At 37.3% G+C, this 60,728-nt stretch overlaps 8 protein-coding genes and 1 long non-coding RNA gene across 9 annotated transcripts; 4 read left to right on the top strand and 5 right to left on the bottom strand.

The window, feature by feature from the left end:
- Positions 1-7,683: 7,683 nt before the first annotated feature.
- On the bottom strand, positions 7,684-9,550 carry LOC147858222 (xyloglucan endotransglucosylase protein 34-like). The gene is made up of 3 exons (XM_087327890.1): positions 9,186-9,550; positions 8,914-9,014; positions 7,684-8,571 (listed from the first exon to the last, which is right to left on the bottom strand). The coding sequence occupies exons 1-3, from the start codon at positions 9,382-9,384 to the stop codon at positions 7,996-7,998; spliced, it is 876 nt and encodes a 291-aa protein (XP_087184016.1). The 5' UTR covers positions 9,385-9,550; the 3' UTR covers positions 7,684-7,995.
- A 7,283-nt stretch (positions 9,551-16,833) lies between these two features.
- LOC147858223 (CRS2-associated factor 2, chloroplastic-like) lies at positions 16,834-21,938 on the bottom strand. The gene is made up of 5 exons (XM_087327880.1): positions 20,355-21,938; positions 19,467-19,594; positions 18,652-18,877; positions 17,788-17,915; positions 16,834-17,689 (listed from the first exon to the last, which is right to left on the bottom strand). Exons 1-5 carry the CDS (start codon positions 21,910-21,912, stop codon positions 17,054-17,056), a joined length of 2,676 nt encoding a protein of 891 aa, XP_087184006.1. The 5' UTR covers positions 21,913-21,938; the 3' UTR covers positions 16,834-17,053.
- Positions 21,939-24,106: 2,168 nt separating this feature from the next.
- On the top strand, positions 24,107-26,798 carry PAP29 (purple acid phosphatase 29). The gene is made up of 4 exons (XM_087327889.1): positions 24,107-24,315; positions 24,528-24,675; positions 25,186-25,580; positions 26,271-26,798. The coding sequence occupies exons 1-4, from the start codon at positions 24,181-24,183 to the stop codon at positions 26,712-26,714; spliced, it is 1,122 nt and encodes a 373-aa protein (XP_087184015.1). The 5' UTR covers positions 24,107-24,180; the 3' UTR covers positions 26,715-26,798.
- On the bottom strand, positions 26,341-27,124 carry LOC147858225 (uncharacterized). The gene is made up of 2 exons (XR_015530532.1): positions 26,853-27,124; positions 26,341-26,817 (listed from the first exon to the last, which is right to left on the bottom strand). It is a non-coding gene; the product is annotated as an uncharacterized LOC147858225 (long non-coding RNA).
- A 2,399-nt stretch (positions 27,125-29,523) lies between these two features.
- On the top strand, positions 29,524-34,710 carry LOC147858226 (thiosulfate/3-mercaptopyruvate sulfurtransferase 2-like). Its single transcript, XM_087327888.1, has 12 exons — positions 29,524-29,627; positions 29,745-30,020; positions 30,734-30,793; positions 30,880-30,942; positions 31,221-31,345; positions 31,939-32,101; positions 32,209-32,268; positions 32,351-32,409; positions 33,216-33,297; positions 33,371-33,434; positions 34,208-34,275; positions 34,509-34,710. Exons 1-12 carry the CDS (start codon positions 29,529-29,531, stop codon positions 34,608-34,610), a joined length of 1,221 nt encoding a protein of 406 aa, XP_087184014.1. The 5' UTR covers positions 29,524-29,528; the 3' UTR covers positions 34,611-34,710.
- Positions 34,711-35,002: 292 nt separating this feature from the next.
- LOC147858227 (potassium channel KAT3-like) lies at positions 35,003-40,384 on the bottom strand. The gene is made up of 13 exons (XM_087327879.1): positions 40,188-40,384; positions 39,628-39,843; positions 39,294-39,452; positions 39,076-39,133; positions 38,619-38,936; positions 38,225-38,464; positions 38,020-38,118; positions 37,691-37,723; positions 37,393-37,578; positions 36,806-37,000; positions 36,589-36,664; positions 35,574-36,353; positions 35,003-35,458 (listed from the first exon to the last, which is right to left on the bottom strand). Exons 1-13 carry the CDS (start codon positions 40,382-40,384, stop codon positions 35,316-35,318), a joined length of 2,700 nt encoding a protein of 899 aa, XP_087184005.1. The 3' UTR covers positions 35,003-35,315.
- Positions 40,385-45,653: 5,269 nt separating this feature from the next.
- Positions 45,654-47,638, bottom strand: LOC147858228 (pentatricopeptide repeat-containing protein At1g06140, mitochondrial-like). The gene has a single exon (XM_087327886.1). The coding sequence runs from the start codon at positions 47,303-47,305 to the stop codon at positions 45,707-45,709; it is 1,599 nt and encodes a 532-aa protein (XP_087184012.1). The 5' UTR covers positions 47,306-47,638; the 3' UTR covers positions 45,654-45,706.
- A 2,799-nt stretch (positions 47,639-50,437) lies between these two features.
- On the top strand, positions 50,438-53,390 carry LOC147858229 (ankyrin repeat protein SKIP35-like). The gene is made up of 3 exons (XM_087327304.1): positions 50,438-51,007; positions 51,680-52,121; positions 52,285-53,390. The coding sequence occupies exons 1-3, from the start codon at positions 50,484-50,486 to the stop codon at positions 53,098-53,100; spliced, it is 1,782 nt and encodes a 593-aa protein (XP_087183430.1). The 5' UTR covers positions 50,438-50,483; the 3' UTR covers positions 53,101-53,390.
- Positions 53,391-55,453: 2,063 nt separating this feature from the next.
- LOC147858230 (Golgi transport complex protein-like protein) lies at positions 55,454-59,926 on the top strand. The gene is made up of 3 exons (XM_087327096.1): positions 55,454-56,615; positions 57,966-58,439; positions 58,904-59,926. The coding sequence occupies exons 1-3, from the start codon at positions 55,473-55,475 to the stop codon at positions 59,819-59,821; spliced, it is 2,535 nt and encodes an 844-aa protein (XP_087183222.1). The 5' UTR covers positions 55,454-55,472; the 3' UTR covers positions 59,822-59,926.
- Positions 59,927-60,728: the final 802 nt, after the last annotated feature.

Below are 60,728 nucleotides of genomic sequence, written 5' to 3' on the forward strand. Positions count from 1 at the left end.
TACTAGTCCACGACGCTTTAGAGCTAATCCCAAAGGCAATCACCCACCCAATCAAAACTCTTAAATTGAAGACATTTGCTACAACCGACAATTTAGAATGCCAAGTATGTTTTAAGATTTGTCACCATCCATGATCGGGGTTGTATTTTCCATTCTTCTTCAACATTTGATAATAGCCATCCAAGAGACTCAACGGATCAATGATACAAAAGATTAGTAGTCACTTCAGAAAACGACATTTAACCCCATAAACACTGATCAATCCACGGTTGTTCTTCTATATGTAAAGGTAAAGGACCTTGCATTAATGCAATATTTTGTAGTTGTTAGATAAACCCATAATTAGGCGAGATGTGTAATAATTGTCGCGCTTCAACAAACGTCAAAAATCTTTGAGATGGAGCCTCAACTATATCTCCCGGCTCTTTGAACCCCAAACGAAACAAACGATTAAACTCTCTCTCTTTGCTCTTTGCTCTTTTTCCATAGGAGAGGACCCTTGTGAGCACTTCATCCATAAACCGTACTTTCTTATACACTTTCCATTTTCTACATCGGCGTGTAAACTACTACTACTCTTATGGCATGCCATTAGAACCATAGTACGTAAAATTCATGTTCATCTAGAATAACATTCGTTTTCCTACGTTGGAAAACGAATGCGAATGTTATTCAAATATTCTTGAGTTTTTTCCCCTTTTTTTAAGTTTTTTTGGGGTTTTTCCCATTTTTAGGTTTATTTACCTCATAATAAATTGTTAATCCAAAAGTATGGTATTTACCATTCTTTGAGGGTGTTTACCATACTCGAATGATTGAAACATTCACGAATGCGAGTGCACATCTGTTACATATGGTTCATACTATGATTAGAACAATAAAAATATGGGCAACCATTCTCTCAAGAGTAGCCTATCGAGTACCTTAGCTTGTCATGACCATACAAACAAAATACATGGGAAATGCTTGAAAATAATCGACAAAGTATATTGAATATATGATGGGTAGAATGCCAAGAATGACATAACATAATGAAGGCAAGTTGATAAGAAAGATTCACAAATCAAGTAGTCATCCATGTTAGTTGTTATAGTAACTAAATGCCCCCATCAACATTATACACATTTATGTGATCATTTGGAGTCATTGTGTTAAGTATTGGAATTTGTCACGAGAAAGAATCATAATATTTTATCTCATGCAAATAATCTAGGAACCATGAAGCATGATCATGCCTTCATTTTTACAACTCACCTTGATGTTTCAAATATAATGTTACCATCTCTTTGATGTTGTGTTCAATTGAGGAAAGAAAGTCTTTATTAAATAGGCCATCTTTAGCAAATGGTTATTGGGGAACTCATAGTCTCTCAATTATGTAACTCATGGGCCCATGTTTTATAAAGGGGAGGAAACCCTCTAGAGCTTTATACTCGATTACTTGGGAACCCTTATCTATCGCATCTCAAGACCTTGCATAGATCTCACCTTCAAATTCGATTCACATATTTCCAACTTACGTATATATGAATTGCATTTGGACTTAACTTGCTTGTCTCTATCACGAACTGCATTTGTTAAGTATTATGATTTAAGCAACCATACTTGTCTTAATTTGGTGACTTACATTTGATCATTTAAGAGTGTAGAAGGATTCCATTTTAGAGTGGTTTTATTTGAAGATGTTGTGGTTATTCAACACATACATTGTTCATAATCCCAAAACTCTATGAAAGAGGCCAAATATTCAAACGTAAATTCCTTACTAAGTCCTTTGGAAACAATGGTAGACAAGTATTATTAACAATTGCAATTCCAGAGCACGTAGCTAATTGATTTTGAACCAATTATATACCTTATGTATCTTGTTGTGGGAATGTGTCTTCACTAGAGATTTAGTTCAACATTGAAACCCCAAGTAAATAGCGTTGTTAGAATAATCTTTCTTTTAATGGCAAAGAGGCACACCAAAATATTGTTGAAATGATGGTTGAACACTTTTTCCACCAAGAATATGACATATCTATACTCCATACTTTACCATCATGCAGTGTTATCCATGGAGCAATTGATAAATCTTTTTTATCATGAATTTGTTTACCTTTTTCTATAGCCCCTCAATTGCCACATGCCTTCACAATAGAAAGGTAAGTGCCTCCATTGGGAGAAAGGCCCGCATTTTCCATTAGTTTGAAACAATTGATAAACCTTTTTAGTTGTCATTTGGTAGAGTTGTGGAGCCAATAACCAATTTCCAACCATGTAAAAGATTATATGTCTCCAATTATGGAAAAGGCACCTAATCATGAACCAAATCCTCTACCTTATGACAAATTTCTCTTTGACAATGGCACTTTTTTTTTCCAAAAAGAAAAAATTACTACTTCCATTAGTTAAGAAAAAGTACATGGGATAATATACAACTCATATGTTACAAGCCAATTTGCATGGTTACAAGAAAGCAACATGTATAAAGGAAACAACAAACCCTCAACACAGTATTACTCGACAGAATCCCCTCAACATGAGCCTCACACAACCCACATTCAGCAAAGACATCCTCCAATCTCTTCACATTTTAGCACCCACCTCTATGTTTGGTACCCTCGGAGGAAACAACCACTGGGGTGGCTGATAAATCCACTTTGCATTGAGAATGACACTTTTTATATCTATTTGCTCCCACATTGAACGATAACAAATTGCCATCATCTATTAATAGATCCTTGACTTGGTAGTCACCCTTTTTAGAACATGAATTTTGACATTTATGAGAGCTTGACCCACTAATGTAGAATGAATAATATGACTTTCACGAATAGTCTAAAATTGGATTGAATCAACAAATCTCGTTCATATTTTACTTCATTACATATGTTGTGTGACTTTCTTCCAATTTAGAATTAAATTTGTGGTGAATAGAGACAACAAATACTTACAAAATACATACTACATCCCAAAGCTTGGTGATCCAATAGTGTCATCATACTTACCGGATACTCTACCCCAAATGTGGGTGATCCAATAGTACCATCATACATATCAAATACCACATCCCAAAATGTTGGTTGTCCAATACCTAAATAATTTGATTTCATGCATTTCTGCATATCTACCAACATACTTGTACATGCTTTATTGCTCCAAATCAATGAGCATTGCCCACATATGAATCTCCAAATTTAGTGAATTCTAACTTCCCAACAACTTCCTTTAGCATGCGACAACAATCTCAAACTTTGACTGGCAAGTTTTCCCTTCCAATTTTGCTCTATGGTCATTGAAATGGGTTTTAAAGCAATTTTTTGGCCTATTTAATTAAAGGTAGATAGAATTGCATATTTACCATGAAAATTGATTGGACAATTCTTAGTCTTGCATGTTGTGGCCATGCCACAATTTTCAAGCAGCTTAAATTTTATCTTCCCTTATGCATCAATTCACCATTCTACTTGTTGATTATGTTCCAACATAGTGGATAGTCCAAGCACCTTATTGTTTGATTTGGACTAAGGCTTCCACCTAGCCATGTTGCAAATTTCAAGTAAATTAGTTTTTGTCTCACCTTATGAAATATTCATTCTCCTTTCTAATTGTTAGTGATGTTCCCACCTAGTGGATAGTCCAAGTGACTTACCATTTGATTTGGATTGATGATTTATCCAAGCCATAACAAGTTTGTCCACACATACGCATCTAGGGGGTGACAACTTAGATTTTCAAAAGTGAACCATGTTGCAATGTTATATAATTGACGTCAAAATGGCGTTTTAAGCCTATAGAATATACAAACTACATGTGGCTATTTTTTTATTTGCAAATGTATCATAAACTAACTAGGATTACCATAACATTGGTGAATTCCCATTACAATTTGGTATATTTGGAAGGCTCAATGTTTGAAGGTATTTCAAAATGTGACTGAAAGACCTGCCCAAATAATTTCGGGAATTTGGATAGAGATTGTGCATAATCTCAGAGGGTTTTTGGATAGTATAAAAGGTAATACGCATCAAGCAGAGCTTAAGCGTTTGGAGTTTCATGCCATTTGGGACATAGGTATATTCTATAGACGGTGTTTTGATAAGGTGGAGTGGTTCTACTCAACACCAAAGTATTTATTTAAGACAATGGTTAGAATTTAGAAAAACATAGGGGATCGATGGTATATCTTGTATGTTTAGCCTTATGGTATTTTCTAATACTAATGTAGTGTCTTTTTTGGGAAAAAAGAAAAAAACATTGGTGGATTCCCACACAGACATCAACCAACCACAAACACACACATATAATTGAGAATAGTTTATTTTTTGTGCATATATATAGTTGAGAGAAATTTGATTGTATTAACATGGGGCCTCATCTTTTTTACAAAGTAAAGCTACTTGATTTAAAAGTGCACATGTTGGCAAGGGTCAAAATTTCCATTAGCCAAGTAGAGTAACATAGGGCATTATTCGAAGTCAACTAATATATCAACTATATACAAGATGTTGTCAATGCAACAATACATCAGAATTTGGATCCTTATCACAAACATACCTTATTCACATCTTTTTTACAAAGCAAAGCTACTTGATTTAAGGGTGCACATGTTGGCAAGGGTTCAAAATCTCCATTAGCCAAGTAGAGTAGCATAGGGCATTATTCAAAGTCAACTAATACATAAACTATATACAAGATGTTGTCAATGCAATAATACATCAGAATTTGGGTCCTTATCACAAACATACCTTGTCAAGAGTAATTGAACAACCACAATTATGTACCCTTGTCCATTACTAGAGGATCTTAATAGGTTTTATGATTGACAATTAAAGCAAGGTGTCATATGGGCTTGGACAAATGTACTATTGGCTCATAACATCCACATGCTACTGCGTCCACCCACTTGAGTTTAAGGGCATGTTATGCCCCTACGAAAATCATCATATTCAAGGGATAGTTGTAGGAATTTGGAAATACCTCTTAAACATTGGAAATTACATTTGCTGCATAAGCAAAGAGTGTTCTTGTCACAATGTTGATTAGGTATACTTCGAATACAATCTCTCCTTAAGAATAGGAGAATCAATCTCTTTATTTGAGATGTAGTACAGAATAAGAAACAATGGTTCACTTGTTATGAACTTGCCCATTCACAAGAATTTTCATTAGTTCAACTCAAAGATAACCTTCGAGTCCGCTTTCTAAATCCATCGTTCAGTATATGTTTTTTATTGACCTATTTATAATTAGTTACAAGGCGGTACCATTTCCATTGGCTTAGTTTTGGACTATTTGGGTAGGTTCGGAATTGTGTAACAATTGAGCTGACACCTATGGTTGATTTTTGTTACTTTTAGTTCTCTTTCAGACATTCTGCTTTATGATTGACTCCAAATTCTTGAAATCTCTTTGAACATCTCACCTTTATATTTGAGTGCTTTTGAGCATGAAATGTTTTGTAAGTTTTTTGGGGTTTTTACATCACATTGAGTTCAAACTCGAGGCTCCAAATGACGTCAATATTTAATATTAAGAAAAAAACATCGTGCAAGGTTTGTTTTTTAATGTAAATACTTAATCAACTCAACATTACTCATAATTAAGAATAATTGATCGTCTCAATCAACCTTTTAAGCCAATAATTAATAGATCAATCTTAAAGTTAGAGGTGAAGTTAGAAATAAGCCTCTAATTCTCTTGATTACCAGCAAGTCTTTCCCAATAGAATCATCATGTGCAAATTAATCTCCAAATTTGACCAATTAGTGCCAACACATTGTCTAATTAGAGGGAAACCAATTATTAAAATCTTGATGAAGCCTCAACTTTGACTTATATGTGTGTGTGTGTGTACATGAACTTGATAGTAAGTGATCACGTTATGTTAATTTCTATAAATGTTACATATGAACCATGAGACAATACTTATAACACCATATCATATGTCTTCTTTTTTGAGGGAGAGTTTCGGCGCCACCTATTTACTTGACGTAGATGAACTTTGGCTTTGCAACATGAAGTGGTTGTGCCAACAACAATCACATCCAAGAGGAGCCCCTCCCAAGTAGTGGATTTGCCTAACTCACAAAACTCCCCCATCGGCCACCACTCAACACTTCATAGTGGGTGACAATTGTCGACCAACGTTCCCATAGTATATATTGAGCTTGCTTTGGCCTTCCAAAACAAATGGACGATTTTTTTTAAAAAATTGCTTGTGTAAATTTGACTTTTGCCTTCTCATCTTTATGACGAGAAGGAAAGAGAAACAAAATTATGAGAAAATATATTGCATGCAATGATTGTAAGGTAATACAATCCACATCATTAAATGGTAAATGGAATACTCAACTTTCTAGGTACATTCTAATGGATAACTTATGTGAGACACTATCTATGATTGGTAAATTACTTATGTGAGACACTATCTATGATAGCCTATAGGTAATTTAATTTACTTATGTGACACACTATTGTAGAAGACCTAATATGTCCTCGAGGTCAAGTGATGTTAATCCATCCTTCACAAATGGGATATTTTTGCTCTATTCTTTTAAGAAAAGATCATTAATTGCTTGCCAACCCACTTTTATTAGCACATGGTCGATCATTCTTTCTCTCGCTCGTTTTGTGCTACTCAAAATGTTAATAGCTGCTTAACTATATATATGTACATAGATACGTAATTGTTTTTGCATGAAAGCACAATCATTAGAGTATATCAAAGATTGTTTGGGCGTACATGCGTTGGACAATGTGAACATGCAAGCTGGTGAGTGTACTATGCCATTCAAGTTGGTAATGCTTTCCAACTATGTACTTGTGGCTACATGTGTAGGAGCGTAGTGATTGTTGTTAGCGTATGTGTCACGTGTGTATATTTTAGGATTGCTCTATGACAAACCCTTGGAAAACGTGAATGGAGTAGCATGAATGAAATTTATTTTTTTTACCACAAAATGTTAATGGCTTCCAGCTACCTTTACTACTGTTTTACCATATGCATAAGCTTGAGGTGTGGAATATTGTCGAGACTCAATGTACATAAGAGTACACAAGATTTACGCATGGTAATTACGAGCGGGGAATTAGAAGGATTATAACTATGAGCTCGAAAAAGATAAAATATCGTCATGATAATTTAGGTATTTGCTAGGTAAGCATTTTGCTCGAAACCTCACTCAACGTGGAATACAATCAATAATCGTTTGTATGATATCTAGACCAAGCAATTTTAGTTACTATACCCAATTAATTTTAATTTCAAAGTAGGCCCTCAAAAAAGATTCACAAGAACATAAGCATCGCAACGAGTGTGTGCTCATGTGAATCACCGGGTCATTGCCATGTTAAAATTCATCATCCCAATTTCTTCGTTTCATGGTAACATTGAGGTTACACATATGCTTTCTTGGGTGGGCATGCATACACATTATGATATGGTGTCCAACAACATGTGCAAAATTACACATATCGAGATCGGTCCAGAGACGTTGCGTGCATAGTGCACATTATGTTTGGTTACAACAGGCTTAACACATTCTTACACCCCCAAAAAAACAAGAAACAAGAAACATTTCTAAATACATTTTTGAATAGAATCACGCTCTATTTTTCTTTTCAATGTTTTGTTGTAAACATTATATCATGTGGTGTACAAGCAACTAACTTTTCTAACCCTAAAAAAAGATGGACCAAAAAAGGGAATAATACTAACACTATGGTTAATTACAGTGGGGAAGGAAGAGGTGTCCATAGCATTGCATTTTTGCATAGGGATTTTGAAACAACTGACACACACTATCACCAACGTAGTAAACACCTGACTGAGAGCTTAAGGCAATGACTGATCACCCCCCACCCCGGGGGGGGGGGGTGGATTCGAACAAAACCCCCCGATGGATCGGTAAGGTTCTTCAAAACAGATTGAAGAACCATTCCAAGACAAAAAAAGAAGAGGATTCGATCTGACCAAGGCCCGCCGCCCACATTAGGTCCGGATTTCCTCTAGAATTCTCGACTGCATTCGACGGGGGCACGCGGGTAACGGGGGCGGTCCGTGCAGTAGTCATAAACCATGAACTTGCTCTTCACCCATTGGAGCTTGGATCGATCGAATGCATTGGAGGCCAAAGCATGGGAGCTGGCCAAGCAGGCCCTGGCCGAGGCTGAGGCCTTGCCGGGGATGCACGCGTCCGCACGGAAGTTGCGGTACGTGGCGACGAACGGGGCGTGCGACCAATCGATCTTGTCGAGGCCGCCACGAGTCGCCCAGCTGTCGCCGTTCCACACGCTGGAGAATACTCGCATCGGCTGGCGGTTGAGGTACGGCACGCCCGCGCCCGCATTGTTGGAGAAGACCCGGATGGGCAGTCCGTCCACCAGGAACACCACGCGTTTCCTGGTCCATGTCACGGAGTATGTGTGGAAGTCTGCGGTCGGATCGAACCATAGGTAGATCCGTTGCTCCCTGCCCCCGACCCCAGCGGAGAAGACGTTCGTCTGCAGAAGGTAGGGCTTCCCGCTTGTGTTGCCCAGGAACTCGAAGTCCAGCTCGTCGTGTTGGTTCGTCTCCGACGACATCTATGATACCATTATTCCACAGGGATTTTTCAGTTCGTTTCATGCAATTATGTGACTTATATATAGACAGAGACATGTCAATCTACAATTACATGGAGCATGAATCTTAGCCAGGCACACATGTATGTATGTAATTGCATTAACAAGCATTTTTTGGAGCATGCCGAATTGTTGAGTAGAATTCTGTGAGATTTAGTAAAAACCTGGCCCTAAACAACTAGCATTCTCATGAAATCACCCCCAAAATTCCAACGGACATACATATATGTATGTGTATGTCATTTGAAACATATCAGACACGCTTTTAAGCCAAAATGACTCGATTGTTAAGGATTTGCTTACATAGTAGGCCGTCACGGTGCCGGCGGAGTCGCCTGGGATGAGCTTGATCTGCATGTGGATCGCGCCGAACAAGTAGCTGTCCTTGGAAGCGAATCCAGAGCCTTCATGAAAAAAAAAAGAATGGACACAAAGAAAGGAGCTTGATGAGAGAGGCCATGGATGCAAAATTTGATTGGTAAAAAGGAGAGAAGAGAATGAACACAAGAAGAGTGATTGTGTCTATAAAGTACAATGATTTATGTGTAATGTGTGTGCAAATGCGGATTAAATACCTGTGTTTTGGTCGAGAAGGAGTTGGAGGGAGTCGCCGGAGCCAAGGAACTTGACATTGCGGGGCGCCCACGAGACCATGAAGTTGTCATTGAAATTGGAGGCGACGGGGGTGGAGGAGGAGGAGGCATGATGGGCAAGGAAGAGGAAGAGGAAGAGGAAGAGGAAGAGGAGGAAAGGAGGAAGGAGAGGAGAAGACATTGATCGTGACCAGAAGAGATTTTCGAGAGAAAAGAGTGTGGTTTTTAGTTGCAATTTGCACTTAGTAAGTAGTAAGTAGTAGTTAGTAGAGAAGGAAGTAGTGAGTGTGAGGATATTTTGTTGGTCTTTTTGTAAGGAAGGAAGGGTTTTGAGATTTTAGACTCAAATGTGTGTGTTTGTGTGTGTGTGCTCTTCTTCTCTTATATAGTCTTCTTCTTTTTCTTCTTTATGTGTTTATGTATGTATGTATGTATAGGGGAAACAGAGGACCACCCAGGTCGATGCCAGCTGGATTTTCTTAATTTGTGTCGCTTTTTTTTTTGTTTAAATTGAAAAAAAACACAAAAAACAGGTATGTATTAATTCGTTTTCCCGTTTCACACTTGCCCTGTGATTTTTATTACAGCTGCTTTCTGGACGCGGACAGGACGTGCTGACCTGGCACACGCTTACCTGACGTGGCGGCCCTATCATCGCCAGCTGGCTCCAGCCAATCCCCTTCCCCTCCCTTCATTCAATGGCGCTCACATTTTTCCTTTTATTGATTTTTTCTCCTTTATAATGTTTTATTTGTGAAGTGAATGAATGAATGAATTGGGGGGGAAATAAATAAATCGATCCGTTTCAACTCCTTTTTGTTTTTGGTTTTTGAAGTGAGACAACAAAACCCTCCTCCTTCCCTTCGGTTTTTGAAGTACTTTTAACTTTGATGCTTTCATTTGTGTATGTATGTGTGCACGCGCACACACACACACACACACACACACCCGGACGGGTTCTATGTCACACATGCCCTTGTCAATGTGATTGAATTATCGTGAAAGCGACACGGTCAAGCACCAAGTAAGTAGTTCACGTTTATTTGTCCTCCTCCTCGATGTACTGTGTGCCTTCGCCCAAATGCCCTTTGTCTTCTTTCTATTGGATTTGGACTTTTGGGCGCCCTTGCCCTAACACCAATAGCCTCCCCTGTTGTTTTTCTAGTGGTCCCCACATTTTTGGCCGTGCGTGACAGTGATGCACAGTAAAAATACCTTTTTGACTGTCACTTTGACGATTGCGTGACATCTTTTCTCCAATGCGCTAGTTACAACAAATGTTTGGGCCACATTCTGTCCACATAGCTTGCAAACCTTTTACAAAACCGTTTCGTTCATAGTTATTTTGAATGATCAATCTATCTTCCATTCTTTGAAAGCTTTTGCATATGATTTCTCGTGGACTACCGTCTTGGAAATCATCATTAGCTTTGTTATGGATTAACTTTGTAGGATTTCCTTAGAAACCATAATCGAATTGGTTGGACCATCTCTATATCATTGGCTCCGTTGGATTTCTCTTCAATATTTTGTTGGATCTTTGGTTGTATAGATTTGTTTAGAAAGTTCTCTATATCACACTATTGGATTTTCTCGAGAAGCTTATCTTGGAATATGTCCTCAAGATGATTATTTCGATTTCATCTCGAGGACATATTCCAAGATTTTGCTTCATTGGCTTATTTCAAATTCTCTAGAAACTTCTCCATTTTAATGTTCTATACAAGGGTTTGGGGATTTCATTCTAAACAAAAATTAATTTTAGGTCGCCACACAATTTTGTACTTCTATGATTAATCCTCATGGACTCCTTTGTGCATTCTCTTAGACCAAACAAAGTTGATGAATTGATTGAAAATCTACAAACTTCTAGAGTAAGAAGACAAATATTCTATTTCCATTTTATAGGCATTAGTTCAAAGGCCACTACATTCGTTTGCAAGCTCTACTAGGCTCTAGCAATACACATTAGAGACAATCGAATATGGTGAAGGTATAATTAAAATCATCAATTAATGAATAGAACACAATAAAATGGAGAAGATCACAAAAGAGAAAATACTCAAGTTTCTAAACAGAAACAATTACAACATAGTACACCTTCATAAACAAGTATTTCCAAAACCCATACATTGGATAAACGATAATCAACTAGCCATATTTCTACTTCCTTATTGGTGCCAATTGTGTGAGGGAATGTAATGACGACTTTTATAAGTTAAAATCACGAAGAAACAAACTAGGTGACATTTTCAATGAAACGTGTAGTATGGTATATTTCTATCGATAGCTTCGTGGAAAGGACTAGGATTTAATGAAAAGGAGTTTGACGTTGAGAAGAAGTATGGAAGGCCAAGGTTTGTAAGGGCTTTGAGAAAAGAAAAGTGAGGGAACCTTGAAGTATGTATTATAGACATAAATGTTGTATTATTTTAATGATTGATTTATTTTCATTATATTCCCTCGATATTTGCCTCGATGGTATGTTCCATGACTCCCATGTTCACTAAGGATGGGTCAAAGAGGTTTACAACATGTTTTAGCTTACATAAGACTGACTAGCTTTCAAAACCATATTAAAACGACTTCGATAAATGCAAAGTGGAATCCTTTGCGTCTATTGAGAAGAATGTTTTGAGATGAAGTGTGGTATTGCAAGCTTTATAATTGACCTTTGGTACATGGATCTCTAATACTCTCCAAAATCACATCAAACAATAATATTCGTGAGTCGTTTACATTCATATGGACAAGTAGCACATGTCGCCTAATACCGAGGATGCACAACTTGCTTATGAATACCAACATTAATCTAAAGTAATCATTTTCAGAGCTCCTCTGACACATGTTATGTAAGTTTGGTATACATTGATGGGTTTTTAAAAAATATCATCTTAACTGTTATTTGCAAACTCTCAAGAATGATGAAAAATATGGTGGAATAAACAATAATTAAAGAACTCTTGAGGAATAATTGGGCATTTGCACATGTTTAAATGTATGCTTGAAGCAAGTGATTCAAAAGTTCATGGACAATGATTCAAATTCCTTGAAAAGAGTCTACATGTACTATGTCCATTCTAGGTTATCCACAATCATGGATTCTTGTATGAGTCATGTTGTGGCATCCTTATCACTAACACAACCTATGAGCCATCGGTATCCTAAAAATTATTTGAAACGTGCGTCCTATAAGAAAGTACATAAAGATAAAAGTACAAGTTTTTAGAATGAATGCATTGTGTGTAATGATTTAGACCTCACAAAGGTTTTGTCTTTTGTGATCCTTTAGTTTTATTTTCCGAGTTATGTCCAGGCTTTACAGCCATCTTCATGGTCATGATTCATTATCGACTAAACTTGTGGAAAATGTGTATCATATCATATTTGTTTTGTCGCCTAGTTACTAGAATATATATTTCATCACCATATCACATGGTGTGGCATGGTCATGCCATTTATGGACAATGAATACTAAGAGTACAAAATCTTTTTTCTCTCTCGTAGAGTATGCTTTTAGATCATGTAAAAATTAGGTTAAATTTATAACACTGGCTATTTCTCATTATTTTGAGAGCTTTTGGTTACTTTTATGACCAATGGATTGCAAAATTTGCCTCATTTTATGAAAGCTAAAGGAAATACAACCAATATTCATGAAACATTAGTTGAATGTTGGGAGCATTCGAAAGATTAGCTGAAATTTCTACACTTCGAGGGTTTAATAATCCATAAAATTGCCCAACCATTTATATGTAGTAAGTTCAAAAGGTTCATTATTTTTACCAATTCAAGATGGAACATAAATGTAGCAATTAACTATTACCTCCTATTGTAAGAGGTACTTTTTAGTGCCTATCCAAATGGCATAGAGCACATGCCAGCTGATTGTGTAGTTAATTTTCTTGGGGCATTGGGCCAATGCCACTAGAGTATGAAGCTCTTTTTCTAAGGGCACAAGGGCAATGCCAATAGGTTACGTAATTACTTTTCTTAGGGCGCTGGGCAAGCTAGTAGATTGCATATTTACTTTTGCGAATTCTATCAGTTGTTTAATGGTTTGTGCCTTGTCTCCCAGCTAATATGTAATGATTTCTACTATTTAATGATTTTTTCACTCCATCCATCCTTCCCATGACATTAATGTGTGATGTAACGACTTCCAAGTTCTGCCATTTATTAATGTCTCTCTTTCCATCCTATTTCTTACCAATACATAGTCCATTGTGTCCCGTTGTTACATTACAATTCAAAATTTTTAAGACCCCATGCAATAAAAAGTATTTTGAAAGGTTAAATTTAGAGTTGCATTGCAATAACTTGTTTTGTGAAAAAGCTCTTTCATATCCTAGAATGGCAAAATAATATCAAGGCCGATTCCATGACAAGATTGTGCTAATTTCTTTGTATACAACCCCTTTCGAAAGGAATGTGCATCATAAGGAATGGACACTAGTACTAGTTCTCCCTTGCATGTTAGAGTAGAGTAGTTTCTTGCATGTATTGCACAACTTCTATTATTTCTCTCTTGTATATAAACGTGGGGTAAGTTTCTTGGTTGAGTTTCCTTTATTGCCATCATTTTGTCTTTGTCCACATTAACAACTAGCTTGCTAATTTGACAGGATGTTTCTAATAGAGTATTGCATAACATCAATAATATATGAGAATAATATTCGGTTCAATTGGGAAGGGAGATGTTACGACGTAGGATACCTCATTGGCCGACAATAGCTACAACATGGTTGACTTATAATGTTGATTCTACTTAATATGACAACATTTTGGAAATGGCTATGGGCTATGCAAATTCCAAAGAAGATTATTTTATTTAGATGGCTGATTGTTCATTATGCGGTTCCTGTTAGGGTTTGGATGTATTGTAAGGATGTAGATAAAATGTGTGATTTTTGTGGATTAGAGATGGAGTCTCTTCATCACCTATTATGGTCATGTATGGCGGCTAAATTGGTTTGGAAAAGGATATTACGTTTATTGCATGATGTATATGGCTCTAGAGTATATAAATGGGGAGCAATGATGTGGGCTACTATTAAGCGTAAGGTACAAGATTATGAACAAGAAAAGGTTACCTTTGCATTACATACAAGAGGTCGAAATGTTGAGGAAGTGTTCTGTGTATGGATAGTAATTCAATACAAAATGGGGTGGTTTGGGAGACTAATAGTTCCATAACGTTGTGGGTTTTGTGGACTAGTAGATGTTGAAGGATATTTCAGCAAATTCAATGGAATACTGTGGAGGTAATCAAGGAGATTTGGTTGACCTTGGTGCATACACTAAAAGGAGAGTATGACGCTATCAAGGGTGATTCAGATGTAGTCCTTCGAAAGAAAGAGGGTTTTAAGAAGACATGGGAAAGGATGAATGCATTTTACATGGTTAATTCTTGTATACGTTGGAGGTATCAGCCACCTCTCTAGGTATTTCCTCCACCGATATGAAACATGGGGATATGTTAACTGTTATTGAAACATGGATGGATTCATTGAAATAGGTGGAGGGGGATGCTCTTGTGTATGCATTCAGAAGAAGTCCGTTTCTTTTTATGTGATGGATGGTGTCATGAAGCATTGTTGATTTGCAAGCAACATGTGGAAGGTTATTAGATGCATATAAACTGTTCGAAGGGCTGAGATCCCTTAAAGTGGGTGTTGATCACATGGTTGTACATGACGGCATGTTTATACATGCTGGAATCATGGATCGAGACATACAAAATGACCTCTATACCATAATGCTTTGATTGAGTTTTACGTTGAATATGGAAAATAGAGGATGCTTGGTCATAATTTGTAAATGTGGGGGTATATTGGATGCATGTGATGACCCAAAGGTGGTATTGGGAGATGTTGAATATAAACATGATGAGGAAGATTGATTTGGTTTGAACATATGGCAAATCATGGTATGTTTCAACTATTGAAGAAGTGTTCAAACAAGTCTATCAAAAGAAAGATTCATGGCTAGCTAGTGTCTTACACAATACGGGTTGGGGAAGGATAATCATCTCCTTTCTATCATTTTGTATTTTGTAGCTGATATGGTTTTTTAAACTAATGGAAGGATATGTTTTAAAAATAATAAAACAACATCATTGACATATAGGAGTATAAAAATAAGTAGCTCAATGAGTTTTAGACCATCTAATCCTTCTTCCTTTGCAACCTTGTTTACTCTTTCTTCTAGTTTATTAGTGCATAGACCAAAGAGTGTGTGCGAGACTGGACACCCTTGTTGCTCAAGAAGTAATTTGAGAAACCATTTTCCATTTTCAATTAGAATCTAACTTACACTTATAATCATGCTACAATTGCCCTATATGGTCACTTCTACACACACACACACACACACACACACACACACACACACACACACACACACACATTGTAGACCTTGTGGAAGTATTTAGGAAATATTCTTGCATCTTAAAAGGATCACTAACTAGGATATTTTAACAAAGTTGGGATTCTAGTTTTCTACCATAACTTTGGAAAGTTGGCCTACTTCTTCAGTTGCCACATAAATGATAGTCTACTTCTTTGATCTTGAGGGATTGTATAAGGTGTTTGAAACCCTTGGCGTTAGAAGTATTTGTTGTAGTTACACCAAACACCCTCACATGTGCACAACAAAGTGAAGGTGAGAGCTACCAAACTAATTTTATGAAAGGGGGCCTAAGAATAGGTTGTGCACCCAAGGGCAAATTATATTATAATACAACATAACAAGGGAGATGAGGGCTAACAAACTATTGTAAAAAAGGAAACTCTAAAATAGGTTGTTAAAGTAGATGTAAAGTCTTGCGATTAATTAGAAACATTGACACATAAAACACATCAAATGGCAATTGACATTTGATGTTGCTATAATATGGGGGATAAAGTTCTCATGAGGTACAATATACTTGCTTACAAGCATCAACATTTCCAACATGGTCCTATTGCATAGATGGTACCATGTGATTGTCCGAGATGCTGAATAATGCTTAAAAAGGGTGCATTGCATTTAAGAAACATAAATATGTCCATCATATCCAAGGGGATGAATAACATTGATCCATTGATCAATGCAACCGTGACGAGGAAACCAGTTGATGGACATGTTTCACCCACATCTTCAATTGCACCAATACATTCAATCTTCAACATTTTTTTAGCATGAATATTACCCATACAACGTAATAAATCATAATGATCATTACTAACTTCTTCTTGGTCACTATGATGATGACAGCCATGACCCTCCTCTTCCATATTGTTATTATGGTTTTCCATAGTTGGAATAGATTCTATCATTAGTGTTAGAACATCTTTTCACTCTTGGATGAGGTTGGTTTACAATATACCTTGTCGTTAGCATCCTCTATTATCCAATCCTACATGATCTCCTCTCACTATTGTCCAATCCTATCAGTATTCTTTAAGCTCCACATCATCGTCATGAGATATTGGCACATGGCCAGACGCACCAATTATATACTTGGAAGCTGAATATCGACTCAATCTTATAGACCATATTAAAACATTTTGTGAACTTGACACGCTAATTTTGTTGCATACATATATCTCAACTAGGACGAGATCAATTGTTGTAAGTAAAGGTGCACTATAAGGTAGTAAATTTGCATTCTTGCAAAATGGGTAATATTACAACTCATTGCATTTCTCAAAAATTGGTAAATTACATTTCATTGATTTCTTATAACATGTGTTTGGCTTAGTTACCTTCTCGAATAAAATCGTAATCCTTGGAAGCACAAGCCAGTCCTCATTACGTGAACCCTTCATTCTTGTGAAGTTTTGATTGATGAAACGAAATTTACACTTCTAAACCGCTAGAAGTTTGGCGAGTTCATCCACAGGAAGACCCCCCATTGGAGGTACATCCAAAGTTGGTAACTGATAACTTCTCTTCTTTACCCCTCTCTTGTTGGGTCTATCAACATATCTTGATCGCCCAAAATATACTTGTACTTGTTCATCTCCTTGTTCCTTCCATTCTGTCTTTACTCGCAATTTCTTCAGTAATCTGTGCGTATATATAGGACCAGTTGGAGCTGTTTCAGCTAGTTTGGTTGCTTTATTTACAATTGATTCAGGATCCATGTCAACCTTATCAAGTTCAATTGCCATCCCACATTCAATCGCATGATCCCATAGAGATTCTATATAAACCTTTGTGTTCTCATCTTGAATTTGACCAGCTCTTTCAATACCTTTGCCATCACCTTGTGCATCCACCTTACATAAAGAAAGCTCAGATGATATGCATGATTCTGTTAAAACCAGATCATCTGTACAAAGAACAGATTTTTCCTTTGATTGAGATGAGGGCCTCTCTGGCATTGAATCATCCGTGTCCTGATTAGCAGATTCATTATTGGTCGTACTGACTTTTCCTCTGCCTTTCCACATCAGAATATGTTCCTTTCGAAAAGATAGCAATACACAAGGTACTAGATCCTACACAACAAATATTGGATATCAGAATTTCTTTTTATCCACAAATATGAGATGAGAATAGGCAAAATCAGCAGCTACATACTGTAGTGAGAACTTACTTTTAGTTTTGCTCCAATTTTCTTATAGTCAGTTGGCTTTAAACCTTGACAATCAATGCGCACCAAGTCATCCAATTTGAACGCATTTCTCACATCCTCGACTAGAGTCGAGTATAATCTATTTTTACCTGAAAATAGACATAACAATACCCTATATGTATATTGAAGTCCCAAGGATGGCATAAGAAGAAACTTTTTAAAATGCAGGTTCAATTAGCACTATAAAAACTTGCCGAAGGCCTACCAATTAGGTCTTCACCCAACCATTTGAATACCATCGAAATGAATCTTATAAGTAGTATTGAGTTCAGTCCAACAAGTCTTTGCTTCAACTTTTCAAACATTTTTGTAATTCTTTTTTCCAGATACCCTATTTCTTAATTTATTTTATCCTATCTTTCCACCATGTTTCAAGGATGCAGAATTAGACGATGTTTCAGATTTTGAGCACATAATTGCCAATTTCTATTTTCAGAGGAAACTTCGAACTTTGTATCCTCTATACTATTCTCATCGAAAACTTAAGGTGTCTCAATATCATCTTAAACATGATATTGCTTCCAAGGTACAAAAAATAGAGCATGATACTCAAACCTGTGTCACCAAAAGCCCTTGTCTTTGATTGAACACATCACAAGCCACTGACAGGAAGTGCCACTAATAGGTCCAATTCAATAAGATCAAGGAACGAAATCATGATGGAAATGAAGTATAGGTATGCGTGTTTGCATGCATATGTGCATGTGGATCTTGGTGTGGTTTTATGCCATCTTCTGGACATATGTTTAGAATGACAAAACCTAGCATGTTAGCAATAACACAATCAACATAAAATTTGCATGTCAACATAAGATCAACATGCACCTATTTTGTAGACTGGTTCAACTTTCCTCCCCAGCACTCGCAACTTATATGCTTCCTCTTTTGTAAGTTCCTCTGGAGCATCCTGAATGAGCTTAGGATAGATCGGGCTGGCTGGTTTCCAAAGCATAAGAGGAATTTTAGGACGGTCTTTGTAGTTGTAGTTGCGTCCACGAAAAAGGTACAAGACACCTCCAGTCCTATAGATAATCTTTCCCCCTGTTTTATCCTGTGTAGACATGTACAGATTAAACTCAACCAGGGATGCTTTGAACATCTACAAGTTCAATACAAGTGTTTATAAAAAAATATGTGAAGGGTACAATCAATAATACCATCCAAGTTATGAAACCGGACAGTAGAAGATAATCATTTAGGCATTGTATGCATTTCACTCAATATGTGAGTTGATGGTTAACATGACAGTGAGATGGCCCACAGGACTTCATTCAAACATGCAACTCCAAAAAATATATCTTCAATCACATATAGCCTTAACTCTCATTGTTATTCTAACTTTTTATTCATTGTTATTGTACTTCAATTGTGGATTTTTTTTTTAAAATGCTAAGTGTACATATTGATGCTGGCTTTTTGTTTTTATCTACTTCTTTGGTGCTAAAATTTAAGTATACCACAAACTTTATCATGCACATCCAGAACAAATCCTTATACCAAACGCATAACCTCATAAAAGAATCAACGAACTAAGTTTCTCACACATTCAAACAGGAGGGGCAGAATCTAGCCCATTATAGCATATAACAAAAAGAGAATAAATGTGAATAAGGAATTGTGAATAGGAAAAGAAAATTAACCTCAATCTGAAAACAAATATTGTCCATGTCCACCGTTGGTACACCTTTGCACTTGATTTTGCAAACTCTTCTTCTTTTCCAATGACAATGGATTGTATCCAGCATATTATGAGTTAGCCCATCCCTACCTGCAATCAACCTCCGCTTAATAACTATCCATGATAAGGAAACAGTGTAGTTCCTTATCATATTTATCCATAACCTGCTGTGATTTCTATTTGTTTCCAAGGGGAACAATTTTTTTCTTGCCTCTCATCTGATAATATTTATTTCCCCAAAATACCTCATTGTTTAACCCATCCATAAGATGTCTTTCAGTACATATCGATGACACATCATCATGAAAATGGTTTCTAGGATAAAGAGAAGTTAGATCATGGTAATTCTTTCTCTCCATAGTTTAACATATAGTTTCCTTCAATTGTACAGATAACCATCACTTTCTGTCAATCTAATTATCATTATTGATGTCTACTCAGGCTAATTCTATTTTGGTTCACACGTTTTGCCTTTTCTATCAATCATTTTACCTCTTTGTCCAAAGATGAAAATATTTATTGCCTGAAATGAATTGAATATACATTTGCCATGTTTCCGCTAACAATTCATAAACCATAGCTAAAAGTGAACTTAACTTTACCATGTTTGGGTTATTCAATAACTAAAATTCCTATTGATAAAGTTGTTAAAGTCACAAGAAACCTAATGGGTTCATATGGTTATACACTTGCCTCAAGCTTCAAGTCAGCAAATATTTAGATACAAAACTTGTATATTTTCATGTCTATATTGAGAAATAAAGATTGTTTATCCCACAACCTATATTTATAAAAACTCATATAGCACACAGTTAAATACATTTCTTCTGAGAAAGGTCTAAGATGATACCAAGATTTAGTTGACGATTCTCACGCTGACATTTTTCAACTAGATAGACAATGTCCTCTTTTGATAAAGGATCTCCCAAAATCTCTTCTCTTGTTTTTGCTGGCCTAGGGCCTTGACCTTCGTTAAAAGGACCAGGATCTTGAACAAACTTCACTCCCTTTTTATTTTTTGGAGGAGGATTGAAAGAATCAAACTCTGGCACTTTCTTTTTGGTAGGATTTGGGGGTTTGCCACCTGTCCATGGTCTAGGTATTGAAATGGGTCCAAATGGTGAATATGGGCGTTCCCGATAGCCTAATATTGGTGCTTTTGGGATCTCTGTATAGCTATATCGAAATTCAAAAGGGAGATCTGGTATATTGTGTTGTTGCCATGTTGGTTTCATGTCGCTTGAACTAGTTGGCATGTGAGTCTCATGAGGAACTTCAGAGTTCTTCTCATCAATATGAATATCAGATGATCTTCGTCTTTCTTGTCTTGGTACTAAGTCATCATCTATAGTACATGAATATGTGGCAGACGCATTTTCTTCATCACCTGAAGTGCTCCATGGTGTCAAAGAGCCATTCTCTTCATCGTCTGAGTCGGTCCAGTTAAAATTGTTAATACCCTCCTCTATCTCAGCATGGTTCTCTATTTGTGCATCTATTTTCCATTTTCCCATATTATCTTTGAACTCCTGCAATCCATATTTTTCATTATTTATTTTCTTATTCTCCAATGTAGAATCCACGTTGGCACTATTCAAAACTTCTTTTTTTCCTTTATATGCATCAAAATTGGATAGATCCTTATTCCTTCCAGGAACCCTTGTTTCTCTTTGAGCCATCCTTTCTTGTAGTTCATACTTCTCATCATCTACCTTATTCTTTGGCATAGTTTTCACATTCATTGGACTTCGTTTTCCTTTATATGCATCAGGATTCATCAAACTACCATTTCCTCTTTTGGATGCATCAAAACTAGATCGATTTGATTTTCTTCCAAGAACCCTTTTTCTTCCTATAGGCAGTTGTGGTTTCAAATTACTAGAATAAAAGTATTTCTTATCCGCATCCCAGGGCACATTAGGAGAGTTTGCAAACAAATTCAAAAGGAATGGTTTTGATTCTACTAAATCATTCTTTTCCTCCTTTGTATCCACATCAGAAAACTTCTTTCTCGGATCGATACCCTTATTTCTCAAACCAATCTTCTGTCTCTCTTTGTTCTTGAGAGAAATCAACATCTCCTCGAGCTTCGACGTGAAGGCTGATCCTTTCTGATCTTGAATTAAGGCAACTTTAGGATGAATCTCTCCTTGAGCTGAAGGGATCCATCTTTTTCTATCCGAGACGGAAACGGTATGAGAAGCAGAAGAGGAAGGAGATTGGGATACTCTGTTTTTAAGCCTTTCTTCAGGGCATGGCATTGTTCCACCGCCACGACTCTGATCATCTTCGTCATGGAGGATGCAGACCGGAGAGTGGAGTTTGAATGCAAAAGCTCGGTGAGTGGGCTTAGCGAGGGCGTGATGGTTGAGGAAGCTAGAGGAGGATAGGGATGCCAAACTCTCCATCAATCAGATCACAAAACAGAAACAGAAACAGAAACAGAAACAGAAACAGAGATATGGTGTGCACTGTGAACTCTCCGAGCTTCTTTCTTTTTGGTTCGGTTCGGTTCGGTTCGGTTCGGTCTGGTTCAGTATTGTCTATTTGAAAGATATGTGTGAGTTCTCTCTCCTAAGTATTAAGGAGGAGAAATCTTGCCCCTTTTCACCCTTTTCTGAATGCACACTTTAGAATCATCTAAGTCTCCTCCTCATCTTCTTCTATCTATTCCGCTTTTGGGTGTGTCTTGGTCTTTGCTCGATCTTGTCTCATATGTTTGTTCAATCCACCAATATCAAAATCAATGCCTGTTTTTACGACAATTTTGCGGATTGCCAGAAATAATGTTATATTAATTTATTTTTAACAACCCTACAAGGCTTATTATTTTCAATCTAAAATACTAGTCATATGCAAAATGTATGCAAGAAACATGATGATGATGATAATGATGTAATTTGTGGGGAACAAGCCTTTATTATGTACAAAGCTTTAATTGTTAATAAGAAAGGAACCCTTTAGCTTCCCAACTTTCATCAAAAGGGTGCCTTGAGTGACTATGGGGCTACCTTTTGGTCATTCTCTCGTCATTGCATCCCTTAATATCCACTTTCCTCCATATAGCTTTTCTTTGCTAATTAATCGAAATATACATGATTTTATTTAATAAATAGTTTTTACTTAAAATCGAGACACCTCGTATGTTTCTTATATAGTAATTGTCTCTTTAATTAAGACTAACATGTTTTTTAGGAACTGGAATGTTCAAGGGATTCCTAACCATTTCTTGAGGATTTTTCGGGGGTCATATTTGGAATAGGACAATTACTTAAAGAATTATAGTTTTTCAATGGTTGTTGGTTTTGTGTAGTGTCCCGATTGGATAAGTCACACTTAGGCAAGTTATCCAATTTGTTAATCACGATTCACAAGAATCTAGTCAGGGTTATTTTTGGGAGAGTACAATGGCAAAAAAGTTTTGTAATAAAAACTCTCAATATAAAAATAATGCGCACACGTGTTTGTGCCTCCTTCTCGATGGACATTTTGACTATGAAACTTAAATTACCACGCTCGTCTATATGTTATCATACATTCTTGTGAATTGCCCTGTGTTCAATGTGTGACAAGTAATCGATATGCATCATTCACCGAGGTTTCATTGCATACCTTGCATATATTCATATTTGGGTGATGATGTCATGATGCCACCACAACACCTAACTTGCGTGAGTAAGTCAAAGAAGTGTTAAGGTTCATGGGGGTGGTGAGTGGATATGTTACGGCATTTTTACCTTGTATCGGGGCCAACAATGAAGGCAAATATTTGCAATGTAACATTCTAAATTTGTAATTTTAGCATGTTGTCACATCATTCATCCTTAGTGCCTCTAGTAATTTATCCTTGATGATCTAGAGAGAGACAGAATGTTAAGAAAGAATCATCAAGCTATGCAAAGAATAAAAGAGATTTGCAGATGAAGGATATTGGAAAAGATATTTATTACGTGTAAAGTTGGTTAGTTACACAACAAAGGAAAAAATCACACTATGCAGAATATCGTGCATAAAAGCCGGTCGGTTGTAGACTAGAGCGGAGGGAATTAGATAACATATTGCAATAAGGTATTGTTCGGTTTCCCACGCTTTGGCAGAGCAAGTGATAAATCATGTGGCACGAGTCATTTGATCAATTTCTTTTCTCCCTTTCCCTTATCAATGAATGAAAGGCGGGCTAATCGTGGGGACAGAGCTGAAGTATGTATATCATTTGGCCATGACTTATTAGTCCTTCATAGCCACACTTGGTGCTCTAGAAACCATATACGTATACATATATATATAATATACATACATACATACATACATACATACATACATACATACATACATACATACATACATATATATATATATATAGATAGATAGATAGATAGTGTGTTTGAGTGTTGAACAAAAAAGAGCAATTTACCTTTTGACCTTTAGTCTAAGATATTTTGAACGTCAAGCCCCTATTGTTGACCTGACCTTTTTGACCTATACTCTGTTTCCATTGACCGATGACCTTCTTCCTTATATGTACATACATATACAATGGAGAGATTGACTGAAACAGATATGCAGATAGATTGACTCTGAGAGAGAGATAGAGAGAGAGAGCTCAGAGAGAGTGTGCTGTGTTTGTGTTTGTGTTTGTGTTTGCGTGTCTCAAAACGCAAAGAATCAAGCTTCCCATGGTTTCTTCCCTCCCCTGCTTCCTCACCATGTCGCTTCTCCTTCTCCTACCACTGCTTCTTCTTCAGCAGGTGCTGGGCTCCCTACCCCCCCTTCGTTTCAATCCTTCCACAGGACAATTCAAAATCTTGCAGGTGAGGACTCAGCACCTCAGAATGCCCTGATTCTGATCATTTCTTTGATTCTCATCCCCACTTTGTTCCGTGTATCTTGGCATCCGTTTGGATGCATCTATCTATCTATCATTTGTTTCATATGCCCCTCCTGATGCTTGTATGTATGTATGCATGCATGCATGATTTCTGTCTTTATGCCTATACTCCTTATATATGCATGTCTATCTCAGGTTGCAGATATGCACTATGCAAACGGGGCTTCTACACCATGCGAGGATGTCACGGAATCTCAGATGCATACATGCTCAGATCTCAACACGACAGTGTTCCTTCGTCGTATGATCGCCGCTGAGAAGCCTGATTTGATCGTCTTCACAGGTAAAGCATGTGGTTTTTGACTTCACATATATGCCATTGCCAACTGCAGGCTCCTATATCTATTGTTATGCTGTATATATAGTGGATTGTTTATGTCCATTTTATATTGCAAATCAGTTCAGCTTGGGTCCATTATATGGCACATCATGGTTTCTCATCTCCATTTTTCTGTCTGCCATTATTTGCTTCATTTTTTGATGCATAAAATTGATTTCTTAGATTGTTAATCTCGTTGCACATCATTTGGTTCTTATATTGCTCATCGTGTTTTCTATTTCCGTTATGGCTGCGCACTATATTGCATATCATGTCTTCTTATCTCCATCTTGTCTCATGTTATTTCTTCTGATGTTGCATCTCATGGCTGGACATATGTCTGTGATGTTGCATCTCATGTTTTTTCTTGACATGCCCATAATGTCCCAATCATGTCTTTCTTATACCCAGCATGTTGCATATGATTATGTCCATCCGTTTTGTGTAAGTTTTAACCAAAAACCATCCCTACAGGAGACAACATCTTTGGCAGTGATTGTCATGATGCTGCAGCTTCTCAAGTGGCAGCTTTTGCTCCTGCAGTGGATGCCGGGATCCCATGGGCAGCCATTCTCGGAAATCATGACCAAGAAGGAAACCTCAGTCGCCACCAGCTGATGGAACACATAGTGTCCATGAATCACTCACGAGCTCGGGTCAATCCATATCCTCGTTACACCATTGATGGATTTGGTAACTATAACCTCGAGGTGAAAGGCGTTGAAGGATCTTCATTAGCTAACAAGAGTGTTCTCAACCTCTTTTACTTGGATAGTGGTGACTATTCCACTGTTGTGAACGTTTCTGGCTATGGTTGGATTAAGCCTAGCCAACAAGTCTGGTTCTTGGAAACCTCATCCAAATTGAAGGTAAAATATCTACAAAAAGAGTTGGTTTTAATTTGAAGTTTAATGCAGTGTGGGCATAGCTAAGTGGTATGAACTTTGAAATGAAGATGTCCTGATTGTTTTTATCCCTCATATGAAAGGCAATGCTTTTAAATGGATTGTCAACATCGATTCACAGCATTTTTCGTTTTCTCTTTAAAATGAATGCAGTCATGAATGGGGAACTGTTTTAACATTCGGTAGTAAGGTCTACACACTGACAATTTGCACATATGATTTGTATTTGAAATTAGAATGGGCCCTTATAGTTAATCCCAATATGGTTTTCCCACATGATTCATACTTGAGATTAGGTATGGGCTTAGTTTGGTTTGGTTTCTTGGCTTCGAAACCAATCCATTCATACATAACAAAAACTAAACCAAATGAGTGCAGTCATGAATGGAGAACTGTTTTAACATTCGATTGTAGTCACTATGTGCAATCAAATGGCTGACCACAATATATATGCAATCATAGCCATTTCATTTTTTGTGCTATGGTAGGAAGGAGAGGAATTTGGAATCAATGAATGGAAGAATTGTTTTACCATTATTGTCTTTGTTTTGGTTACTACATGCAATCATCAAAACTTAATTTCGCAACATTGCAATTTCGTGGAAAAGGTAACAATTTGCTAAAGGTGTGATTGATTAAATGGATGGATGGCAGGCTGAATACAAGAGCAAACCAGCAGCGCAAAACACTGCGGCTCCTGGACTCACGTTTTTCCACATCCCCATACCAGAGTTCAGTTATTTCGACAAATCCAACAGGGTGGGAGTGAGACAAGAACCTATTAGTTCATCATTGTGGAACTCTGGATTTTTTTCATCAATGCTCGACGATGGCGATGTGAAGGCGGCATTTGTGGGTCATGATCATGTCAATGATTTTTGTGGTGAGCTCGAGGGTTTGAGTCTATGCTATGGTGGAGGTTTCGGTTACCATGCCTACGGGCTGGCAGGATGGTCGAGAAGAGCTCGGATAATTGTAGCTTCTTTGGGGAGGGAGAATGATGGTACATGGGGAGGTGTTAATGAAATAAGGACTTGGAAGAGGTTGGACGACAATGTCTTTAGCACGATCAACCAAGAGGTCTTATGGTCTACATAAAATAAAATTTCCGTTATGATGTGGGATACGAGAGGTGAGGAAGTATCATTCACTCTACAATATGGAAGAAGCATTCCACTATCACAATTTACCAGAATAAAAGCTACGTAGATTGGCATCACAATTAACAATAAAAACTGAATCTTCACCTTAATCTTTATGGAATAAAGACTGCCCTTAACTCCAAGCTTATATTGGAACAAAAAGCATGGTATTGGACCATATTTGGTTCGTAGATACGAGCCCACAATGTGGCATATCCTTTTTGAGCATATTATTATGAAAAAATCTGAAGTCTACATACAACGTGCAAAAATAAAAGAACAATGATTGCTAGTCAAATCATAGTTTAGAGGAATGATGTTGTCACCATCGTGCTCGACCAAGGAAAAATAGATGCATTTGTGTAGATAAAGGGACATTACATTATGCTTATATATTAACTTTATCCCGTTTTTTGTATAAGAAATTTTGGCTTTTGCAATTGTGAAGCACGAAATGGGTTTCTCAAGTAGTTGAGCGATTCCAAAAGTGATAAGAGATTTAGTGTTTAGATAAGTCTAAAGGACATGACAATATTATGGATAGGGTTTGTTTATGTATATCCATGTATTCATTCTTAGTAGCCCAAACACACACATATAAATGCACCACACTAGCATATTTGCAAGCAATAAATCTTTTTATGTCCTCTTGATATTAGGAAATTTGGACGTTTTGATCAAATATATTTGCATTTTGATTGGACGTTATACATGCATTAGACAAAGAAATCTTATGTTTATACATCATATTACATATTCCATAGCTCATCAAATTTGATCGAGGTGTTACACAAATGAAATGTGTTACATTTAAACTTTGTATGACTCCTTAGCTTGAAGAAATACATAAAGAAGTGAAAAGATTGAAGTATACATCTTGTCACATTTTGTCATCAATAATGCTTTGACCATTTTTTGATCTAAAAACCTATGCTTGGTAGTATCTTTAAAAACTCATTTTCGTGAAGCTTGTAATACAAGTGGGAAAACTCTACAAGAGGGAAGGAGATCCCACTAACTTGCAAGTCTCAACTACACATGTTGGGATAATAAATTTGACCTTGTGTGAAAAATTGGCTAAACCATACTAAATTCACAAAGCTTTGGTGAAATGATAGGATTGTTTAGAAGGGATTAGTAAATGAGTATACTAACAAGGGATTGTGGGTGCGTGAGCACACAAGTGTGATTGCATCATGATGGCCAATGAAGCAAATAGTAGACTATTAGCATGACATGCTATAACTAAAGTTCATGATTAGGAGGCAATTTTTACATCTACTTTCTTGGCGATCTAATACTACTAGTTTAATTATATGTATGTTGATATACACACCGATTCCCTTATGGACAATGATATTCTACCAACACATCAGTCAATCTACCTTAGCCTACCAAATTTCATCTTTACAATTATATTCCACCAACACACCAGTCAATCTTTACAATGTGCAAGTTAACTTTTCCAAAACATGGCATCCACAAATAATCAATCTACTCATCTATTCCAATCAAAGCATGATATTTATGATGTCGTTCTTTGATCCTTTTCAAAGTGCTTAATATATAATACAACTCCTTTACACTCTTCAAAGCATGAAATTGCTCGTGCCGTATCTCTTTTATTCTTTTTCATGCAAGGATTTTAAGGTAAAAAGTTTAAACTATTCTTTTTATTGCTGAATCAATGAATTGCACATTTTCTTATGTTGCTTTGTAAAGGTGATTTGCTGTTTGATTTCTATGTAATACTATTTTGATGATTGACAACCAATATATATATATATCTCCATAATGTTATATAAAATCTGGCTTGAGTCATATAGGAGACCGTGGCATGACTTACAATGGCATTCATTCACATGCATCACATGTTGGCCATTAACAATATCGATTAATGTACTCTTCTTTTGGCACATAGGATTTACTTTCAGCCTCATTGAATAAGACATAAATCAAGGAATCACTTCTTTTGATCAAGGACAAATCTTGGAAGATGGTTGGCTAAGAAGGCTCTAGAACATTGTCAAAAGGTGGGAGGAGTTTGAATTTCTCACGGTGTAAAAAATATTCGTCGACAACTTCACGCGCAAGGATCACATAATTTTGAGCACCCTTTACGTGTGCGTGCTTCATTCCCTGTTAAATATCAGTAACCGACAACGGTCACTAGGTGGGGGGGGTTCCCAAATCATGTCTCTGAGAGTAGGCAACCATCGTGAGAGCAAAAGGAAGGTCAGCCAACGCTGGTTCGAAATGAACAACCATGAGGATGTACATGGAACAGTGCCAACGTTGGGATGGGGGGGTGTGAGTCAGACAAGGGTTGGGGAGTGTACCAGATCATGACCACTGTGGTTAAGCGCCCATACGTAAAGATTGAGGTTGTCTCATGGGTATAATACATACATACATACATACATACATAGGTAGATAGATAGATAGATAGATAGATAGATAGATAGATACATACACACACACACACACACACACATACATACATACATACATACATACATACATACATACATACATACATATAGGCATGGGATTTCCTATGTGTTTGGCCTTATGGCCGGCCGGCCATGTTTATTGGGCAGAGTTGGGCTATGGTGTCTTTTCCTTTTTTTTGTGTCTTATTTGTTTTTGTTTTAAGACTAGGAACAGAGAACTCAGCAGAAGAAGAACAAATTTTTGCGTATCATCAATCATCAGCAAATCATCCATCAATCAAACAATTCATCCTTTTCTTTCTTTCTTTCTCGTAAGAATGCGAGCTACAGTCATGATAAGAAGCTCTGCTGCAGCTCTCTTCCGCCATCGACCTTCTTCACTCTCTTCTTCTTCTTCTTCTTCTTCTTCTTCAAAGGTTTGTATACCTTCCCCCTTCAGTCAATTCCTCCTCCTCCTCCTCCTCCTCTCCCTTCTTCTTTCACCATTTGTTGATCATGTTTTCTCCACTCTCCCCTTTTGTTTCTTTTGGCAGACCTTCGTTCCCCTCGCCCAATGGTCTTGCAAGGTTTCTCCCTCGTCAGCGACCTTGGATTTCTACTGTATTAAGGCTAGGTCTTTCCCCATTACGTCTACCAGGAACTCCTTTACCTTCATTTCAGCTAGAGTTCCTTTGGCAACATCTCAGAAAAGTTTTCTCGTCTCTGCATTCTCAACTGATTCAGTTCAGAACTCCACTAAAGAAACAATGTCTGATCCTGTTGTCTCACCGCAATGGCTCCTCTCACGTCTCAATGATCCCAATATTAAGGTAATTCTCTGTTTGGAAATGTTCTATAATGCGTCAAATTAACTGCTAATCAACATACTTTTTGATTAGAGAAAATATAAAATTTACTGGTAAGTTTTGGTGAAAGGCAAATGCACCATGCTAAAGCCCCATGAAAAGCACATTCTTTTAAACGATCAGAATTTTGCTCCGTTTCTGAATACGAACGAGTTTTCATCAAGTTAGCATCTCTGGATCAGATATTTTACCTTGTTGTCCATTTATACGGTACTAGGCTGGTCCTATACTATGTAAGGTTAGTTTTCACTTGATTGATTAACTTATAGATATGTATATGTATGTATGTATATGTGTGTGGGTGATTACTTTCTTGCAAAACTTGAGCCAAGTATAGAATACTTGCCTATGTTCCATGAAAGTAGAAAATTATTTGGACCTTTGAAAGGTACTATGCTACTTCATGTTCTGCATGTTTACTGTTTGGATGTGGCCAATCTTCGATGCCATGGTTTAATTTCTGTGAAGACACGCACACTATTTAATTCTTTGTATGATAACCCACTCAAGGCGATTGGTATGTTGCACATATTGTTGATATCAAGATATGGTTTTATGGTTTTATAAAATGACTGTATGATTCCCTGAGCTTATCAAAGGGGGCCATTTGCATTTCGTTTCTTATGAAGCATATTTGTGTAGTCAATTTTCTGGACTTATAGTTGCTCAATTTGCAGATTTTGGATGCATCATGGTATATGCCAGCTGACAAGAGAAACCCTTTTCAAGAATACAAGGTTTCACTTGGCATTTGGCATTTGTTTCTGTTTTGCATATGGAATAATATAGAAGAGTAGACCAATTTTTTCTACGGTCTTTACAGGAATGCCGAATCCCTGGTGCATTATTTTTTGATGTTGATGGTGTAGTGGATCCAACATCTGATGTAAGCATGTTGTAATTAAACTTTCGTATCATCGCAAACTTGCATGATGATAAAATCTGGATGCATCTATCTTAATATTTGATTTGGTTCTATGATGGCTGGTGGTAAGAGTACTCAAGTCTTATTTCTGTATTTCCTATTCAAAGACATTTAACATGCTATTTGTGTCATAGTGATTTGACCTCTACAAAGATATTTTATAGATACTTCTGTTCTTACCCTATTTGCGTCCAGAATTAATCCTTTCAACTTATCTAATTCTATCTACTAATTGGCAGTTGCCCCACATGCTTCCATCTGAATCTGCTTTTGCTGCTGCTGTCTCCTCCTTGGGAATCAATAACAGTGATACAGTAGTTGTTTATGATGGCAAAGGGATCTTCAGTGCAGCGCGTGTTTGGTGGTAAAATGCTTAACTATTTATATTTTGCTATATCTAAGTTCTTTGGTGCTCTTTCTTTCGCTCCTAACCTCTTTCATAACAACTTCACAAAAATCTCATATGAGTTGGCTTAAACGAGGTAACTAGTTTTCTTTGGTGTTGTTGTGTTCTCTTCTGATTCGTTTTGTATTCTGTGTATGATTTTCTTTGTCTACCCTGCTAGCAACATCTGGCCTGGCAAGACAAATGCAAACAATAGTGAGAAAAATGTCTATTTCTTCGTATGTGTCAATATTGACGTGAAACTACGTTGATGCATTTATCTCAAGCATAGCTTTCCTTATATGCTATCACAACACTCCATTCACTGATCCTTTTCTAACTAAGCTGTGTGACCAGTCCAAGTATCAGAGTTTCAGTAGTTGCTGGATCAAATGTGAATCTCATTAGCTCATCAGATTCCTTATATATATATATATATAATGTAGTTTGTTTTTTCAAGGGACTTAAAAAGTCAAATTATGAACATGCTATGCAGAAAAAGAAGTTTATTATTACATTTATTTTGTTCATTAGCAGTATCAATGCTCAACCATTACTTTATGCTTATGTAGGATGTTTCGCACTTTTGGCCATGAGAATGTTCTAGTCTTAGATGGGGGCCTTCCTAAGTGGCGCGCTTTTGGTTTCAATTTGGATGTTGTCATTCCTGATGACTTGGTGGAAAGGATCAAAAGAGCATCCGAAGTTGTAAAGGATGTTTACAAAGGACAACAGGTCTGACTATGATGCTTGTATATTGTCACTGATAAATCACAATAGTATCATCATTGGTGTTGTTATAAGTCAATATGAAATGTTTGATGTGGCTTCATGTTGTGCAGGTTGAAACAGGAAATTTCAAAGCATCGTTGCAGTCTGAGCTTGTTTGGTCAGCAGATCAGGTAAGCATTAATTTAATTTTAAATACAAGCAGGCAGAGAAAGTTTTCCTATTGATGTTGTTTGTTTTGCCCTCATTCTCAAGGTGAAACACAATATAGAGCATAAACAACGGGTGCTTATAGATGCTCGCAGCAAGGCCAGGTTAGATTTTAAACAAAAATTATTTTTCTTCAGGTTCATATGCTAACTAGAAGGTGGATATTTATGCTTAGATCATAGCATGAAATCATGTTTCTGACATTGGTTTTATGCATGAGAATATTTTAAATTTTCTTAGTGCTAGAGCTGTTTCAAATACCCAACTTTTCCCATTGATGATGTCCAGTTTTTTAGGTATGAGGAGGAGAAGCCATCATGGACATCACAAGATTATAGAATACCCAGTTTAGACACTTGATGGTGGCTACTTGTTTGTAGACCATGATGGTTACAATGTGCCATTGATGGATTAATGTTCTCACCTACCAATGGGTTGGATTAGGGGTCTCACGTACTGTTGGTTGGATCAAGATTCTCACCTACCACTGGTTGGATTAGAGGTTCTCACCTTCTGTGGGTTGGATTAGGGTTTTGACCTGTTACGGCTGGCCAAAACAGCTATACACCTATTCTTCAAAGCAATAAATAAATAAATAAATAAATATGTATTGTCTTAAAATCACTAGTTTAAGTGTTTTCAAGTATGGCCAAAACATCTATACCCCTATTCTTCAAGGCAATAAATAAATAAATATGTATTGTCTTAAAAGCACTAGTTTAAGTGTTATTCTGTACACTTTGCCTATTCCCACCATTAAATCCCATGAACTCTTCTTTGTTTTCATTTCTGCTGGCATGTGCCTCCTACACTGTCTGTAAAAAACTGATTTTCTGAAGACTGAATGAAACTGTATACTCAGCGAACTCCTTTAGACTTAACATGTTTGGATACAATCTGTCATCATCAGGTTTGATGGTGTAGCTCCAGAACCACGACAAGGTATCAGAGGAGGTCATGTTCCTGGCAGTATATGTGTACCCTTCACCGAGGTAAGGTATTTCAGGTTTTTTGGATTCAGGAACTTGTTTTACTTATTCTCTTTTGTATTCACCTTGTAATTAGGTGCTTAAAGATGGCACGACATTACTGGAGGCTTCAGAACTGAGGCAAAAATTTGAAGCAGCAGGTATAGTCACTTTTAAAAATAATGAAATTTCTATTTGAAAATTTAGTTGAACCACACATGTATGAACCCAAGGGCTTCTGAAGGCAAGTATAATATTTATCTTATGATTATCATTTTTATTTGGTTCTTAATTTACTTCGTGTAATCGTTGCCACACATTACCTTATCTTTCTGTGGAAAGAGGAACAGAGTCTATTGTAGAGCTTTGTAATGCAGTATTCCATAACTCAAGGAATTGTTAATGGAGCTTATATGTAGATATTTCTGTGCAGGGGTAGGACATATAGTATTTAGATGGAGTTTTTGAAAGAAGAAACTGTCTTGAGGCAGTAGGATATATGGTTGTTAAGTTTCAGAATCTGAGACAGGAAACCTGTATGAGATAGTCGTGGAAACATAACCTCAGTACCTGTAGAATAGGTATGTACCAAGTTATGATGTACATCTCAAGGTGGGGTTTGCATTCGTGGATCTGCTGACCATTTTTCAACGTGTATTAGTTTCAGATTGTCATCGATCATATTCAGGTTTACATTACCCTTGTTGGGAAGACTGATACTTGTACGTTAATCTATTATAGGTTTTAACTCCCCCTGAGGTGTAGTGTATACTATTTTTTGACTTCACTGGAACAACTTGTGTACCGTAAAATGATTCTCACTTCATCAGAACATTTTTGTTAGTCTTGACCAATGAAGTGTAATTGCCAGCATATCAGAACAACCGTACATCTAGCATTAACTTTATAGTAATCATGATGTTTTTTTTTCCAGGTCTCTCTCTCTCCAAGCCTATAGTAGCATCATGTGGCACTGGAGTGACCGCATGCGTCCTTGCATTGGTGAGATTCCACTATTTTACATCAAATTTGATCTTGGAAGGTGTTACTGTTGATAACTTGATAATTGATGTATTGTTTATCTCATATTCTTTACTTCATTTTTTATTAATTACATCATATTTATATTATATATATCCATCCATCCATCTATCTATCTCCAATTCCTTCCTTTTGTCCAAGAAATTATCAATATCTCATATCCTTTACTTCATTTTTTATTGAGGGGTTTTCAGGCACTTCATCGACTGGGAAAAGAAGATATTTCTGTATATGATGGTTCCTGGACAGAATGGGGAGGGCTTCCAGATACTCCTGTCGCTACTAGTTCTGGATAATAGACGGATATTATGAAAAAGTAAATTCCCAACACATGCATGGGAGCTTCTATATTGAACTTCCATAGAAGAATAATGTAATGTGGCAAAATTTTTCTTTTTTGAGTAGAGATCCTGACTCCCTACCACAAGATAATGCCAATAAAATAGAGTAGCTATATTATCTAGAACCTAAATATAAGCATCAATGCTGGTTGTGAGACTCCTGCAATAAATGTACTATATTCAAATGTATCTAAAATAGAATGTCCCAATAGAGCAATCAAAATTACCAAATATTTTTAAGGTTTCAAATATATATCCACATTATATTTGATAAAATATTCGCCATCCCCATTTGATTCAGTAAATAATTGCATTTCAATTGAAATTGATTATATATTTTACAAACACTTGTGCCTTGATAGCAACGCTTGTGTGACATAATCGTGCACAAGATTGGCAGGCATTGTTAACCCCTTATCAATGCTTTATCTTTGTGATGAAATGTGACTTTGTAACAAAAAATTTCTTTTATATATCTCAATTATGCAGTGTGCGAATTATAAGTGCCTTTTGATATCCTTCATGGCGGATATGGGGTGATGTAAAAATATTACAAATGCATATGCATAACTCATTGTTGATTATGCATTCTCGATTTTGTTCATGGTCATGTCATATATAATCATCCTTTATTTAATATGATTATGTATTCTCATATGCTTAGTCGTGGAGCGCTAGAAGCCTATGCAATTCATCTTCATCAACTGCATATATATGGTCGTCGTCTCTCAACACATGAATGTCACTAATCTCTGCCAATCCCGCACTCAATATCTTCACTGGGAGGTGTTTGAATTCGACTCCTGTGTAATAACATTGCATAATGCATCAAACCAAAGCTTTTAATCTACCTGATTTTTAATCCAAAGAAGACTAAAACCAAAACTGTGTAGTGGAGAAAGAGAGAACCAGACATACTAGCAATTTGTAGCAAATCTTGCAATGAACTTGGTATATTAATGAGCTTCCCTAGTTGCACCACTGAATAGCTGCCCTTTGGATGTGACGGATGAATTACTACCCTAATAGGTCCACATCTAGCTCTGCCTATACTCCTTTCAACGTTTCTTGAATAATTGCACAAAACCCCTCTTCCCTCACGTTTTTCAACTTCCAATGTTTTACAATGATTGTGTTTGGAATAAGAACGAGTACAATGCGTTGAATGATTGATACCACACGTCGGTGTATTCAACGCACCATGCATTGTCTCAGCTGAAAGAGTATCATTGTCCAGCCCATTCTCTAATGCTTTATTCATTTGCTCTTTTTCAGCAATTTGCAAAGACGTTCCCTTATTCACCTTGTCATCATCCTTACGGCTTCCAATATATTGGGGCAAAAGATTGACGAGATTTTCTTGCTTTTGCTGTTTGGCTAAGTCCAATGGTTGGAGACGTCTGGTATCGTACAAACTTGGATTAGCTCCTTGATCCATCAAGAAGTTTGTCATATGAATGTTGCCCGTCGAAGTAGACACATGAAGGGGGGTACAGCCATCTGAAATTTGTGCATTGACATTAACTCCATATTTTAACATATCTTGTAAGACCTCAAGGCTTTCATTCTCAGCCGTGTTGGAAAGAAATTTCTCTTCCAGTTCATGCGTCAATCGAGCTCCATGGTTCCATAAGGCTTCAGCAATCGCTAAATTCCGGCACTGTATTGCTTCCCAAAGAGGAACTATACCATCATCATCTGTAAAATAGATAAGAGTGTTATTTTCTGCTAAGAGAAAAAGAGACACTGATGGCATATGCCAATCCATGTTTTTATTCAGGTAATTTATTTTTGTGGGATGTGTTTCAATCTAGATGTCTGCGTTTTTATTTTTGACATGATCCCTAAATTGTTGGCCTAGTATCTTCCTTGAATAGGTGTTACCTTTTTTCTTTTTCTTTTTGATGCAGACACTGAACCATTTGTACATTACCTTGAATATTCGGATCAGCTCCATAATCCAAGAGAGCTTGTATACACTCCTGAGAACCATTAGCTGCAGCAATATGCTGGTTTATCGAAACTAAATCTACTTAGAAATTAGAGTAATAAAACTGCAAAGTAAAGTCTAAAAATAACATAAAAATCAAGGTTACAATGAAATTCCAAAATCACTTCTATAATAACATAATTAAAAAAATGCTCCGTACAAGAGGAGTGCGCCCACAATAATCAGTGGTGTCAGGATCCCTCCCTCTTCTTAGAAACTCTTCCAAAAGCTTATAATTCCCTTTTGATGCAAGAAAACCCAAGCTCAAAGTCATCCCTATTCCAACATCTGTCATAATGGACTCAATTCCTGTTGTCAGCCCGAGCAATGAAACAACCTTCGAGTCCTTTAAGTGCTGCAATCATTTATAAAACACACAAACATTTATAGGATAAACATTGCTTCTTTTTGTTGTGAAAACTCAGAACTACCCTGATGTTCTCTTATCTCCCTGGAATGCCCCAAAGTTTTGTTTTTTCCAAAAGAGTGAACAAGGAACAAGTTTTGTTAATTGAGAAAAAGTAAATGAATTCACCATAATTGCTCTAATAGCACACATAATTGAGGAAACCGGATAAGTTGACCATATATATACATATAATTGCTCAATTCGCCATATAACTACTGGAGTGGGTTTTAACAAGATCATTTGGGGAAATAAAGAAAATTTAGGGGCACTTTGGAGAAATAAGAAAAAGTGGAGAGTAATTGGGAGTTCACAATGTTAAATATATTGCAGAAGGACACCTGATAGAGATTATCTATGACAGTCTGTCCATCCATAATGTTGCCTTGCATGATGCTCATGAAAGCTGTCCGATTGATTCGTAGTAATTGAGAAAGCTTCTTGCTTCGGACTGTAAATGGTTGTGGTTGGCAGCAGAGTGCTCCCATCTCTCCAATGACCTCTCCCGGTCTTGCATTTACAACATGCTGCAAAGATGCTTCTAAAATTAAGAGAACTTTTAACATGAGTAAATAGTTCGATTAAGAAAAAAACTAGGAATAGTAATAATAATCACGATTGATTAATGGTGTGCTTTACCTGCTCTACCCCATCTTTGCAGATCAAAAGCTCCTAGACATGCAAACCAAATACAATTATGGGTCAATTAAGCCTATTAGTAGGTGGTGTCTTTTGACATTATCTGAGGATCAATTAAGAAGAACCAATATTTTCTCCACGGGTGAAATGAGTGGTTACATATTATATTCTCCATTAATGTGTAGATCACTCTAAGATAATGAAAATTGCAAGATCCAAAGACTTTTAGGACTTTTATTATAATACAAGTGAACTTAGACCAAGACTAAAATGAATCTAATGTATGAGGACAGCTATGATATAAGTGAATTAAGATCAAGATAATATACCACAGCCCCTGATACCAAGACATAGAACTCAGTAGGAGCCTCGTTATGAAGAATTATGTCCTCTTTGGGTGGGAAATATTCGGCTTCCATTTCGGCCACCTGATGAAAGCATCTCCTATGAGACTCTCTTTTTGTGCATCAATTTAACTCTTTACTATTAAAAAGCTTGGGAACACGTTCTCAAGAGTATAGATAGATGGCATACCAGTTGAAGCAAGAAGTCATAAGAAGTGCCTTGGAACAAGTAAACCTTCTCTATAACAGGTAGAAAGAGGTGTTGAGCAACGTTGGATCGTATGCGCTTCGGCAACTTAGCCATTGTTTTCTCTTGCTGGAGGGACTCGGTCCTATACTTCAACCTCAGATGATCCATCATCTGATTCCGTAACCTCACGGGCAAATGGTTGCGTATTGAAAAGCTCGAAACAGCTTGAATAGAATCCCTCTGGAAAACAAAGAAACAAGATGCATTCCATTCAAACCAAAGAAAAACATGCGCCAGAAACAATGACATCCAAGACGATTTGAAATGACTCGAATAGAATCTTTGTGTCCAAAACAGCATAAGCAGCAAAAGAGATGATATTGTCAGTCCTTACAAAGTTTTGAGTTCGTGCTGTGTACCGAACGACTAGATTTGTCATGTTACCGATCAAGTAAGAAGTAAGACCAAGATTGAAGAGCATATACATAGCACATAAGACCATCTCCTGGGGGTTCTCAGCATGGAGATCACCATAACCCACTGTTGATAGGGTGGTCATGGACCAGTATATGGAGTAGATGTATCTTACCCAGATACTCTCACTCATAAAATCTGGAAGTGCAGCTGATATCCATGTATTGTTTTGACTATGGCGCCTCTCTGCAATTATGTAAAGGAAACATGCTGCACAGTGTACACACAATAAAGTAACCTACAACACAAAAACAGAGTATATATGACACAAGGTATAAACCCTAACTAAACATGAAAGTTACACCTGAAAGGTATATAAACTACCCAAAGCTTGAAAACTTCACACGTATAATTTTAAGCCCGAAACTGAAACTTACAGCCAAAAGCTTCATACAACGTATCCAAAAATAGCTGAATCGCACATCCTTTTCGAGTCTGCCAAAACGATGATTTACTAGAGATTTCATTATATATAGCACACTCAGTCCCCTGTATATGAGGACTATCCATTGTGTTGAATTTTAACACAAGCTAGCGATAGTAGAATAAATAGAAAAAAAAAAAGAATTTAAGGATCGATCGATACATAACACACCTTGCGAACAAGCTACTCACACGTCGAAGCCGCCAGAGACGTAGCATGTTAAGAAGGTTATATACAAGACCCCGCCCGATCTTTCCAGTCACAACAAGTGCAAGGACTTGGAATGGAATTGAGGATGCAACATCAAGCACAAGCCACGTTGTCATATACCTGGATTTAAGAAAATAAATGTCTGCAATCTGAGATAATGCATAAAGATCTGAGTGCAAACACTATAATATATCATGTGTGTATGTATGTCTGCATGTGTTATGCTATGTTTGTATGTGTTATATTGTGTATGTATGTTATCTAAAATGGTCAATTTGTCTAATAATCAATTTACCTTAGAGCTATTTGTGATTTGCAATCCACTAGTAGGTATGTTTTTTTATCCAAGTAAGCAACGAAGAAAGTTAGAACTACATCTGTTGCAAAAAATGCATCCACCATGTAATCCACAATGAAGAACCGTTCGGGAAGGTCTCGAGCAAACCCCAGCTCAAATGGGGATACCCATGCAGAATAAATAACAAGAACAACGAGCAGATTCTGCCACCATCTGCGTGGAGGCAAAAAATTGAAGAGATAGCATGAATTAGGTTTCTGATCAGCTGCAAAGATCAGCATTATAGAAGTATGGACCCTCAAGACATTGCATGTAATTATTAGCTCAAGCTAGCATTAAAATCCAATCTCTTGATGCATATGATGCATGAAGAAACTACTACTAATTCCAAGCCTTTTTCTATTAATATGAATATTGTTATATGGAAAAGCTGAATCATCCAAGAAGGAATAAGTGATTATGTTTGATCAGAATTCATGATATTATGCAGTTTTTATATGGTGCCTTGACTTGGAAAGAAGTTGTGATGAGAGGCTACATATTTCATGATTAATTACCTATAAACTGGGTCATATGCAGAAATGGTACACTTGGGGAGACGAGGGTTGCTCAGCCTCACAGATCCCAACGATGGCAAGAGGCTACTGGAGAAGCTGTGGAAACTCAGTGCATCTACAGAGTGCTGATCTTCATTGATATGGACCCTTCGGTCCGTCCAGCAGCAAAAATTTGGGATAATACAGTGGGATCCCATCAACACATTAACACTGCAAAGGGTTTCCATACAAATAAATACATGCATATATACAGTAAATATCAAACATCACTATTATATATAGTGTAATTCTACTATATAAAGCAAACAGGTAAAATGATATATATATAATATATATATCTGTTCACTGTAATGATCAGTAGTTGTAGTGCCTAGTGTGTGAACTGATACTTTATATATATATATATTAATAGCATTAGATATTTCCGGAACTTTTCATTTTCAAGGACTCAATGAGTGTGTAAATCTCTTACTGGCTTTATAAAGACATGCAAATCTTTAAAATCATTGCTATGGCTTATAATATGCACATATACATAAATGAAGCAAAGCAACCATCTCACAAAACATATTTAAACACAAAATTGTTTATAAAACAGAACACTCTTAATTAAGTAATCATTCGTGCTCACAAACATACATACATACATACATACATACATACATACATGTGTGTGTGCGTATTTATATACATATATACAAATCACAAGCACATAGAGGAGTTCCCTGACACATACACAGAGACAGAGAGAGAGAATACAGAGTGCTGATGAGCTAACAGAAATCTCTACTGTGAAGAAGTTGATGATCTATCTATCTATATATATATGTATACAGTATATATATAACAGATTCATATATAATATATAGATATGTAATTATATGGTAGTGTGTGCTTTTCTTTTCCTTTTTCTCTTTTAGTGTGTGTATAGAGATTCGATGTAACGCATTTCGATGTTGGTCTCTCCTCTCTCCTCTCTCCTCTCTCTCTGCTTTTTCTTTCTTTCTTTCTGTCTGTCTTCTTCTTTGCCTGCCTCCTCCCAAAATACAGAAAACAAAAAACAAAAAAACAGACTCCTTAATACCAGCAAAAACAAAAAACAACAACAACAAAATTCCTAGGACTGTGGATTTATTCACTCAAAATGTCACACTAATTAATAGAAGCCAACTGAGCACTCCACTAATCCGCACCCAAACATTTCCGAGATAAACTTGTACTCATCAGCAAAAGCCCGACCCCGAAAGGTAAGCGAGACAGGGGCCCGGTCTGCATTATTAACATGCAACATTTCATCGATCTCCACATGCGAGCGAGCGAGCGAGCACGACCTTATGAACCCCCCCGGCACACACTGACATAGCTTGCGAAAGATGCCACTTGGCTAGCTAGATAGCTAGTAATTCATAAGTAAAACCCCTAACTTGATACATATTACTCTTGTCTCCTTTAATCTCGTTTCACAATCGGCTTTTAGAAATTCTGTTCTATCTATGCTACAGGTTGGGCTTTCACAGAAACACACTATTGGGATACACCCCATGCCATTTTACAGTACAATGAACTAGTACCATGTACACATGGAAAACATTTTGGGAAAAAAACAACATGGTTTCCTTTTTTCTATTGGTCAGAAGCTTCCTAATTTGCCCATTTACTTCATTTTGCTTGGTCCAAGCTCTTTTGCTATGCCGCCCATAAATCTTCCATTAAAGACATTGTATTTTAAATTCCGATTTCCCATTTATTTGCAGTACAGAATAACGTTTCCTGTTGTTCTTAATTGTGTGTGTATATATATAAGGAATACAAGGAAACACCAATGCATCAATCCACAGTGTCATACTGATCAGTAGAATATTGTTACAAGATTCTCAAATTTCCTTTCACGTACACATTTTACAGGCATTAATGGACCATTGAATGAATGATTCGTGTGTTCAAGAATGATTCCATAATTCGTGAATGAAAAAAGAAACCTCAAAGAACGATTGGAATCATTTGTTTTAACTCATATAAAATTTGATATGGTGCATTATATAAAATAGGTAAGAAGCACTATAAAAAAATAAAACAGGTATAAAATAAACAATTGAGTGGGTGTTACGAAAACACACACACACACACACACACACACACACACACACACACGATTAGTATCAAATGTATGAGGAAAGATCACATTGATTTTGAGATAATTATGATTAGTGATGAGATTATTTATCCGTTGATTAATGTATGTGTATGTATATATTTAGAGGATTGATGAATTAATTGAGCAATCAGTGGATGATGAGGTGATCAAATATTGGAGTCATTAGCAATTTAACGAAATGGTTAGCTACTAAACGAGGTGACCAAGGATGGAGAGGGAGTGATAAGTGATAGATTTAGAGTGATAACCTGAATTCATCATGAGATCAAGTAGCCAAATAGCGATTCGATGAAGCAATTAGCAGGTGAACCAAGGACTAGATGGAATTGAGGCTTTTAAAGGTGATGGGGATTAGTGATTGATCACGAAAATAGGTGATTGATTAGAATTTAGGATTAAGTTAATAATGTGTTTTGGGGGCATTGCAGATTAATTTTGGCCCTGGTCCAATAAAAGTAACAAGAAAGAGTGAGATGGAATCCATTTTCGTTTGAGCAACTTAGATTTTCCAAATCTTGCGCATAATTATTGGATTGGAATGGACACAGAGTTATAAAATAAAAGAAATTTAGAGTTTCGCCGAAAAAAAAAATACAATAAAATGAAAAAAACACAGCGGACAGAAGTTTGTGTTGGTTTACATGCGTTTTTAAAAACATTTTATGTGTTCGAGTTTCACAGATTTTTCGTTCTAAGAATTCTGCAATTATCTCAACTACTCGCCTATAAAACCTTAACAAAATGGTGATGATTGATATATATGGTATACTAATGTTGATTTAAGAAATCATTCGATATGTTGAATCAATAAAATCGACAATGAGTCTTGAACAGAACCTTATACCTATGGTATTCTAAGTTTTCATGGTTATTTATTGTCTACATAGCAGGAAATTTGGCAGGAAAAAGTCTTTTAGATGTTGCATTATGGTGGCAATTTATTTTATGCTCGTTTATTAAATAGATTAAAGGAGTCTCAAATTCAGTAGAGATATTTGTCTTTTGTTGGCAAAAAAAGAATTTTTAATTCAGGCTTTTGCTCTATCTCCTTTTGTTAGCCATTCGATGTAAAATGCGCCAATCAACAGTTATTAAAGTATATCATCGAATGGCATCTTCATGTAAGAAAAATAAAGAAGGAAGGTGTCCTCTCAGAGTTTGAGCTCCATATGCCAATCTGTTATAATGAAAGACGTTTTGCATACTGAAAATAAATACTATACAAAATTTAGAGTCCAAACAGCAATTGGTGTACATATATGCTACTTAGGATCCATGGTAAATGAGGACCCTCAAAGGTGTCCTAAACTTGCAAAGGAAGTAGAAGCTAGATCCCGACCCAACCTAATGTTGTTCTGTAACTAAATCAAATTACCAACCATATAAATCTTTTGATAACTTTCAATAATCACGCAATGTGATATTCGGAAAAACATCATTTGAAAGAACATAATCATTCTCACGGAAGGAAGTAATCGTTCTTACCCTTTTATAAAAGACAAATGGAATAAATAATTATGTTTTAATCACACCTAATACATCACTCTTAAACTCCCTGTTTTTTTTGTCAAAACCACAACGATTATCATGGTTGTTCCATGTGTTCATATCTTTCTTTTAAAAGGCAATTTGAAAACAAAAATTTGACCGCCAACAAACCTGAGCACAGATCTAAAAAAAGTAGACATTTTTGCACTATTTAATGAAACGTCTCTTCACGATCAAGAAATTGTGTTTCTGGGAAAGACTTACCAACCAATCGTGTATTACCAGGAATCACAGAAAAATGAGCCATTCTGTCTACAAAGACTTCCGTTAGGGAGAGGGATATGATCACTTTTTTCTTCATCAGGATCCCATTTATTGTTTATTATACATACTTCTTCGCTATGATTTCCTTAGCTCCAAAATGTTCTTATATATATATATATATATATATATATATTTACAATAGTTTGTTCTTCTACTTTTAACTTTCACATTAAAATGATCATCCCATTTTTCAATATTCAGGTAAAGAAACTTATGACATTATTGCCATTGCCATAACGTTTAGCACTTGCAGTGTAGGGTTATTGGATGGCATAAAGAACACCCCAGTTCATTCGAATGGAAATATTAATAGTGGTAAGGTGGACAGTTAATATTGTAAAGAAGTATGAAGAAGTTTTTTGGCATAGATAATGAGTTGTGAAATAGGAAATGATAATCATGAAGAGAAATGGCATGCATGACTTTCCACTATGGTATACATATCTCCAAATGTGTTGAAGTCATAAAGTGAGCACTTGGTACATGTCTCGTGCACGTCCGTCCCTTTGTTAAGATTGCTCTTCTTGAGGAAAGTGAAATGCGCACTAAAAAGAGGGAAGCAAAATAATTCTATGAACATTATTAGGGGCATTGCATCAAAGAAAACATGCCTAGTGCAACATGTTCGTCTAAGCAAGAATACAATGACACCCAAGAAAAACAATTGATCGATACAGGTTTGATTTATTGTAGTGGCTCCGAATGATCTAATTTAGAAACTTGAGCGTCAGTTTTTCATTATGCAATTTTGATGCATAAGAATATTCACATGTTCTCAGGTTGAAACGATTCCAATTTATTTTGTGGTGGTTTAGACACCAAGCTTCAAACAGCATAAGGTATAGATGGAAAAGGAATACCATAAGGTCCACATCATTTGCTAAAATTTATATGATATAGTCCAAACCCTGAAACAGAACTAAAAGTTTCAACCTATCTAAACCCTATATTGAGCTTCCAAACTATTCTTTGTTGAGCACACCAGCATAGTCATTAAATCTGCTGTGACCCTGCAGATTTTTGCTCTATAATATCACTCTTTTCTATCTCCAAAAGAGGGGTCTGTTTGAATAAGGCGACTCTGTCATGCTGCCAAGCATCAACTCTTCGAAAATATCTTAGCCCTCTCAGCTATCCACCCATTTATAACGTTTTTAAACGAAAATTTGTATAGGGCCACTTTAAGGGATGACTTTACGATTGGACAGACCACATATGTACATATAGCATGAAGCATTCAACTGATTCTTATCTTCCTTACAAAATTTTCAAGTTCTATAAGTAGTACCGTATTTACTTTTTGAAGGGCAAGTTTTTTGACAAACCGTCATTTGACGGGCAAATTTTTTGGAATACCGTTCTCATGACAGGCAATGTTAGCCGTCAAAAGGCAACACTGAGTAGTACAAATCACTCAACCAATGTTCAACTTTGCTTAAATTGTTAATTTTCTATATACAAATCACCCAATCAATGCTTGCTTTTCCTTAAATTTGTTAAATTTCTATAATCCACATGAATCATTCCGCTGACACTAAACTTTCCTTGTCTCTCACTCTATTGAAGCATCAGCATAGATGTTATATGCACATATGTAAGTTGCAGCTTCTTTTTCGCCTAACCAGACAGCCTGTTCAAAGGCTTTTCTTCCAAGATCCACATCACCCCATTTCCTACAGGCACCCAACACAGTCCGCCACAACATAACATTAGGATGACATGGTGCTATATTCACTATTCCAACTGCTCTTTCTAATTGACCAGCACGGCCAAATAGATCGACCATGCACATGTGGTGCTCAGGTATTGGAGCGATCCCATAGTCCTTACTCATGGCTATAAAATATGCCTGACCACTATCCACAAAACCTGCATGACTGCAAGCATTAAAAACACTTACAAATGTGACTTGATCTGGCTTCCGTCCTTCCACTCTCATCTCTTCAAAAGTGCCAAGAACACTTTCAATCTCACCGACTTGTGCATATCCTGATATTAGCGAATTCCAGAGAACTATATCTCTATAGGGAAGGTTATTAAACACGTCTTGTGCTCTTCTCAGCATACCACATTTGGCATACATATCAACTAAAGCAGTCCCGAGGATAAGATCCCTTTTCAATAAACCCTTCCTCAAAATTTCTAAATGCAATTCTTTCCCCTTCTCAGCTGCTCCAACACTACCACAAGCTTTCAAGCTACTAGCAAGTGTCATTGCATTTGGAGAAAATCCACTATTTTGCATCTCCTTGAAACAATTGAGTGCCTCTTCACCACACTCATGTTGTGCATATCCTGAAATGAGTGCCGTCCATGTGATGACATCTCGAACCGGGAGGTTAATAAATACTTCCTTAGCATTCTCTAGGAGTCCACATTTTATATACATATCAACAAGTGTACTACCTAGAACAACATCTCCTTCTAATAGACCTCTTCTTGCAACCTCAGAATGAATTTCTCTTCCTAGATTTGCGGCCTTAATACAACCACAGGCTTTTAAGCTGCATGCAAATGTGATTGCATCAGGTGCGACACCTTCTCGCTTCATTTTGTTAAAACAATTGAGTGCCTCTTCACCATGCTCATGTTGTACATATCCAGCAATCAATGCATTCCATGAGACTACATCGCGAACATGAAGCTTTTCAAACAGTTCCCGGGCCCTTGATACTGAACCACATTTGGCATACATGTCTACAACTGAGTTCCACACGAAACGGTTTGTTTTTAACCATCCCAGTTTAGAAATGTGGGCATGAATTTCAGAGCCTTTCGTCATATCTTTCAACTTAGCACAAGCCTTTAACAAGGCAACAAAAGTAAATGCACTAGGGTCATAACATTTCTTGACCATTGCCTGATATATACTGAATGCATGTTGTGGCTCCCCATATTTTATGAACTTATTCAGAAGAGCATCCCATGAGGATGGAATCCTAAATTCTAATTCTTCAAAGGCTTGCTGAGCAATCTGGATTTGTCCAACATGCATAAGCATGGATATGAGGTGATATTCTAGTGATTTATGCATATTAAGACCATATTTCTGGATATGTGTATGCATGTGTCCAACATGACGTAAAGGTTTCCCTTTTGTGCACAGACTAGCTATACATACAAGGTGTTCCACTGAAGGAAGGGGCCGCATTCCTCCTCCTGAAACATATATCCACCCTTTCCTCTCTTAAAGAAAGCAAAACCCAAGCCAAAATACAAAGAACTGAACTAATGTTCTTTTGGTCAGTATGCTGCATCTTACCATTGTAATGAAGCAAGGCACATGAACAATTTTCTCCTACGCATTATCTTAATCATATTAAGATTAAGACCTAAGGAGAACTAGCATATGTACCATGTCATTGGGCACGTGACATTGTGAGAGACACTCTTGACTAGCAAATATGTCATCCTTAAGTTCATTCAATGAGAATCTCTATCTTTTTTCTTTTCATTTCTTTTCTTGTTTTCAAAATTCCAAAATATTTTGATCGTGTAACATATACAGAATTTATCTTTCTCTTTCTCATTCCAGCAGAAAAACTTCCCAGATCCACTACATCTTCTTCTTCTTCTTCTTTCAGAAAAATATCCTCCATTGGTATTAAAGAAGTCAATATACAAAACAGTCCACTATTACAATGAATATTGCAACATATTTAAGTAGAAAACTCAACAGTCATGTAGCTTCAGCAATCCAGCCACATTTAACATCCACATCAATCAAGGAATTACCACCAATGACCTTTATCAATAGAGTCTATGCCACATATATTACTAAGCATTCCGTCTCTCATTTTGATTAGCCAGCTTCTCCACAGCACGCCTCAGCCGTGCTTCCAATGTTCACCAAAATACCACCTTTAGAAATCCCTGCAATCTGGTCGAAATGTCATTCAATGAAGAGGATCGCAAACTGTGTACCATGCGCCAAGCACGAAATGTAATAAATAAAACTGATATTTTTCTTTTCCAGAAGGAAGCTCCTTTGACTGTTGCAGAAAGAAGTTACTGCCACTGGCTAGTTCTATCCCCATTGTAAAGAATTTACTTTCAATCAACATATATAGCCACAATACATGCGCACGGGGACTTCTGGTACACATACCTATTGAAGCAGGTCGTGAGGGAGCGGGATGATGATGGCGGCGGAGCTTCCATGGCTGCTGCTTCAGCAAGCAACAATGAAGGAAAAGAACAGGGAGAGGAAAACCTTTTTAAAAAATTAAGACAAAAACTACAAATGTAACCTTGTTGTGGGTTTTGGCCAAAATTAGAGAGCTTACCCCCTTTTGGCCAATTTTGGTTCTGAATTAGGGAGATAAAATAAACAGAACCCCTTCTCTCGGACTTTGCTTTTTCTTTATTCCCCCGAATGCCCCCGCAAAACCCTTGTCTCGCCGCGTTATGCCCCTCGCATTCCCCAGACTTACATTGCCCTAAACCCTGGGCGCTTGACTTGAAGCTGGACTTTGCACCTAAAATCACTCCCGACTAATTGCCGAAGTTGGAACTCTTTTCTGAATCAGGCCAGGTTGTTGATAATCAATTGTGTTCCTTGCCCACTTGTGTTTTCTGATCAATTAACTTTGTCCAACGTGTGATTAAGTTGCAGTTTAAGTAAGATTACACTGTCTCGATTATTAGTGAGTGTAGGAGTGTTTCAAATAAGCTTATTTAAGTTAGTACCACTCGAAGTGTCAACAAGCTTAGGAATGCTTTGACACTCGTACCTATCTATGTCCTTGACATTCTAAGAGTGAATTTTAGCTTAGCCTTGCCAAATACTCCTAGTGGAGAGAGGGGACTCCATCATTGAAGGGGTGAGTTTGGGGAGGAACTTCTAAAGCAATGCACAATTTGCATATGACTAACATGTACATTTGGATGAATGGCACATTTAATTCTACTATAGAAATGTAATCTAGACTCATTAGTCTTCTAATCAATCTTAAAAGGTATGCTTTGCAAGAGATTCATTGTAATCTAACAAAGGGTTGTCCCTAGATTGATGATTCATGCATGTAAAGTTCATGTTTTATAAATGCAATAACAACATCCATTTGCAACAAATATTTGAAATGTGGAGAAATAGGCTCTTAATTATGGGATCCAAATTCATTCCTTTGCCCGAAAACTTAAGCTTGAAACCTGATGTTTGAAGTTTAGTGTTCAACTATCACCCTCGATCAAATCACAACCATGGTCTTGGATCATAGTAAGAAGTCACACAAACTATTACTACCTACCAAGGAACTGTCATTTCGAAGTGGTTTCCTCTTCCATCATGTAAGAAGATCTTGGGTAGTTTAATTAGGGATGTCGAATGTCAACATTAAGGCAAACTAGACACAAGAGCTCATACAATTAACCTGACAAATGTTCATTTTGGCGCTTGACATGTTCATTAATACCGAGGTTCCATGGATATATAGTGGGCCCAATGCCAAGTAATGTTCACAAGGGAGATGTGAAACCCTAACTTTGATCGGCCTTCTATATATAATGACATATTAAGGATTACTTGGGTTTTTTTGGCAATACCTTTCATATGGCTATTTGCTTAGGTCTTGAGGATGAGGACATATGGCAAATGTCCAAACAGAAGTGTAGAAAAAGTCCAATCGGAATCACTTTTTCAAGCCCCTCTCTCCATTTCTCATGATTATAATGGACATACATTATAAGGTATATTAGGCAACCCCACCATCTCCAAATAGACAATTGACACAACCATTTCAACGGGGCATTCCCAAAATGCTTGCTCAATACTACAATGACATCATGGTCACCAAGCATACTATTGATCCACGCATCTCAATCAGGTATTCCCCAACAAAGTTGGTTGACTCAGGAAGTCCCCAAGACAATCGGCTGAAACCATCACAAGGAGGTGTTTCCTTCTAGGCTTCGTTTTATGGGAGCCGTGGAGGAGACAACTCTCATCTCTTTCTCTCATACATACACATAAAATTTGAGGGAACCCGAGTTCAATCCTCGTCAAGGGCGAGCCCCCCCCCCCCCCACCCCCCCCCCCCCCCCCCGTCTCATAGATCATAACTGGTCTCGTGTGGACGGGGTAGAAAGAGATATCTCTATCTATGAAGTATTGTTGCTCTATGAGTTCCTAGTGTATAATGTAGGTTTGAGCCCAACCGTTGAATGTTCACACACCTATGAAACGTCCAACCGTCACATCACATCTCCCTACCCTCTGTTTCTCTCTGTGTCTCTGTCTCTCTCTCTCTGTGCCTCTCCTCTCTTGCTCTCTCTCTCTCTCTCTCTCTCTCTCTACACACAGAGAGAAGGGATTTCTAGGGTCTTTGGGAATGCTGGAGGGGGACCCCAGTATCAGAATTAACCCTAATTCGGGGCAGCACCCTAGTAGCCTCAGCCTTATAACTAATACAGACAGCAGTAGTACTAGCCGTAGACCCATCCATGGAGACCTTGACATTGGTGCAGAACACACTTCCCCTGTTTCTGCTTCTTCCCTTAATGCTCTTCCTTCCTCTTCATCATTAGGTACGGTGGTCGACAACAAGGCGGAGCTAGGGAAGACATTCCAACAAGCCGTGAGCGCACACCAATGGGGCGTGGCCGACAGCCTCATACCACTGGCCGATCGGCAACGGCTGAACGATGGGCTCTGCATTGTCCTGGACTCTGTGTGGTTCCTAACCACTGATCATGACATCTCCTCTGCCACCCAGTTGATGGAAAAGCTTGTCCGGTTCGGTGCCGATGACTTCTCGAGGGCTGCATTGCGCACCTCATTCCTCGCCTCTTGTGTCTCGGCATGCCGGAGCCGGTCCATGAGCCTCGCTGATACCGTCACAATCATGGGGCAGAGGTAAAAAGAAAAACAGGTTTAAATTGTTCATTCATTCATACATACATGTATGTATGTATGTATGTATATTTGGATTATGTGGATGTATTTTTTTGGGGAGAGGGGTCAGTGATTCAAAAGGGCCTATATCTATCCATCAGGAAATGAATGTATACTGGTTTATTCAGTTTCTAGTCATTTCTTTTACTAAACTGGTTCAAAAGGGCCTACATCCATCCATCCATCCATCCATCCATCAGGAAATAAATGTATTATACTGGTTTATTCAGTTTCTAGTCATTTCTTCTACTAAACTGGTGACATCAACCTTGTATGTTCAATGGCAAGAAGTTAGAACAATAACCCTTAAATGTAGTTCAATGTGTCTCCATGATATCCCTTTTCAAACTCTTGATTTCTGATAATGGCCTTCCCACTTTCGTGGACCATCAATATTTTTGTTTTTTAAGATTCATGAAATAATAATATTTCATGATGTATATATGAAAATTCGCACATGTCTTGTCTCCTTGGACGATATTCCTTTCTGAAATTCTCTCTAAATTGGGTAGTGAGGATAATCATCGACGAGCATCAATTGATCTCCAATCATATACATAAAGAGAGCTCATGGGGAGAGTTACATTCTTATGATTTTTACTCCCTCGTACGATGATCAACCCCGTAGTGCAGGCTGAGAGAGAGATTGAAGGAATGTAATGGGGATGAACTCATGAAAGCTGAAGCATCTATTAAAGTGCAAAAGTTCACGGAGTGGGCTCTGAAATGTATCGGCTCACACTCTCGAAGGTGGGGTAAAAACAAAGACTTGGGGCAAATAACTCAAAGCTCAATAGCAGAATCAAGGATGCAACTTATTGCATTCAAAAGGTTCTTGAACCTCGCAGGAGGGAATCTTTCGGGCAAGGATTATGCAGAGGCTTTCGATGCGGCATGTTTTCCTTTAACTCTTTTCTCGGGTGCGATTGATCCGGGGTGGGCGATGGGCATCTCAGCAAGCTCAGTGCAAGGCTTGTTAAGCCTTTTGGTTGAAGGGGGAGCTGATAATGTGGACCAGTGTTTCCTAGAGGCAGCTCGTTTCGGTAGCACGGAGCTCGTGCGGATTCTGATGCAGGTATATAAGTTGTGACCAACAAACTTTTGCATGGACATGGAACTTTTATATCCATTTATCCCACTATATTGGTCTTCTTCCTGGAGATGAAAAACCCTGTTGGTGATTGGAGAGATCACTACTGCCCCATATGATGTGATTCTCTCTTATATTTATCGTGCAGATAGCGAGACAAAGAGACATAGATTTGGATGTGGATTTGGCCTTAAGCTTTGCATCATATTATTGCAAGACTAGTACCATGGAATGTATAGTGGTTTATGGTAATACCGACTCCTTCCTAGGGCCCCTTATGCGAGCTGCCGAGAGAGGGTGTATGCAAGTGGTACGTTGGTTTGTCGAGCGCGGCTCTAAAGACATGGAGCTTTGCCTTGCCCTCACTGCCGCAGCTTCTAGTAGCAAGATAGATGTCTTAGCTTACTTATTAAAACATGTGCCTAGACATGTCCTCCATGCTCTTAGCATGGAGATCATGAAGGCCGCGAGTGACAGAAGTGGGGGCTCGTTCCATGGTATAGATTATCTTCTTTCTTGGAATTTCCTTGATAATGCCGAAGCAACCTACCGACTTGCTGAAAAGATCACGAGAAGCGAAGACGAAGGGTTTGGGTGTGAATTGAAAGACTTTTTGAAAGAGCATTGGTCACGAGAGGCTTTTGAACGGGGTCGGGGTCATGCACGTGACCACTATGTTAACATGATGAGGGTGATTAAGAGGGGATGCTCCCACCTATGCCTACAAGATTTGCCTCCGGCTTTGCAACTCAATGTGTGCTATCTTCCCCTTTACAAAGAGTGTGCATCATCGATCGGTTTGCTTTTGCCACAAAGCAAGAGAGGGCAACTTGTAGAAGCTGCCCTTCAGTTGCAAAATAGTGTCAATGAAGAGAGTTTGTTAAGGTATGACAAGGCGAGCCTTCTTCGGATATTGGAATTGCAATTACCAGACTTCCTCTTCTTGGCTGGACGTAAGGTATAGTTCCTTTGTTGGTTTTAAACTTCGTATGTATTCTTTGTCATTCTGTATTATCTCATCATATATTTTAAAAGAATAAGAAAAATGGAAGGATCGACTTTTGGACGTTGTGTTTTCCACAAGAAAATAGGTAGCATAGCATCTATATGGCATTCCCATCCTCGTGAACAAACCAAAAGATGGCAAAGATTTTTGTGGATATAAGACAAAGTAGTTGCCTTTATATGTTGTAAGATTGTACCAATACTTGTACAATATGTACCATGCCCAAATTTCTATTGCATACTCCTTCATAGGCTCCCTATTTAGCCTACATTTGTGGTTCTTACTTACCCATTTTGTTTTACATAATATGAAGAATGTAATGAATTATATATAATTTTGCATTTATCTGCATTGCTTTTTAGCTTGTAAAATTACATGATTACTTTAGAATCGAAAGTTGAATGGGAGATTTTAATTTAAAAAGGACAAGTATAAAGTTGAATGAAAAGAATCGATTCAATCATTTTTCTAGAATCATTCATATTTATTCATGAAGATAATGATGTGCCATTGTTGATTATCTTGTCAAATTGCAAGTTATTAACATTTTTACTCATGAACTCAAATGTTTATAGCTCAAGCCCGAGCATTGACCAATGTTATTAGTATCTATCTAATCTAATTAAATTATGAGAAGTGTAGGACGGAATCGTACAATCAATGCCATGACCTAAAAATACAACAATTTGTGTTATCTTGTAGTTTTCTAATGAAAACTAATGAATAAACCTTCACTGATGTTCAACAATTTATTTTGATTTTGGGATGGGTGTGTTTTTTGTTGGAAATGTTTTTTTTTCCTAATACCAGTTTAGTTTTTGGAGGTAGAATTATAGACACCACAACTTTTCATAAGTTGTCGAAATTTCATATGAAACCATTGGCATCTTTGAAAATGTACATAAGTTGTAACAACATGCATGGGAGTTGCATTTGCACAAAAACAGAATGTCATGCATATCATATTGATATGTGAAAAACTACCTTCTTCCTTGTCCATAAACAATTGTATTTGTCATTTTTCAAACATTTGAGTTGTCATGTGTCATGTGTCATTGTGTAAGTACTTAGCTTTATGGAATAAAACCAAGTCCCTTGATTTCTTGTATACTCACAATCGCAAAAACGACACGAATATTGCATCCTACCCTAAAGCAGAGAGGTCCATTCTAAAACATCTACCATCTTACAACAGTCATAATAGTGTATCATTATTGGAAAACTCTTTATCAAGCACAAACCTTGGGCACTGATATGCTAGAGCAATATCAAATTGGTAATATGGGAGCAACTTTGATATGATGATTTGACGATATTTGTGTGTTCATATGCCGATGATATGACGACTCCTCACAACCCATAAGGAGAGTGAATTGTTCCTTAACATATGATCACCATGCTTTTGGTTAGGGTTAGTTTTTCAAACTGTGCAACGCCCCTTACTTGTACTACCTTAATTTCCTTTGAAGGTAACCTACCCAAAGTACACAACCTTGCATCAATTGTGAATGAAATTATGGTAATCATGAGGCAAAATTAATGATATAGATTGGATTGCGTTGTGAACCTCTTGCTTGAAGCGACCACCATTAACAAAAGTTTCACTGCAACGATTTGATTGCCATCATGAATGAATTTGTGATAACCATGAGGCAAAGTGAACAATATAGATTGGATTGCATTGTGAACCTCTTGCTCAAAGCAACTACCATCAACAAAAGCCTTATATGGAGCATCCCTCACCGAAACTCCATAGTTTGGGCCAATCTCTAGGCAAATCATTGGAACGCATATGTCTATGTACTGATGGAGCTTGAGCCCATAACCCGAAGGTGATGAGGCGAACAAAATGAACGGGGCTGATTTGCAAGTGTGAAATGAGAAGATCCAAAGGGAACAATGACAAGTGTGTTGAGGGAGTGTCCTAGGGGGACGAGTGTTCAATGTGAACAGAGAGATGGTTGGAGGAAGTGAAGGAGGGAACAGAGCAAGGCAGGGTAGGCGATGGAGTGGTTCAATTCCGGGCACCCAACAAATTCATTACATACATACATACATAGTGCACATACATACATACATACATACATACATACATAGCATACATAACATACATACATACAGACTGTACATACATATACATACATACATCATTACATACATGCATAGATACATACATACATAGTGTACATACATCATTACATACATCATTACATACATGCATGCATACATACATTACTTACATACATACATACATACATTACATACACTGTAGAGAATGTAGAGGCTCCCTCCCTCCTCTCCCCCTGCTCTTTGCTTCTTCTGCTGCTTCCATGTCCGCAACAACAACAACAACAACGATGCAGCTGCGCTCCGGCTCCATGGCCAGGAGGCCTGCATCTGTCACCACCCCTTCCTCTCCATTGAATCGCCTCCAAAGCTCAAAGACCCTCACCTCCTCTTCCAACGCCGCCATCCCTGGCGACCTCCTCGACGCCTCCCCTGATACCTCCTTCGACGAATTCTCCCGTGACAAGGTATTCTCTAAATTCCTCGAAGAAGAATTCGATGTGACTAGATTTGTTAGCGATGCACTGCGCAGTGGATCCGCTTCTTCTTGCTCCGAGAAGCTCGAAGAAGGAATACGACTCATGGATCGACAACTTAGAAACGAGATCAACCTCCGGCACGATGATCTCCTCCATCTCCTCACAAGTCTTAAAGAAACAGAGGGCTCTGTTTCTCTCATGAAAGGGGGGGCACAGAGCCTCCTGTCTTGTGTTAGAAGAATAAGGTCAGAGATCGCCGAACCTTATCACGACATCAAGACTAAAACCCGACAACTTGCATCTCTTCATGAGACTATAGAGCTACTTAGATCTGTTATCCGAGCTCTTCGGCAAATCAAGAAGCTCAAAGAAGCTATGGAAACCGATGCCTCCCGCTCCGATCTTGCTAAATGTGCACAGTTATTCAATGAAGTCGAAACCTTGAGAAAAGAGGCAGATTTGAATGGTGTAGAAGTGATAGATTCAGAGATACCATGGTTCCTTGAGAGTGGAAACAAGATCCGAACTGAAGCAATGAAAGTATTGGAAAAAGGTATGGAAGCTCTTAACCAAGCGGAGGTTGGAAGTGGATTACAGGTATATTATAATATGGGAGAGTTAAAGCCAACTGTTGAAGGGATGGTCGGGAAGTATAAATCTATGGCTGTCAAGAGTATAAGTACTGCATTTGACTTGAAGGCAATATCTGCTAGTGCATCAGGGTCTCTAGGGCCAGGAGGTGTTCAAAGGAGTGGGACACCTCAGCTTGGTGGTAGTTCAAAAGCACGAGAGAATCTTTGGCAAAGATTAAACCCGTGCTTGGATCAGTTGCATGCAGTTATGCTTGCAGTTTGGCATCTCCAACGGGTTTTATCTAAGAAAAGAGACCCTATCTCGCACACTGTCTTTCTTGAAGAAGTTATGCAGGCAAGGCCCTTTTTTCTTGAAATAATGTTGGGAATGCACTTTCTTTATGGTGACTTGTTTCTATTAAACCCTTGTTGAGCATCTTTTGGCATTTTCATCAAACCATAGTGTGCTTCATACAATGTCCCCCTTCACATGACCAAAATATTTTCAATTAATGTCTTGTTTGATAATGCTTGGTTTTAATTCGACTATGATGTGTGTCTCAATGTACATTGTTTTGGATGCACATGACCCCCTAGTGTGTTCTATTAACATTGTTTGGCTGAACGTGACCTTATCAAGCCCTTGTTGGGATGTTTTGCGTTATTCCTAAACTATAGTATAATTCTAGACATACATTGTTTGGATTAACACAACTGTAACGTTTTGGATGAATCTCTTGTTCAAACATGTTTGTGGCTTTGTTGTGTAGGCATACATTCTATAGCTTATGTTTTCAATTAAGCTCTCCTTTGGAGTTGAAGCTATGCCAACATATATGTTAGAATTTTAGGAAAGAAGCATGGTAATGTACTTAATAATGGTGGTTCTCTTTTAGAATCTGACGCTTTATATGATCAAAATTGGGGAATTCCGTTTGATAAGATTGTGCCTAGCCTTATCTTATTAAAAAGGAAAATAATTTGCATTTAAAAGATGCAGTTTCACCATTTCACATTTTATCCGGAAAAACGATATTACATGAAACTATGCCAGCGTTATATTTTTCTTACCAACTATACATATATATGTGTGAATGAGTGTGTGTGTGGCCCAGCCACATGCACTTAATTTGGAACAGCCAGACTATTTTGATGTTGTTAAGGTATGTATGGATCGATTGATATTGATTTGGTTTACTCCTGATTGTGGTCACCTACATTTTAAACTAAAATCTATGATTGGTTGTAAAGTATCTAGCATCTGGAAAATAGACTGTAAGTGAATGTAGCATATAGTAAATAGACTTAACATAATGTTTGGTAAAGTGGCTGATGTAGCATAGTATTTTGTCAAGTGGCTGATGTAGCATATGGTAAATACACGTAGCAGTATGATGCCATGTGGTTGAGTCACTGACAGAAGTGTGTGTATCGATCGTAAACCTTTTGCGTCGTTTGATTCAATTCTCATGAATAGTTGGTAAAGGTCACAGCATTCTGTAATAACATATTACTTTTGACGATTTTATCTTGGTTACACCATTGAGCATGACTTGTTTGATAATTTTGCTTAGCTCTTTGTGTCTTAGCCCACTGATCTAATTTTCAGCTTATGTTCATTATTATGTAGGTTAATATCTCTACCCTTCAGTGTTACATATTCAAGTTTAGACTAATCTTGGATGCTTAAATATCTGATGTGCAGACAGGTGATACTCTGCTCACTGATCGAGTGTGGGAAGCACTGGTCAAGACCTTTACCAGTCAAATGAAATCCTGTTTTACAGCATCAAGCTTTGTCAAAGAAACTTTTGTACTAGGGTATCCCAAGCTGCTTTCTATGATAAACAATTTACTAGAGAGACTTGTTCGTGATACTGATGTGAAGGGTGTTCTACCTGCAATTAAGGATCAAGATAAAGAGCATCTACTAGCTGCTTTAGAACCATTCCAGACTGCTTATCTAGCACAATGTTTGAATCGATTGTTGGACCTTGTTAATGCAATGTTTCCATATGGAATGCGTGCAACCATTCCTTCACAAGATCAGATTTCGAAACTGATATCACGCATTCAAGAAGAAGTTGAAGCTGTTAAATTAGATGGGCGACTGCTTCTATCAGTGCTACATGAAGTGGGAAAAGTTCTTCAGTTGCTTAGTGAAAAATTCGAGTATCAGGTATATATTTCTGTACTAATAATTATATTATATATTTCAGATCTGTGATCCAAGAAACATTTTGTGGTTTTGTTTCAAAAATACTAGTTTCATAAAATGAAAAACAATATAAAGCATTATAACTGGTTTATGGTATATATATAATAGCTCCACATCTTTCTACATATATTAGAGAAGTTGAGCATCATTAAAAATCAAGATATTTATGGTAATTTAGGGAGGTTTCTGAAAATTGCGGGAACTGAAATAGAGAAACAAATACCAGAGTGTGGAGTGTGCTAATTTGTGAAATCTATATTTTTCATATTGGTCATAAATTTTAGAGGATCAGAGTTAAGACAAAGTTGGGAAATATAATAATTGGAAAACAAATGGAACTTTTTCAAAACTTGTTTTTTTCGATACAATTTTTTCCCGGTATGGAAGGTGTTTAGTTTGCCTTACTAGTGCGTCTTCTGTTGCAGATTGCAACAGGGCCCGATTCTCGCCAAGTGACCAACCCTGCAACTCCTTTGCAGATCAAGAATTTTGCTCTATGTCTTCAGCTTCAAGAAGTTCATTCACGCATAAATGCACTAATTTCTGGTATCCCTCATGCCCCTGAGGTTTTATCAGCATCTTTAGGTGCAATATACGGGGTAGCATTGGATTCTGTAACCTCTTTATTTCAAGCAATGGGGGAACACATTGAGCATATCATTTTGCAGATCCATGATCAGAACTTCAGCCCTGAGGTTGCTGATGCAAGTATTGTTGAAGGATGTTCAAAATACATGGAAGAGTTGCATAAGACTACTATTCATTACCGTGTAGAATTTCTCTCAAAATTGCTTCCGAATTCGTCTAAAGGTGATTCCATCAGTGCACACCTTGCTAGAACGATGGCATCTCGTGTGCTTGTGTTTTTTGTACGTCATGCAGCTCTTGTAAGACCATTGTCAGAGTCAGGGAAACTAAAGATGACAAAAGATATAGCCGAACTAGAGCTAACAGTAGGAGAAATTGTCTTTCCAATAGAGCAATTGGGCGCACCTTTCCGAGCTCTACGAGCATTCAAACACTTGATATTCTTGGAGACTTCTGTGCTCGGGAGTAGTCCAATCCTTAGAGAGTTGCTCCCAAGTGTTATTCTCCATCATTTGTATTCGAGAGCCCCATCTGAATTGGAGTCACCGATGAAATCGAAAAAACTCACACCCATTCAGTACTCCTTATGGCTAGATTCTCAACCTGAGGAACAAGTTTGGAAAGGTATAAAGTCAACACTTGATGATTATGCATCCAAAGTTAAAGCACGAGGAGATAAAGAGTTCAGCCCAATCTACCCTTTGATGTTAAAACTCGGAGCATCTGTAATAAAGCAGGAGTCCAAGCAAACATGATCATAATTTCATGCTTGGAGACAATTTTTTACGTTATGGCCTAATGTAATGTTTATTTATTCACGAGAGAGAGAAAGGAGCCTAAATGGAATTTCACATCATTTCGTTTTGCCGTGTAATTTTTGTATCTTTGAGTGTTTTCCTTTGGTATGCGACTTACGGTTAATAGAAGTGGCATTTGACCAATTTTGACCACTTATGTCCACAAGTAAATAAATAAATTAGTTTTGTCTCAAGATTAAAAGGAAAGGGTAACTAAAGAACACAGACAGTTGGGCTTTCTATCATGCAAATACTTAGCTGAATGGTCTAACCCATCTTATCTAGAGTAATCTAGAAGTAGAAACCAAACACACGGCAAGAAACTAGTGAGGCTTATCAATTATCTTCAAATTTCACAAGGATAAGGTTGACTTCAATTACAATCGGAAAACACCAAGGTATTTTACCAAGGCACTACATAAGACTTTCACCAACATTCATTCACATCAACAATCATCAAAGAAGTTAACAACGTGGGTTGGGTTTTGATGAGATGATTTAGAATTTTCGTTTCAAATTGTTGTGTTATGTTTATCACGGACTTCAAAATCAATAGATTCAAATTGATGACTCTCTACTACAAAAATAACTTTGGACACCTCTCAAGTTTCGGACCCTACATGTCTCCCTTTCATTCACCTCGTTATTGTAAAGAAAAACCTTGGACATTGGGCAAAGTAGAAAGGCTTTTGATCATCAACAATTTCAAGCAACAACATCCTTCTTGTATATTCAAATGTGCATTTGATTTTTGCACAAGAATTAAAACATTTCGATCGAAACTAAAGCCCTCTTTAATACCGCAAGAAAAATGTCCAGCCTCAATCAATCTGACTCATATTACTACTATAGGGATTGTGGTATG

Source organism: Azolla caroliniana, unplaced genomic scaffold, assembly GCF_043228905.1.
Source record: "Azolla caroliniana isolate FFs.n. ecotype wild unplaced genomic scaffold, voAzoCaro1.0.p SCAF_11, whole genome shotgun sequence".
NCBI classification, from domain to species: Eukaryota; Viridiplantae; Streptophyta; class Polypodiopsida; order Salviniales; family Salviniaceae; genus Azolla; species Azolla caroliniana.

Coding starts and splice junctions, on each gene's coding strand:
- LOC147858222 (XM_087327890.1), bottom strand. CDS start 9,384: ATGTCTTCTCCTCTCCTTCCTCCTTTCCTCCTCTTCCTCTTCCTCTTC. Junction 9,015..9,185: donor CCTTCTCGACCAAAACACAG/GTATTTAATCCG, acceptor TTTTTCATGAAG/GCTCTGGATTCGCTTCCAAG. Junction 8,572..8,913: donor GCACCGTGACGGCCTACTAT/GTAAGCAAATCC, acceptor ATGGTATCATAG/ATGTCGTCGGAGACGAACCA.
- LOC147858230 (XM_087327096.1), top strand. CDS start 55,473: ATGTCCGCAACAACAACAACAACAACGATGCAGCTGCGCTCCGGCTCC. Junction 56,616..57,965: donor TTCTTGAAGAAGTTATGCAG/GCAAGGCCCTTT, acceptor TCTGATGTGCAG/ACAGGTGATACTCTGCTCAC. Junction 58,440..58,903: donor GTGAAAAATTCGAGTATCAG/GTATATATTTCT, acceptor CTTCTGTTGCAG/ATTGCAACAGGGCCCGATTC.
- LOC147858227 (XM_087327879.1), bottom strand. CDS start 40,384: ATGGGATCCCACTGTATTATCCCAAATTTTTGCTGCTGGACGGACCGA. Junction 38,465..38,618: donor CAGCACGAACTCAAAACTTT/GTAAGGACTGAC, acceptor TTTGTTTTCCAG/AGGGATTCTATTCAAGCTGT. Junction 37,579..37,690: donor GCAAAGATGGGGTAGAGCAG/GTAAAGCACACC, acceptor GCATCTTTGCAG/CATGTTGTAAATGCAAGACC.
- LOC147858229 (XM_087327304.1), top strand. CDS start 50,484: ATGCTGGAGGGGGACCCCAGTATCAGAATTAACCCTAATTCGGGGCAG. Junction 51,008..51,679: donor GTCACAATCATGGGGCAGAG/GTAAAAAGAAAA, acceptor CCCGTAGTGCAG/GCTGAGAGAGAGATTGAAGG. Junction 52,122..52,284: donor TCGTGCGGATTCTGATGCAG/GTATATAAGTTG, acceptor TTTATCGTGCAG/ATAGCGAGACAAAGAGACAT.
- LOC147858223 (XM_087327880.1), bottom strand. CDS start 21,912: ATGGAGAGTTTGGCATCCCTATCCTCCTCTAGCTTCCTCAACCATCAC. Junction 18,878..19,466: donor ATATTTGTTTTCAGATTGAG/GTTAATTTTCTT, acceptor ATGTCTACACAG/GATAAAACAGGGGGAAAGAT. Junction 17,916..18,651: donor TGAACCAGTCTACAAAATAG/GTGCATGTTGAT, acceptor GTCTATTTTCAG/GTAAAAATAGATTATACTCG.
- LOC147858226 (XM_087327888.1), top strand. CDS start 29,529: ATGCGAGCTACAGTCATGATAAGAAGCTCTGCTGCAGCTCTCTTCCGC. Junction 30,794..30,879: donor ACCCTTTTCAAGAATACAAG/GTTTCACTTGGC, acceptor CGGTCTTTACAG/GAATGCCGAATCCCTGGTGC. Junction 32,102..32,208: donor ATGTTTACAAAGGACAACAG/GTCTGACTATGA, acceptor CATGTTGTGCAG/GTTGAAACAGGAAATTTCAA.
- LOC147858228 (XM_087327886.1), bottom strand. CDS start 47,305: ATGCGGCCCCTTCCTTCAGTGGAACACCTTGTATGTATAGCTAGTCTG.
- PAP29 (XM_087327889.1), top strand. CDS start 24,181: ATGGTTTCTTCCCTCCCCTGCTTCCTCACCATGTCGCTTCTCCTTCTC. Junction 24,676..25,185: donor TGATTTGATCGTCTTCACAG/GTAAAGCATGTG, acceptor CCATCCCTACAG/GAGACAACATCTTTGGCAGT. Junction 25,581..26,270: donor AAACCTCATCCAAATTGAAG/GTAAAATATCTA, acceptor GATGGATGGCAG/GCTGAATACAAGAGCAAACC.